The sequence below is a fragment of the Myotis nattereri genome, assembly GCF_964212035.1.
Source record: "Myotis nattereri genome assembly, chromosome: 1".
In the NCBI taxonomy this organism is placed as follows: domain Eukaryota; kingdom Metazoa; phylum Chordata; class Mammalia; order Chiroptera; family Vespertilionidae; genus Myotis; species Myotis nattereri.
This window is the reverse complement of record NC_138075.1, coordinates 76,944,424-77,016,512: the sequence shown is the minus strand read 5'-3', so window position 1 is coordinate 77,016,512 and position 72,089 is coordinate 76,944,424. Positions and strand designations below refer to the sequence as shown.

The 72,089-nt window shown below is 40.8% G+C and overlaps 3 protein-coding genes across 3 annotated transcripts; 1 reads left to right on the top strand and 2 right to left on the bottom strand.

The window, feature by feature from the left end:
• Window positions 1-30,480: 30,480 nt before the first annotated feature.
• On the bottom strand, window positions 30,481-31,949 carry LOC308530646 (F-box only protein 31-like; the record flags this gene model as incomplete). The annotated part of the gene is given in 3 exon segments (XM_081107343.1): window positions 30,481-31,206; window positions 31,208-31,825; window positions 31,827-31,949. Coding segments are annotated over 3 exon segments (1,467 nt in total).
• A 16,743-nt stretch (window positions 31,950-48,692) lies between these two features.
• LOC308514000 (olfactory receptor 4E2) lies at window positions 48,693-49,637 on the bottom strand (the record flags this gene model as incomplete). Its single annotated transcript, XM_081084032.1, has 1 exon — window positions 48,693-49,637. The coding sequence occupies one exon, from the start codon at window positions 49,635-49,637 to the stop codon at window positions 48,693-48,695; it is 945 nt and encodes a 314-aa protein (XP_080940158.1).
• A 19,253-nt stretch (window positions 49,638-68,890) lies between these two features.
• LOC308517332 (olfactory receptor 10G2) lies at window positions 68,891-69,847 on the top strand (the record flags this gene model as incomplete). Its single annotated transcript, XM_081088463.1, has 1 exon — window positions 68,891-69,847. One exon carries the CDS (start codon window positions 68,891-68,893, stop codon window positions 69,845-69,847), a length of 957 nt encoding a protein of 318 aa, XP_080944589.1.
• Window positions 69,848-72,089: the final 2,242 nt, after the last annotated feature.

Sequence of the window (72,089 nt, the reverse complement as noted above, 5' to 3'; positions counted from 1 at the left end):
AGAGGGTGCAGGCCAGGCTGAGGAACACCACCCCCGCCCCCCGCCCCTCCCGTGCACGAATCATGCACCGGGCCGCTAGTAAATTACATAAAAGAAAACATAGGTACTAAACTTATGAGCCTTGGTTGTAGAAAACATTTTATGAATTTGAAAACAAAAGCAAGAGAAGTAAAGGCAAAAATAAGTGATGAGACTATATTAAACTAAAAAACTTGTGCACAGCAAAAGAAACCTACAATAAAAAGGCAACCGACCAAACTGGAGATATTTGCAAACAACAGCTCTAACAAGGGATTAATATTTGAAAGTTTTATGCTTATATTAATACCTCACTGTGAGCTTTAAGATGTGTTACATAATTCTTAGTAAATTGTTTAACAAGTGCTTTTGAACGTGTGTGAAATAAATCACACAAGAAATTTGCTTTGCCACTGAGATGAAGATTATTGAGACCCTGATAACATGCATCTGTGACTACCATTTCATAATTCATACATTTTTTAAAAATTCTGCTTTCTGTTCTTATCCCCACTTTTATTATCTAAGGTCTTCTGTCTGTAATAACAATCCTCCACTGCCTAAAGCTAGAGCTGTAATCATTTCACCTGCTTAGATATTTGTAATGATTTCTCAGTAATGACCACTGACTGTAATAAAAGGAATATCTGGATTAAAATAGTATGAGAGCCCCAGATGGATTGGCTCTGTGGCTAGAGAGTCGGCCTGCAGACTGAAGGGTCAAGGATTCAATTCCAGTCAAGAGCACGTACCTAGGTTGCAGGCTCCTCTCCAGCCTGGGCCTTGGTCATGGCATGCAGGAGGCAACCAACCGATGTGTTTCCTTCACATCAGTGTTTCTCTCTGTCTTTCCCTCTTTCTTCCACTCTCTCTAAAATCAATGGAAAAATATCCTCAGGTGAGGATTTTTTTAAAAAAGAGTAAGCAGAGGTTAAGATTCCTTTTTTGTTCATAGTGGCTTTCAGTTCTCTATACTAGGTTATTCTACTGTTAATTTGGTTGCATAAGAAACTATAATTCCCCTTCTTTTTATGGTTCTAAGTATAAAAGTGAATTTTCACAAGATTTGGGAAGCAGACAGGAAGCAGTAGCCATTGTCTTCTTAAGTTCATTGTTAGTTAACGATGGCAAAAAGCATACACAGTGCTGTTGGTTGGTTCCATTTTGCTCTTGCTCTTCCCTGCTGAAAACTATCAACTACTAACCAACACCACAGGACATAAAATTACCATTAACAAAATACCTCTCAAATGCTAAAGTTATCACATAAGCTACTGCAACAACTTCTACCTGAATCCCATGCTGATTTAACACAAGTAATTAGTCCTAGTCTTTCTGCAACATGTCAGGACTTATCACCATTCCACTTATCTCTAATAATGGGATTGTTGTTGCATTTGGACCATGAATAATTTAATTCCAGATTCTCATTCTATTTGCTTGTTAGGACCACTTCTGTACCAAAACTCTTAGATTGAGTTTCACAGAGCTAACCTTGAAAAGGAGATTTGAGTGCAAGTAGTTTATTTGGGAAGTGCAAGAAACATAGGTAGGGAAGAGGAGCTGGGATTACAGGGAATATCAAGTACATGGTTGTGAAGAAAAAGAAGTCCTTTTATGATGCTGATGACTTGAAAACTAGTAAGAACATTTTGGAGATAAATATTGGAATAGCAAGTAAATTTTTTAAAGTGTAAATCATATAACTCAGCAGTGCCACTTCTAGGTGTATGACATAGAACATTCTGCACCGCTATCTAAGGAAACATGTATAATTATATTCCTTGTAGAATTTTTGTAGTAATAAAAGTTTCAAAACCCCCCGGAGTAAAGGATTAACAAGATCCTTTCTCCTAAATGAAAAATTTTGGTTAACTTTCTACCTTTGTTCATCTGGAAATCTGATAAATGTGGAATATCAGATGTATTACAGATAACATTGCTATGGCCAAATAGTCTCTTATTGGTAAATTGCATTTAGACTGTAAATGAATTATGACTACTTGGTAGAAAGCCATAGTTTTGGGGCACTGATTTTGTAACTGTTGCAGAAAATATTGGTTCCTTTTGGAGCATGAGGTTTATAAGTCTGAATGGATTATTTGGTCTTATTTCCTCACACCTGAGCACTTGATTTGGGAGAAGAGGAGGAGGAGTTGCAAATAAAATAGTCTTTGAATTCCTATGTAGACAGCTAAAGGGATTCCCCTTATAAACACTCCTACCCTGAGGGAAGCCAAAACTTATGTGGCCTATTAACCTTTGTAAATGATTGTCCAGTCAAGCTTAAGACCATCACGATGATTTTGCATTATACAAATGTTCATCAAAAAGGGACATATAATATATTTGAAGATGGGATACTACATAGCTGTTAAAGTAATAAAATATATCCATACACATAAATTTTTTTTCTTAAAAATATTTTTAATGAAAAACACAAGTTTTACAATTGCACATACAGTGAGATAGCATTCATGTAAATTTTAAAAACACATCACTACACATTTTTTAGCAAAAAACATATGTATCAGCAATATAAAAACATGGATGTAAGAAACAAAGTTTGTAAATTTGTCTTGGGAAAGAGAGAAACTGAGAAGAAAAATAAAAATGTTTTATTTCTTTTTAAAAAGTTGAAACTTTATAATTGGAGATAACCATATCTATTAATATAAAACATAGAGATAATATAACGTTTTTAAAATATGTTACAATTTTTTCACATAGCAAATATAATTATGTTAAAGTAACTAAGGGTTTCATTTTTCTCCTTAATATATTAGGTATTGTGTGAAGTTTTTCACAATGATAGAATAATTATATAAATGAAACAAACTGTGATATCTCAGGCAAGGTTGCTGCTGTCAAGTATGGAAAGTACTTGAGGCCCTTGGTACCAGAAGTTATATCTCCTCAATAGTCAACCTCAGTTTGGAATTGAAATTGTGAACTTCTAGTCAAGATGGCAGCAAACCTGGTACTTGCTTCCTCCCATAGCCACATCAAAATTACAATTAAACTACAGAACAACCATCATTCAGAACTGCCTGAAAAACTGGCTAAATGGAAGTCCTACAACTAGGGAATTAAACAATAAGCCAATCAAGGCGGGTAAGAGCGGCAAAGACCAGAAGGGCTGATCCCACACCCACTTGTGGCAGATAAAAATCAGAAGGGTTATCTCAGCTGCAGAGATCCCCCCTGAGGAGCAAGGGGCTCAAGCCCCACACCAAGCCTGCCAGCTCAGGGGTCTAGTAGCAGGAGGAGAAGTTTCCATAACTTCTAGCTGAAAAAACCAGCAGGGATTAAGGCTGCAACTGAAGACTACTGGAGTCCCAGGCTGTTCCTCTTACAGGGCCCATGCACAGACTTACTCAGACTCACTCTCATGGAGCACCAGTGTGAGGACAAAAGTTTAAAAGGCACCAGAGGCATACAGAGAGGAACTGAATTGTCCAGCATAAAAATATTTTTAATGAAAAACACAAGTTTTACAATTGCACATACAGTGAGATAGCATTCATGTAAATTTTAAAAACACATCACTACACATTTTTTTAGCAAAAAACATATGTATCAGCAATATAAAAACATGGATGTAAGAAACAAAGTTTGTAAATTTGTATTGGGAAAGAGAGACTGAGAAGAAAAATAAAAATGTTTTATTTCTTTTTAAAAAGTTGAAACTTTATAATTGGAGATAACCATATCTATTAATATAAAACATATAGATAATATAACATTTTTAAAATATGTTACAATTTTTTCACATAGCAAATATAATTATGCTAAAGTAACTAAGGGTTTCCAGTTGAACTTAAGCAGTTTTCTCCCAGACAGAGGGGCTGGCAGAGGCCATTATTCCTTTTCTGATATGCCCCCTACTTCCACAGAGCCAGCAGGAAGGCACCATATCTGAGTCTCCATCAACCTGTCTCACAATGTTTTCCCCACCCTGGTGATTCCCTGAAGCCCCATCCCACCTAAATTTCAGGCCCACCCATGCTATTTCTTGTGGCTTTTTCATACAAATGGCTTGTCTTGGCTCATGCTTCAAATTTTCCTAAAATCTCTCAAAAAAGCAACATTATGCATCGCTGTTCCCTATACGTCTCACTAAGTTGCCCCAACCCTGGCAGCAGTTGGCCTTTGTTTTCAGCTGGGCACCCCCTTTGGCCTTGCCTGGGCACCTCCAAGTCCAGCACAAGTAGCAGCCATCTGCAGATGGCTTTATAGGGCATGCCGTATGGCCCCAGGCAAAACATAGGTAACAGCTTACCTTAGCCTGCACCTCCCAGGAGATCTTACAGCCAGCACACCCAGTCTACAGTTTCAGACCACATAGAATTATCACCATCCAACTACATCCACAAGTGGAACACTCAAAGGGTGTATTCAGCAGGCTCCAAAGCCCTGCTGAAGTAAGTCCTACTCTGTGGGGTGGGCCCCTGCATAGCTAACCCTTCATGGTGGTTGGAGGTTTGAGGTCACAGCCATTCCTTGCAACTGGTTGGCCTGAGGATAAATCCCCCCATTGAGATGCCAACAGCAATGGAGGCTCGCCTACAAGAGGAGGGTATACACAGCTCACACAGGCGATGCACCCTGAGTGCCCAGCTTGGGTGATTGAGGAGAATGTGCCTCTGGACTCGAAGGAGCACCTACTGAATTAGAGCACTCTAGCAAGCCTGTGCAACATGACAGCTCCATATAATACATAAAACCAAACACAGGGAAGCTGCCAAAATGAGGAGACAAGAAACTTGTCCCAAATGAAAGAACAGAACAAAACTCCAGGAAAAAAAAGAAATAAATAAAATGGAGACAAAAACCTACTATATGCAGAGTTCAAAATACCCGTTATAAGGATGCTCAATGAATTTTGTGAGAACATCAACGGAAAAAAAAATAGTACCAGTCAGAAATGAAAGATACACTAACTGAAAGGAAAAATAATTTACAAGGAATCAACAGTAGAGAGGATGAAGCTGAGTATCAAATCAGTGATTTGTAATATAAGGAAGCAAAAAACACCCAAACAGAACAGGAAATAATATATTCAAAAAAATGAGGATAGTACAAGGAGACTCTGGGACAACTTCAAGCATTCCAACATTTGTGTCATAGAGGTGCTGGGAAGGGGGGAGAGAGAGCAAGGGATTGAGAGCTGTTTTGAAGAAATAATGACTGAAAACTTCACTACTCTGGTGAAGGAAATATACATACAAGTCAGGAAGCAGAGAGTCCCAAACAAGATGAACCCAAAGAGGCCCACACCAAGACACATCATAATTAAAATGCAAAAAGTTAAAGACAAAGAGAGAATCTTAAAAGCAGCAAGAGAAAAGCAGTTAGTTACTTACAAGGGGGCTCCCATAAGACTGTCAGCTGATTTCTCAACAGAAAATTTTCAGGCCAGAAGGGAGTGGCAAGAAATATTCAAAGTGATGAAAAGCAAGAACTTACAACAAAGATTAGTCTCCCCAGCAAAGGTATCATTTAGAATCAAAGGTCAGATAGTTTACTAGACAAGAAAAAGCTAAAGGAGTTCATCACCACCAAACCAGTATTATATGAATATTAAAGCATCTTATTTAAGAAGAAAAAAAAGATAGAAAATATGAACAATAAAATGGCAATAAATGCATATCTATCAATAATTGAATCTAAAAAACAATAAATGAACAAGCAGAACAGACACAAACTCATAGATACAGAGAATATTTGGATGGTTGCCAGATAGGAAAGGGGTTGGGGGGATGGATAAAAAAGGTGAAGAGATTAAGAAGTACCAATTGGTTGTTACAGAATAGTCATGGGGATGTAAAGTACAACATAGAGAATATAGTCAATAATCCTATATAATAAAAGCCTAATATGCTAAGTGTCCAGTTGTCTGGTCATCTGTTCAACCAATCAAAGCATAATATGCTAAGGCCACTCAACCACTTGCTATGACATGCAGTGACCACCAGGGGGCAGATGTTCCAACCAATAGGTTAGCCTGCTGCTGGGGTCCGGCAGATCAGGACTGAGCCAGATGGGTTGGACATGCCCTGAAGCATGTCCCACAGTCCCTTCCTGGCTGGCCAGCCTCCCCCTTCCCTTCCTGGCCCAGCGATAATGCACTAGAGGGGTCCCTTGGCCTGGCCTGCGCCCTCTCACAATTTAGGACCCCTGAGGGGATGTCGAAGAGCTCGTTTGGGACTGATCCGCTCAATGCAGGAGCTGCCCCCTGGTGGTCAGTGGGCTCCCACAGAAGCTGGCTCATGGCTGGTGAGTACAGTGATGGTAGTGGGAGCCTCTCCCACCTCCGTGGCAGTGCTAAGGATGTCTCACTGCCGGCTTAGGCCCACTCCAATCAGACATTCTCCAAGGGCTCCTGGACTGCGAGAGGGTGCAGGCTGGTCTGAGGGACCCCCCCATTCTAATAACTAAGTGTGATGTTTGATTGGTGTGAGATTTATGAGGATGATCACTTAGTAAGTTAAGAAATGTGTAATCACTGCAATGTACACCTGAAACTAATATAATAATGTATGTCAACGCTAATTAAAAAATAAAAATTATCTAATTAAAAAAAGTAAAATAATTGTTAAAATAATGAAATTGGCATTTCTTCTTCTGATACATACTGAGAAAGTACCCACTTGTGGTCATTTTGGGTTATGGAATTCAGTTGGTGACCATAAGTGTCATAAAGTTAATCAGCCTCTCAAAACAAACAGATTAAATAAGCAAAAATTATTATGAATAAGTTTATGTCACTTACCATCATTTTCAAAAAGCTTTCAAATATATATAACACAGGATATATATATATATATATATATATATATATATATATATATGGCTTAATAATATGACTTGAAAAATAATGCTGATTCCTACTGGTGTCCCCTTTCACTGAGGTAACTTACTAACCACAATCTACTATTATTATTCTCTATATCTTTAAATTTCTATAATCTTAATCTCTTAGCCATCACAACATCAGCAAGTATACAACTGAAAAGCCCACCTCCGTCCACTTTCCTTTACTCTCCTTTGAAGTCATTAACTTCCAAGACTTTAGGTATCGTACTTAAGAATACAAATCGTGTCATAGAGTTTTTTCATTCTTGCCAAGGGATGATCACATGCCTTCCACCTTTTACTTCCCCCTGAAATTCTTTTATTTTAATGTTCTTTTTTTAATTTTATTATTATTATTTGTTGTTATTGTTGTTAATCCTCACCCAAAGATATCTTTTCATTGATTTTTAGGGAGAGTGGAAGAGAAGGAAAGACAAAGAGAGAAACATTGAAGTGAGAGAAACACATTGATTGGTTGTCTCCTGCACAAGTCCCGACCAAAGCCTGGCCGAGGTGGAGCCTGCAACCAAGGTACATGCCTTTGACCAGAATCAAACCTGGGACCCTTTGGTCCGCAGGCCGATGCTCTATCCACTGAGCCAACCCAATTAGGACCCACTGAAATTCTTAATCAGTATATTTTCAAAGGCCAGACTTTGCTAGACTTTATACCTCGAAATTGCAATGCCAAACAGATGAGAAACAACTTCTGATATTCTAACAGAGAAATTATATGAAAAGAGAATACAAAAGAAACAATGATGGCATTTGTGAGAAATTGATAAAAGTTACTATCCCACCAATTGCGAAGATTTCTGATATGAATTTACAGAATTTCAGATATCAAAAAATAGGAATCTATTGTTATAATCAGGGAAAAATAAAATGAGCTCTACTTTAAAACAAATAGAATTTGACATGTAGTTTTAGCATCTCCTCTCTTTTTATAGTCCTTGGAGGAATACTAAAAATTTTGAAGTTATTCACTCTTCCTTCTGCAATACTTCTAATAAGTTACTAAAATCTGCATAAGCAAGTAGGTGCCTCGTTAGCGCAGTAGGTAGCGCGTCAGTCTCATAAAATCTGCATAAGCATGCAGTATTCTAAGCGATTCAACATCCTAATCACTCCCTCCTTCCTAAATGGGGCACTTAAAAATGAAGGAAAATAACCGGTGTGGGCTGGAGCCAAGAAGAAAGATTCGAAGAAAACTATCTTAAAATTACCAAGTTGGGAAGGTAGTAAGTATGTGAGAAGGAAGTAAGTCATCCAAAGGACTTCACTTTCACTTTGAATTATTAGGAGATACAATGCTGAATGAAAAGTAAATCTCTCCTGTACCATGTCCCAACTCTCGTATCCAATCATTAAAGTATGTCTGCCTCACGCTGGCTCAGCAAGTCCCTGGGCAGCTCTACAATATGTAGTAAGACCAGTACGGTGATAAACTTGTCTGTGTATTCTAAAACAGTATGGCCCATATCCTGATGGCAATGCAATATTTGCACCCATGAAAGCAAAAGCAAAATAACTATTTATGGAATGTATATTTTCCATGAAATTTTTACTGTCAGGATCTTCGTTTGTCATTAATCTTTTTAAATATGCTGGGTAATCTGGAAAATGTATATCATTTGGACAGACTTTCCCTTTGCTACAACATTGAGTAAATTTCCCATCAGATGGTTTTTCATCAGAGAAATTTAGTGATAGGCAAAATTCACATCGAACAGTCATTCCACCAAAACTATGTTCGAGAATTGCATCCTCATGTACTCCATTTTTGCTGACAAGGCAGTTCCTACCAGTATTGGTAGTTCTTGTTGATGACTGTTCTCTAGTCATATTCTGTCATTGCCACTGCCTTCTTTCAACTTCAAAGGCTCGTTGGTCTTTAGACATTTTCTGTCCATAACACCGGTGTTTTTAGGCATCAGAGTGATGTTTTTCCAGTAGCTGATGTTCAGATACATCCTGTCGCAGGTGCCGCCTTCTTTCAAGATCAGACACACGCTGCTCTGCAGACATTTTCTGGCGATAACGCCGGCATCTTTCAGCTGCAGAGCTATGTTGTATCAACAGTTGTTCTTTAGACATAGTCCCACCTCTCTACTGTCACGGTCTGAGATGCAGGTGAATGAGAGTCCTGACTGTCAGGCCACTGAGAGCTGTCTGACCAAAGGCTAATTCTGGCTGATTCTGTGGGGGTGGGACTTTCTCCTCCCTGCTGTCAGTTTCCACAGCTGTGATGAGGAAGCTGGGGTGACAGAGGGAGCCGCGCCCCCCAAGCTGCCCTCTCTCTCACTCTGCTCTATGTCCAGCAGTCTCCTGCTCTACCAAGTCCTTCAAACCTCCCGCTTTCCGCCGGTAAGGTCCCAGGAGCCCGTGGGCATGGCTAGGCATGGGCGGCCTCACCTCCCGGGCCTGCGAAGGTCCTGGGAGCCCGCAGCCCCGGCTGCCATCGCCTCCTGGGGTGCCTGACACCTGTGTATGCAAATTAACTGCCATCTTTGTCAGGTTAATTTGCATAGTTACTCTGATTGGCTGGTGGGCATGGTTGGTGGGCGTGGCTTGAGTGTAGCGGAGGGACAGCTAATTTCCATGTTTCTCTTTTTTTATTATTGATTGTTTACAGAGAAGAAGGGAAAGGGATAGAGAGTCAGAAACATCAATGAGAGAGAAACATCGATCAGCTGTCTCCTGCACACCCCCTACTGGTTATGTGCCTGCAACCAAGGTACATGCCCTTGACCGGAATCGAACCTGGGACCCTTCAGTACGAAAGCCGACACTCTATCCACTGAGCCAAACCGGTTAAGGCTCATGTTTCTCTTTTATAATATAGGATATAGATGTAACTTATTTCATTTCTTTTTTTTTTTTTTTTTTTTGGTTTTACCAATGTGTTGTTGTTTTTTTAATTTCTTTTTTGGTTAAGGTATTACAAATGTGTCCTCATCCCCCTAGTGACCCCTAACCTTCCCCACCACCACCACCACCACTCATGTTCTCATCCCCCTGTTGTCCATGTCCATTGGTTTGGCTTATATGCATGCATACAAGTCCTGATTACTTGGTGGTTTTGCAACACTTTTTTTCAATATTCAACTTTGTGCTTCTCAAATTAGTGTACTTTTGCCCTCAAGACAAAACATGAAATAATTCTGATGAATTATCCGAGAGCACTATTATTTTTTTTTTTTTTTCAGAGAGGAAGGGAAAGGGAGAGAGAATCATCAGTGATGAGAGAGAATCATTGATCGGCTGCCTCCTGCATGTCCCCTCCTGGGGAATCAAGCCCAGGCATGTGCCCTTGGTCAAAATTGAATCCGGGACCTTTTAATCTGCAGGGCAATACTCTAGCCACTGAGCAAAACTGGCTATAGCTGAGAGCACTGTTATTATTGGAAAATTCGAAAATGAGCCACTGGTGAATTATTTAAAAGACTATGTTGCATCAAAATCAATATGGATATGTTATGCAGTAAAATAAAAATGATCCTTCAGTCTTTTTTAGTAAACCTGAGACTGTTCATACTTAGAGCAGACTGCTGTGAACACTGTGCCCTCATCAGGCAGGTTTCGTGTTCATTCTCCCTGCTCTGTAGGGAATGCTTCAGGAGAGAGTCCGAGAACTCTGACCCAAGCAATTGATACAAAAACAATTGAGGAATAATCCTGTTCTTCCCCATTAATTTAGAACTCCTCTTTTGTTTTATTCAAATTCTTTCTTATTTTTGTCCGTTCCTTGCTTCTTTACTGCTTTTGACTACTGTGATTGACTGTCACCATTTTAAAAACTATCTATTTAGCCTGGCTGGTGTAGCTCAGTGGTTGAGCATCGACCGGTTCAATCCTGGTCAGGCTACATGCCAGGGTTGCAGGCTTGATGCCTAGTAGGAGGCAGCTGATTAATGTTTCTCTCTATTGATGTTTCCATCTCTGTATCCCTCTCCCTTCCTCTCTTTCTAAAAAATCAATAACAACATATTTTTAAAAAATAATAAAAACTATTTAAAGGATAATATATATTGGGGAGCAGAAGAGAAGTCCCCCACTTTACCCTTCTTTTGCTCTTATGGCTGAACTAGTTGCAAAATAATAAAATTGACACAAGATTAGATTAACAGGAAGCGGGGAACTTAATACTCATAGATGGGAGAATCACAATGTAATGCTTAGATCATAAAATGAGGCCCAAAGAAGTGATCGAACTGGGTACCGTTTTACACTTTTTAGACAAAGAAACAATATATTTGTTGAGAAATTGACAGGACAAAGATAGTTAGTACTCATTAGGATTTAAGCAGATTTGGATATTTATTAGTGAGGAATCTAAAAGTTTGGGCTTGGGAGTAAATTAATAAAGATATTCATTACAAGTTTTGTTTATATTCACTTTCAACTCTGGCTTTTATAACCCTTGTGAGCAGTTTGTCTCTCAGCCCTCGGGAGTGGGGAGGACACCTGTCATGGAGATTTATTTCTTGCTTTTAAAGGAACAGAAAAGAGTCAGAGAGCTCCTCCAGGTCCTGCTGTTTCTCAAGTGATTTTAAATTCCAAATAATCAATATGCCTTTGTGGGATATCTTGAGGCAGCCTGCTCTGAGCCCTGATACATCTGAGTTCAGAAAAATATTGCCTTTCACCATAAATATGAGGGGTTAAGGGGAAGCAGAACATGCACTAATGCTCTATAATTATTTGGTTTTTCATAATATTACTCCCCTACCAGACTTTAAGATGAGCTAGATGGAAATACTCTTCCATCCTATGGTCTTTTCCTTTTGTCTCATTGACTCATATGAAGGACAAGACGAGAACACATATCATCAAATAGAAAATACCATCAAATATTGCTTTCCCTACTCCAAAAATTAGAGACAATCCCCCCAAAAAAATAATAATAATGATAGCTCAGCCAGTGTTGTTCAGTGGTTTGAGCATAGTCCCATGCACCAAGAGGTCGTGGTTCCATTCCTGGTCAGGGCACATGCCCGGATTGTGGGCTCGATCCCCAGTGGGAGCCATGCATGAGGCCGCAGATAGATGTTTCTCTCTCATTGATGTTTCTATCTCTCTCTCCTTCTCCATTCCTCTCTCTCTAAAAGCAATTTTAAAACATTAATAATAATAATAATCCCTCACCATCCTGATAAAGCCATAGGAGCACTAGTAAAATTCCCAGAAACTTAGCCATTATGCCTGTCTCCCTTCCCCCACCCAAAGGACTCGACTTTGAAATGTGATAGTGACCTAGAATCTCTGTGTCTGATACAGATATCCCCCAAAATAATCTATCACACCAAACACAAACAAAACTTCTCCCCACCCTCCTCTCAACTCTCATCTCCCTTCTCCTTGCCATGCCTTCCACAGCAGGGGAATGGGACAAAAGAAAATAGAAAGAGGGGCAACAGAGAGATGTAAACTCAGAAGAGACTTGGAAACCATCTCATGGATGCTAAGAGGCCAAAGAAATGTTGAAATTTTGTGCGACAATAAATAATAATCTGACTCTTAGGCTAAATTTTTTAAAAGCTGAGAAGCAAGTTGTCCGCATTGACTGTGTACAGAGTGCTTGTAAAGGTGTGTGGTGTGTATGTACATAGTATGTGTATGTCTGTACACATGAACTGAGGAGCACCAGTGAGCTAAGCAACAATAGTGTAACTACCACAGATTGCCTTGTTTTGTATAATTGAGCAGCTTGGGGATGAGCTGATGGGATGGTGGGATGTTGGGATGAAGACACTGCATTGTATTCCATTTGTACTTTTTGAATTTCAGACCATGTAAATGGAATACCTATTTAAAAAAAAGTAAAGATCAAAAAATTAATAATAAAATAATACATGGACTTGCTAATACCTTTGGAAAATAATGAAGCAAAGTAAACATTTTAGCAAGCACTACTCTTGGGCTTCCTTCTGCCCTACACTCCCACCCCACAGGGGAATGCTGCACAGGTGCAGCCCTGCCTGCCTCACTGTGCATCACTCACAATGCAGTAGTACACAGCAGTGTCTTTCAGGGAAGCCCAGGGCAGCCTCAGCACACTAGACTTCCTGTCGGCAGCGATAAACAGAGATGCCACTTCATTTGCAGTGTCTGTCTTATATCCTTGAATAACAAATTGTGGCCCCTGGTTGTAGAACTGTTGGTACCAGAAGATATACTCATTTGTAGCAATGTTGGTGTGGTTACAGGGTATGTTCACTTCCTGTCCTTCATCTGAAAGCATGAAGATGGGCTGGGTGGTCTTAGCAAGGCTCAAAGTACCTGTGGGAGTAAAAACACAATACTAGCTCCTACCCTGAAACCAAGTTGAGTTGAAGGCCCAACTAAGCACCCTCCAGGTTCTCTCTCACAGTCAAACCCACCCCCACCTCTACTTCACTACTATTTACTTCTCAATGTGTTCCAGGACAGTTTTTATTTATTTTTTTATTCTGAAGGAATCCTGGGAAAACTGTTCAGAGGCAGAAGGTCTAATTTCTCTGCCTCATGGGTGGACCTGGGGTTTAGTAACAGAACACCTTATTGCCCTAAGACACGCCTCAAATAAATGCTAAGGGGCTGCCTGGAGAAAAATAGGACCCCAAAGCCATCCCTCAACATCCTGAATAAAGAGCAATGGTAGCAGGCAACATGGTAGATTCCTGTCCAAACCCAGATCCCAATGCTTCTTAATCCCAAAATAACTCACCCAAGGTCAAGAGCACGGTCACTCTTGTCACCTGCCTCATATTCTAAGTGTAAACCAGGACCCAGGGTCTGTGTTGCCGAGTTTGAGCCAGGGAACAGGCACAGCAGCAGCAGCCAGATGAGCTACCCACATGAGCTGCTGTCACCCAGAGCTGTCCCCAGGAGCAAGCCAATAGCAGGGCGACAGCTCCTCAGAAGGGGCTTCCCCTCAAGATTCAACTGAGCACTCAGGAAGAAGAGGGGGTAAAAACTTATAGTACAACAGCATAGCAGACTGGGTTTCCTTTTAGATCTTTACTAAGATCTAACCACTTACAGATTTGGTCTGAATGAAGCAACTACATCAGAAGGTCAATTCCATCAGACTCCTTATTCCCCATCAGCTTTCCACAGTCCCAGAGGGTGACCATCAATTATAGTCAGTTTGACACCCACGGAGCTCTGAGAATAACCTTCTGACCTGGGACTTTATGCCCAGAAATCTCCCATGGCTCCCAATGCAATCAGATGAAACAGGGAATCTTAATCTTATTCAGAATCTTTTTTAAAAATCTTAATCTTCGTCAACAAAAGAACAAATGCAGTTTGAACCGGACCTTTCGTCTCCGACACCCCGGTGTCTTCTTACAATCTAAGTCCACAACATCTTCTCAGATCTCACTTAACAAATGTTAAACAAGGAAGCAGACTTTTTACTAGCCCCTTTCTGACCAGCTAGGGTAGGACATATGATGTGGGACTATTCACCAGACAGACCGGCCTAAATCCAAGCCCCAGCTCTGCCACCTTGTGACCTTGGGCAACTCACACCTCCAAACCTCCGTGTCTCCATTTGTAAAATAGGGGCAATAATACCTACTTCAGAGTAGCCTATGGCATACAGTCAGCTGTAAGTTACAGTTCCTTCTCATCTCCTTCCTTCCCATCCAAGTGACATGCAAAGTACCATGGCCAATAAGAAGCACTGTATAGCATATGTATGCATGTATGTATGTATGTATGATATTTTATATATAATTCATATATATAATTTATAACATAATATGTAATTTATATATAATTGTATACAACATATAGTATATTACATAAAATTCACTCTTTTAAGAAAGATACAATATAAACTTAACAATGGTAACACAAAATTTAAAAAACAGTTATTCAAGAAGAGTCTTAATGTTAATTGAAACAGCTAATTGCAGTAATCAAAACATATTAGATACATTAATATGGAAAAGACAGTAGTATGTGGAGTTCTTTGCTCATAAAATATGGGAAAGAAAACTCTCTGGGAAATGTTCGGAGGTATCTCAATGTATTCTGAGTGAGAATGTTTTCCATGTTTCCATGCAAAAGATTGGCGAGGGCTCATAACTTCTAGTAACAGTTTAAGAGTAGATATCATAAGGCATGGGATAAATAACCAGCTCACCCTCAGTATAGAAGGGAAGAAGGAAAGAGGTATTTATGAGGGAGCTAAAGAAGCTAGGACACCTCGTACAGAAATAAAACATAAAAGGCTTATCCTCTAGAATCTATTCATTGCAACAGTGATCCCGTGCAGCAAATATACTTAGATAGGAGGAATGTTTCACACAAGTCAGTAAATCTCAGACCCGTGCAGCTCATGGAACATCATATTCCTTTGTTAAATGCAGTGGCCAGTAGCTTGGCTTGATCACGTGGACCATAGAATGCATTTTTGCAATGGAAGAAACATTTAATAAGGAGTTAGACTAATTGGATTGTAAGCAATCCTCTGGACTTGCTAGGTGAGCAATTTTGTGCAAATCACGTATCCTCTGAGAAGCAGTTTCTTTATAAGAAATATTATAGGACCTGTCCGTGTGGCTCAGTGATTGAGTATCAACCTATGAACCAGAAGGTCACAGTTCAATTCCAGGTCAGGGCACATCCTGGGTTATGGGCTCAGTCCCCAATGTGGGACATGCAGGAGGCAGGAGATTTATGATTCTTTCTCATCATTGATGTGTTTATCTCTCTCTCCCTCTTTCTTCCTCTCTGAAATCAATAAAAAATATTTTTAAAATAAAGATTATAGAAATCAATTAAATGAGCTTAAGAAAGTTCTTTCTAAACTATAGTGTTCTGCACAAATACAACCTCTGCTTAACATGTGTTCAACATAGCAAGCTATATTAATCACAAGATCAAATGACCTTACCTTTTCAGGCCAACAAACGGAACTTAAGTTTTCTGTGTTGTCATCTATTATCTATTTAGGAAACTATTACTGAGTAGCAAGTAACTAGAGAAAGAAATGCTGGAGGTTTTTCTATGCCCCAGCCTTTGGAATGAAAGTAATCATTAATGGTTCTCGTGTGCAACTTAGGTTGAATTTTGGTCCTTCCCCCAACCAAAATAAAGAAATAAATAAATACATTCGAGTCTTAATCCATGGTACCTCAGAATATGTCCTTACTTAGAAAAAGACCTATACAGAAGTAATCAAGTTAAAACGAGGTTATTTGGGTAGACCATAATCCAGTAAGACTGCTGTCCTTATAAAAAAGGGATATTTGATCACAGAAACAGACATGGATAAAAGAAGCAATGTTTCGACCCATAGAGGGTAGTGGCCATCTGCAAGCCAAGGAGAGAGGCCTGGAACAGATGCTTCCGTCACAGCCCTCAGGAGGAATCCAGTGTGGCTGCTGCTCCCTTCAGCCCAGCGGGAGGAACAGAGAGATGCAGTGGGCATTCCTGCAGCAGCGCACGGTATGAGTGCAGCTGAGCCCAGAGACTTGGGAAGGAAGGACACAGCACAAGGGTGCAGCTGCAGCTGTCGGTGGCATTACAGGCAGAGAAATGATGCCACGGAGACCTGCTATCCCTTAGCCTCCCAGAGGTCACCTCGCTTCACCCTTGGTATCTGGTTGCAGAGCACATTATCTGCAAACCCAAGAACTGGTACTACAGAATCGCTTTTTTCCCTGAGCAAAGGGTGCACTCTGAGACCAGTCCCAGGACTGAGGCACAGGTGGGACCCTGTGGAGCTCTGAGGTCACCATTACTGGGAGGGCAAAACAAAAGAAGCTGGCAGGTTGCCCCAGCCAGCCCCACCCCCATGCATTGCACCTACACCAATGGCAATGTCTGGCTGAGGGCGGGGGCGGGGAGGTAGACGGTACTGGAATTTCACAGAGCTAAAACACTTGTGGCTCAGCTCCATCTACTGGAAAATAAGAGAAAGACCTCTTTGTATTAATCTGCTAGAGAAGTGCCACTCATACCTTTTCTTTTTCAGGCCAATAATGGAACTTAATGTGTTTGTCTAGATGCCAAGATAGAGAAGGAATCCGTCAAGTACCAGGAATCACCAAGGTAGCAAGGCAGATCAGAAAGAAACAGAAAAATATCCAGAAAACAAATTTAAAGACATGGCATATGTGATATAAATGACAGAAAATTCAAGATTGCAGTTCTGAAAATATTCAACAAGATGCAAGAAATACAGACAGGCAATTTATTGTGCCCAGGAAACAAATCAACAAACAAACCCTGGACAATGTGGCCCAGTGGTTGGAGCATCATGCCATGCACCAAAGGGTCAAGGGTTCAATTCCTGGTCAAGAATATACACCTAGGTTGCAGGCTAAACCCCAGCCTGGGTGGGGACATGTAGGGGAGGCAACCAATCCATGTGTATGTCTCAAATTGAGATTTCTCTCTCTCACTCTCTTTCTCCCTCCTCCCTCCTTTCCACTCTCTAAAAATAAATAAATGGGAAAATACCCTCAGGGTGATAATTAACAAAAACAAACAAAACAACTAACAAAATGAGAACTTTACCCAAAAGATTGAAAGTTTAGAAACAGAACCAAACAGAAATTCTGGAGATGAAGAACTCAGTAAAAGAGATTAAGAATGAATTAGCGCCTGGCTGTTGGCTCACTAGTTGAGCATTGACCTATGAACTAGGAGGTCAATATTGGATCCCCAGACAGGACATATGCTGGTTTTTTCCCAGTGATTAGAGGGTCAACCCGCGGACTGAAGGGTCTCAGGTTTGATTCCTGGTCAAGGGCACATACTTCGGTTGCAAGTTCACTCCCCGGCAGGCAATGAGTAGATGTGTCTTTCTCACATCGATGTCTCTCTCTCTCTCTCTCTCTCTCTCTCTCTCTCTCTCTCTCTCTTTCTCTCTTTCTCTCTCTCCCTCCCTCCTTCCCTCCTTCCCTCCTCCCTTCCATCTACCTCTCCCCCTCCTCCCTTCCTTCCACTCTCTCTCTCTTAAGATCAATGGAAAAAAATATCCTCGGATGAGGGTTAAAAAAAAGAGGAAATATCCTCAGGTGAGGATTAATAAAAAATAAATAAATAAATAAATAAATAAATAAATAAATAAACCTGAAACTCATAGACACAGACAGAGTGTGGTGGTTACCAGAGAAGGGGCTGTGGGGAGATAGTATCTGGTAAAGAGGCCAAATATATGGTGATGGAAGATGATTTGACTTTGGGCGGTGGGCACACAATGTAATAGATCATATACCATAGAATGTACACTTGAAACCTTTATGATCCTATTAACCAATGTCATCCCAATAAATTTAATAAAAAAAGAAATTTACATAAGTTATTTCACAAATAAAATTTAAAATAGTAAAACATACAAAAAACAGAGGTACTTAGATATACTATGAATATTGCTCTCATTTTTTTAAATTATAAACATATTCAGGCAAGAAATTATGACTATTTAAAGCCAAGACTGGATGTCCCTTGTATTTTCAAATATGTGACAGTAAGTTACTATTGCTTTTATTGTAATAAGTAAATAAATAAGACATCCTGAGCTAGCGATGAGGAAATACCCATTGTGGGCTTTAAAAGGTCATGCCAGGATAATAATAAGAACAGCCTTGTAGTAAATAGAATTGCCTTTAGCTAAAGTAATCTATATACCACTGACGCACATCTTGGGGTGTCTTATTCTAAACCTCCACAACGCACACACACACACACACACACACACACACGTGCACACACATATATTGCACATATTTGGGTACTCCTGAGGTTTTCAATATATGTTATTTCCCAAATATTTTTGCCTGTCAATAAATATACATAAAATTTCAATTATAATGGCCTCAAAATATTCAATAATAGAGATGCACTATAATTTATTAATCAATTTTCCTAGTATTAAATGTTTGGATTTTAGAAAAAAATACTATGATAAATACCTTTGTACATAAATCTTTATCTAAACTTCCAATTATTTCTTTCTTTCTTGATTTTTTTAATTTATTTTTTTCTTTTCTTGCTTTTGTTCCTCCCAGAAACTAGAAGGTGAGGACTCGCTTGCTTTTGAACATTTTTTTAAATATATATATATTTTATTTCAGAAAGGAAGAGAGAGGGAGAGGGAGAGAGAGAAACATCAATGATGAAAGAGAACCATTGATCAGCTGCCTCCTGTGGGCCCCCTACTGGGGATTGAGCCTGTAACCCAGGCATGTGCCCTTAACTGGAATCAAACTCAGGACCCTTAAGTCTGCAGGCCGACACTCTATCCACTGAACCAAACCGTCTAAGGCTTAATTTTATTTTTAACTAGTGGCCCAGTGCACAGATTCGTGCACATTGAAAGGAAAATAATTAGAAGGTAGCCAGCAGGGCAGGACTGGGCGAGATGGGCTGGACACGCCCTGGAAACAACCTCCCGTGGTCTCTCCCTGGCCGACCACACCTGGGGCAGTGCCGTAGCTTGAAGGGCATCTGCAGAGTGAGCAGGGTCCCTCTAGCAGGTGGGGTCCCTCGGCCTGGCCTGGGAGGATCAGGCCGAAACCAGCTCTCTGACATCCCCCGAGGGGTCCCGAAGTGTGAGAAGGCACTCTGCAAAGTTGCTGTCACTGGGCAGCTCCTGCATTGAGCATCTGCCTCCTAGTGATCAGTGTGCATCAGACCTACCGGCGGCCAGTCTGACAGTCGGACAGTCGCTTAGCCTTTTATATACTACCTAATAAAAGACAAAAAGGGTAATTGACCGTACCTTCACTATGCTTCCCATTGGCTAAATCAGGGTGATATGCAAATTAACTGCCAAGAAATATGGTGGTTAATTTGCATAAGTAGGCACAATGATGGGAGGTGAAAGGGGAAGGACGGAAGAATGGTGATCAGAAACCCAGGCGGCAGGCAAGAGCTGGGTGGCAGGGCAAGGCGGCCCTGGGGGCCGCCTTTGCCCACCCCCCAGCCAGTGATTGCGATCAGAAAGCCGGGCTGCAGGCAAGGCAGCACCCCCGGGACCCAGGAGCCACCCTGCCTGCGGCCCGTGATCGTGACCGGAAACCCGGGCTGGAGGCAAGGCGGCCCCCTGGAACCCAGGAGCCCTTCTACGAGGTCTGCAGGCAAAGCAGCGATCAAGCTATGAGGGGGAGGGTGGGGGGCAGAAGGAGCTACAGGAGCAGCTCTGGCCGAAACTGAAGACTCCAGCCGGAGAGAGGAGCAAAGACTGAAGGCTCCAGCCACAGCAAAGGCTGTGTCCAGAGCGAAGATGGAAGGCGAATGAAGGTCTGGGTCCCGGGTGCCAGAGGAAAACTGGTGCTGGCAGCCAGGGGAAGGGAAAGCTTATTGCACGAATCTTTTCGTGCAACAGGCCTCTAGTATATATATAAGTTACACTTTACATTCAATATTATTTTGTATTAGTTTCAGGTGTACAACATAGTGGTTAGACAATCACATACAAAGTGTCCTCCCCAATATTCCTAGTACCAACTGGCACCATACATAGTTAATACAATATCTAATTACTTCTTTTAACTAGCTTCTGTAGAGGGGATTTCCTGGATTAAAGAATAAAATTATTTTAAGCTTTGGGTAAGTATTAATTTACTCAATCAAACAATATTTGTGGAATCCCTACTTGAGTTAAAACCCAGCAGGCACTCCTCTGCAAGCTCCCCGACACCAGCTCCTCAAGAAGAGAAGCGTGTCTTGAATCCTGAAGGCAGGCAACAAGCTCTGAAGGTACTAATTAAAAATAAGGGATGCACAGAAACACAACAAAAGAACCAATTAAGCAATAATTAATGATAGGTTAAACACTAATCTGAGATATGGTGCAGAGTCACAGGGCTGGTAGTTCTTCCGTAACAGCTATGAACAGTATCTTAATTCATGTCTTGAGTTCTTGTTCAAGAACTAAGACCCCCACCAGAGGGAAGCTGCTGACAACAAAACACAGATCATTTTTATTAGCAGGTTCAGATGTGTGGTTTTTTCAGTTTTTCTGTAATAAGAAGCCAAAAATAGATATGTTAATATAGGTAGCTAGTTATTAATATAAGGAAGAAAGGAAAATGGAACCAAAAACTAAGCTTAGCCCAGATGGTGTGGCTCAGTGGCTGAGCATTGACTCATGAACTAGGAGGTCATAGTTCGATTTCCAGTCAGGACACATGCCAGGGTTTTGAACTTGATCCCCAGTAGGGGGCGTGCAGCAGGCAGCTGATCAATGATTCTCTCTCATCATTGATGTTTCTATCTCTCCTTCTCTCTTCCTCTCTCTGGAATCAATAAAAACATGTGGTTGTTTTTTTAATAAGCTTAATAAACTAGGGAGCTGAAGCAAATATCAGGACAGCATTCCATTGAGTTTTCTGGGAAGCTATAGCATAAACAGACACTCCAGAGGACTGCCAACGAGGACACTTAATCCTCAGAGTGGAGAGGAAAATCCCAGGGGTGCTGCCAGCCTGGCACCAAATTCTCAGCAATAAGAAAGGATGGTATACTGCCATTGGCAACAACATGGATGGACCTTGAGAACATTATGCTAAGGTAACTTTATTCGTACTGTTTGAGGAGCTTCCTTACTATTTTCCATAGTGGCTGTACCAGTTTACATTCCCACCAGCAGTGAATGAAGGTTTCTTTTTCTCTACAACCTCTCCAACATTTATTACTTGTCTTGTCGATAATAGCCATTCTAACAGGTGTGAGGTGATATTTCATTATAGTTTTGATTTGCATTTCCCTAATAGCTAGTAAAGTTGAACATCTTTTCATATATCTGTTGGCAATTTGTATGTCTTCTTGGGAGAAGTGTCTGTTCGGGCCTCTGCCCTTTTTTAATTGGATTGTTTGGTGTTGACTCATAGAGTTCCTTATATATTTTGGATATTAACCCCTTGTCGAAGCTGCTGTCTGAAAATATTTTCTCCCATTCGGTTGGTTACCTTTTTGTTTTGTCGTTAGTTTCCTTTGTTGTGCAGAAACTATTGTTTTTTTATTTTTTTATCTTTATTGTTGAGAATATTACAGATATTCCCTCTTTTTCCTCCTTTACCCCCCCTCTACTGGTTCCACCCCAACCAAGCCTTCACCATCCTATTGTCTGTTTTTTGATGGGCAATGCATATATGGGTGGGCAAAAGTAGGTTTACAGTTGTTTTTATGGAAAATAACACAATAATTAATAAATAATAATACAAGAATAAACTTTGGTGTTTTGCATACTCCAACTGTAAACCTACTTTAGCCCACCCCTGTATATGCATATAAGTTCTTAGTTAATCTCTTCTTGCCCCCTCCCCCCCTTCCCTCTGAGATTCATCAGTCTGTTCCTTGTTTCCATGCCTATGGTTTTATTTTATTTGTCAGTTTATTTTGTTCATTAGATTCCACATATAAGTGAGATCATGTGATATTTGTCTTTCTCTGACAGGCTTGTTTCACCTAGCATAATAATCTCCAGGTCTCTCCTGCTGTCTCAAAGGCAAAATCACTGAATCATAAGACAGTTCCATTTTCATTTTTTTTTAATTGGTGGTCTTTTTTTTTTTATTCTCCCATCACCATATATAAGGAACCCTTTCACCCCCTCCCCCTTCCCTCTGGCAACCACCACACTCTTGTTTGTGTCCACAAGTTTCAGTTTTATATCCCACAAATGAGTAAAATCATATGGTTCTTAGCTTTTTCTGATTGACTTATTTCACTTAGCATAATGTTCTCATTGATGTTTTGTATCTGTTTTTAGACTCTATTTCATTTATTTCTTCTTTGATCTATATTATTTCCTTTCTTTTATTCACTTTGAGCTTTGTTTGTTGTTCTTTTTCTAACTCCTTTAAGTGTGAAGTTAGGTTAGTCAAGGGTTTTTTTGTTATTGTTGTTGAAATTTTTCTTGTTTATTGACAAAGGCCTGAAATGCTATGAATCTCCCTCTTAGGACTGCTTTCACTGTATCCCATAGATTTTGGGTTGTTGTGCTCTCATTTTCATTTATTTCAAAGTATCTTTTAATTTCTTCCTTGATCTCATTGTTAACCCATTCATTGTTTAGTAACATGTTACATAGCCTCCATGGTCTTGTGATTGATTCCATTATGGTCAGAAAAAGAGGCTTGATATGATTTCAATCTTCTTAAATTTATTGAGATGTTATGTGTGTCCTAACATGTGGTCTATCCTAGAAAATGTTCTGTGGGCACTTGAAAAGAATGTATACTCTGCTACTTTGGGGTGACATGATCTGAAGATAATTGCTTCTAAACCACTTTGAACATGCACTGGTCATCCACTTTCTCTAGCACCTCTTGCTCATTTCCACGCCCTTACAGATTTATGTACAGATAATTTTTTGTCTGATTAAGTTACCTTATGCACCCCATCGGAACTACATTCTAACTATTCTGCCCAACTTTCTAGTTTATATTGAAAGAATCTTCAAGTTCACAGAAAATAAACATGAACTGTTCTCCCAAACTATTGTAAATGAGGCACAGTGATGTCTATTTGGGGATCAGTGAGACTGGTGAGCTAATGGGGAATATTCCCAAAATGGTGCAGGTGGAGGTCTCTACTCTCCTACAGGGTTCCTGCCCTCCAAGAGGTACTGCTCTTCACTCCTTCTTATTTGACTCCTTTGAGGCATGCACATCGCAACACAAGGGCACCAAAGGAACTTCAACCTGAGGCTCCAGGTACTTCTCTAGGACTGCCTACTGCAGTGATGGCAAACCTATGACACGCGTGTCAGAGGTGACATGCGAACTTGGTTTTTTGGTTGGTTTTTCTTTGTTAAATGGCATTTAAATATATAAAATAAATATCAACAATATACATCTTTGTTTTACTATGGTTGCAAATATCAAAACATTTCTATATGTGACACAGCACCAGAGTTAAGTTAGGGTTTTTCAAAATGCTGACACACCGAACTCAAAAGGTTCGCCATCATTGGCCTACTGCCTTCCCAGGAAACTATTGTTTATAAACATCAGAACTCTATTAATGTCAATGATTTTCCAGGAGACAAGGAATGATTTACGTAAAATAATGATAAAGCCTTTTGTAAACATCAGACTCTGAAATAAGGATTATATTCAGAAGCATCAGAGAAAATTCAACACAAAATAAAGTTGGAACAAGGAGAAAAATCAATGTTTTTTATATATGAAACTTTAACACAGAAAACAGTCCAACTAAAAGAAAAATAAGAATTTTTCACATAAATTAGGGAACTTTCAAAAAAAATGGGGAAGTCCATTATTTGACTTTCTGCTCTGCTACTCCAAATAAAAGAGACAATAAATCAATGACCCTCATATCTCAGTGTACTCAAGAGATTGTTTAGTTTTTCAGTTTAATACCTTTTCTCATCCTTACCCAGTTTTCTCATTGTTTCCATGTAGTTTAATAATGCATCAAGCTACATCTGAGGTGTGTTGTTACATTCTAGGAATTATATTTTTAGAGAAATATAAGCCAATTAGGAACTGTTCAAAGTATACAATAGAGAGGGGAATCTCTATACATAAACAAACTCCTGGATTTGAGTTTTAAGGGAATTTTTCTCTCCTGTGGATTCTTCTCTCCTTGTCACCACTGAACTGAGAGCTTAATGATATAGTGTGTCTGAACTCAAAATACATTTTAATAGCAGCGCCCAATAGAAAAGCTTGGGGAACATTAAGGTAGGAGGGGAGCAGTGATTGCTGCTCTCTTGTCTACCTCCTGCAAAGGCTGTGCTCTCTCCCTGTTTCTGTGCAGCTCTCCGTGGGTTCTCTGCCTCTGTGTCCCCCAGAGCACAGTAGTAAGTGGCAGCATCTGCCACCTGCACCTGGAGGATGAGCAGTGAAGAAGAGAACCGCTCATAGGTCATGTTGTAGCGTCCCTTCTGAGAAGGCCTTGAACCCTTTACAAGGAGTCTTGGTGCACATCCTGGGGAGTAAAGGTACCAGGAGAAGTCGTATGCATTGGATATAGAGTGATTACAGGAGATTTCCACCACAGCTCCCTCCGAAGATACCACGGTGGAGTGCTGAAATACCTGGTCCTTGCTCTCGGCAACTGCAGGAAACAAATAAAGAAGGCTGTGAGACTGATGCTGCTATTTGCTTGTTAATAGCCTTTTAGGTACAGTGAGTATTAATAAATCTAATTTTTTTAGAAACTAGTCCAAATTTTTAAATAATGGCATATACTTTTCCAAGACCAGAGAGTGAAGAAGCCTACTCACCCTTCCAGAGAGAGCAAAAGAGGAGCCCCAACCACACCCCTTCCAGGGTGCTCTGCAAAGCAATAGCCATACCACAGCTGGTCTCAGGCCACAGCTGTACATGTGGTGCTCGCCAGCAAGCCGATTTAAGGCCGCCCATTTTGCATTTTCTTCCTTGTGTCAATGACATCATCAGCCAGAATCTGTGAACTACAGAAGAGTGACTTCAGTTGTGAGGCTGCTTAAGAGTGGCTTCACTTATGCTTTGTACAGAGTAGGTAGACTTACAAGAGAATGTAGCTTTTCAGAGGTCACCACAGTTGTGCAAATTTAATCACTGAAGAAGCTTGCTTCATTCTCTAAAGCAGCGGTTCTCAACCCGTGGATCGCGAACAATGAAAATACATCCTGCATATCAGATATTTCATTATGATTCATAACAGTAGCAAAATTACAGTTATGAAGTAGCAACAAAAATAATTTTATGGTTGGGGGTCACCACAACATGAGGAACTGTATTAAAGGGTTGCAGCATTAGGAAGGTTGAGAACCACTGCAAGGTAACAAAAGAAGTCACTTAATTGATGGGAGACTACTGCATTATTCATATTAGAGTGATGTATTCACACACACAGTATACTGAACTTTTCACATGTGATATGATGACATACTAACATGTTAAAAATAATGATTATGAAATCTTAGTAACTGGTAGGTGAAAGTTGAGATTTTTTAAGGCACAAAAATTACTTTGTAAACATACTCATCAAAATTTTACTCTTTGCATCCAAGGTGATCTCTGGAAAATGTATAGGGAGAAAAATCTCATTATACTTTTCTGTAGCCAAAAGGACCTGGGTCAAGGAAGCCAAAAGCTGCATTTGGAGATTATCTTTGTTGGATGTTACCTACCCTCATTTTGTAGCCTTAGTGCCAGAGACCAATTCCAGCATGACAACAGGGCTGAATCTGGGAATGGCTCATGGCATTTCCCCAAACCTGAAAAGGGATTATTGCAGGGGTCCTCAAACTTTTTAAACAAGGGGCCAGTTCACTGTCCCTCAGACCGTTGGAGGGCCGGACTATAGTTTAAAAAAAAACTATGAACAAATTCCTATGCACACTGCACATATCTTATTTTGAAGTATAAAAACAAAACGGGAACAAATACAATATTTGTATTTGCATGTGGCCTGCGGACCGTAGTTTGAAGACCCCTGGCATTAGTGCTTGGCTGCCAGCTAAAGGGCACCTTAATCTACATGTAATTGCCTCCTACTGGCCAAATACCTGAACAGCCGGAGGCTAATTCTCCCCATTCTGACAATGGACTCTGTACTCAAATGACCCTTTCACAGGGGTCACCTAAGACCATTGGAAAACACATATTTAATTACATATTGTTTTGTGATTAATCACTATGCTTTAATTATGTCCAATTTGTAAAAATGAAAATACATCCTGCATATCATATATTTACATTACGATTCATAACAGTAGCAAAATTACAGTTATGAAGTAGCAACGAAAATAATTTTATGGTTAGGGTTCACCACAACATGAGGAATTGTATTAAAGGGTCGCGGTATTAGGAAGGTTGAGAACCACTGCTGTACGGAAACCCTGACCCTTTGAAGTGTATATCTCCACCTTGCCTCAGGACAATTTGTGTTAATAAAAAGCATGGGGTCCTGAGATGAAGAGACCTTAGACCTTAGGACTTAGAACTTAGATCTTAGTTTCCTTTAAACTAGGCTCCTCTGACCCCAAAATGCCTTTCAAAATTATATTTCGTCTCTGGACTCTTATTTAATCTACGCACAGCCTTCTCCAGATTGCTGAACCCTTCTCAATGCTGGAACAAGAACCCCAGCACCTGAGATTACCCCCTTTGTTCTTAATGCAGGGCTTAATAGTTCTCCCTTTATATTTTATTGTTTATAAACAGATTTTCTTGGTATTTTATTTGAAAAAGAAGAGTAAGTTTTGTGACAGTTCAGAGTTTAGGCAAACAGTTTTTAATGCGCACCACCACCTAGTGGACTATCTGGGAACAGATGGAAAATGATTTCCCCAAACAGCCTCTGAGAGACTTAGCAGCTTCTCACGGCTTGAAGAGATTTCATTCCTTTTGCCTGTGTTCAAAATTCTCATTCTTATTCAATTTCCACAGAGATATGAAAGTTATCCACAGGAAATAAATGCCTTCTTAGAAACCTCTGGTTACCAAAAGTTGTTCTTCATTCAGGTGAGAGGTTATTTAAGCACACACTTCCACGGAATTAAATATTTCTTTCTCATCCTAATGTGGTTGCTTGATTCATTTTCTTTCCTCTTTTTCTTTTTTTTTAATAATCTCACAAGTCAGGAAAAATTAGTTTCTTCCCTAATCTTTTTTCACTTGGGTATTTCTTAATTATGATAAGATTATTGTTTAGATTCAAAAGACCTTTTTTTATATTTATAACCCCCAAAAGCTTCCAAAAAATACAAAATTCAAAGAAAAGTAGGCACATATTTCTTTAGTGGAAGGACTAATATAGCTACTGTGATTAAATTGAGCTCTGAAATGTCTGACAACTGAAGCATAAAAGGAAACACAAAGGGAATACAATTATACAAATGAGCTGATAAAATGTGCAAGCAGCTTCTTCCTTCAGTCAAGGGGTATATAGATAACTTAAAATTCTTTTTTAGATTACTGGTTAACATCTGGTTCAAAGTTTCTAACTACTGCAAAATATTTTAGTATGTGCTTCCTCTACATTTACTTATGCAGTTCCCTAGTGCTGGACTCAGAGGCTGCCTCTAACCCGCACCAACACAGCAATTAACATATTTTTATATTTCCCCTTATTAACTGTGAGAGAATTTCCAGCAAGGATTGTCCAATCATAGTATACTAGAGGCCCAGGATATGGATTCGTGCACCAGTGGGGTCCCTCAGCCTGGCCTGTGCCCTCTGGCAACCCAGGACCCCTCGAGGTGTGTCTGACTGCTGGTTTCAGCCAGATCTCAGAGGATCAGGCCGATATTGGCAGTCCGATGTCCTCCAAGGGATGGAGTAGTTCCCGAAGCAGCAGGCGGTCGGGAGGAGCCCGAGCCCAGGCCAGGCGCCACACCGCTCCCGCTCATCCTGGCCCTGCTGCCGCTCTCAGTAGCGCTGTGGCAGAGGCGGGAGAGGCTCGCATCACCACAGCTGCGCTTGCCAGCTGGGAGTCTGGCGTCTGGCGTCCATTGGTCAGCTGAGTGATGCTCCCGCTGTGGAAGCGCACTGACCACCAGAGGGCAGCTCCTGCATTGAACATCTGCCATCTGCGTGTCATGGCAACCGGTTAACCGGTCATTCAGTCATTTGATTGCTTAGGCTTTTATATATATAGGTATGCATACTAAATTTCACTAATTAAACATTCAAACTAGCAATAGCCACATACACTTCTACCAACAGGGCATGAGTATCCGTCTCATCAATTCTCAACAACAATCGGTATTATAAAACTGTCTAAATTTAATCAATATGCTGAGTGTGGAGTCTCATTTTAATTTGTATTACTCTTACTATTAGTGAAATTGAGCCGTGTTCTCCTTTCCAATATTACCTATTCAAATAATTTGCCCAGCTAAGAAGGCCCCAATCTTTCACCTAGGGCTGACCTGGAAGCTGTGAAGGAAAGAAGTGAAAGCTAAGGTAGAGTTGTAAACTGCCTGGCTAAACATTGAAGGAGTGCCCAAACCTGCACACAAAGACCAGTGGCAAAGGGCAGGAGGCCTATTGATTCCAAACATTTAAGGAAATCTCTTTCCTATCATGAGCTGGTCACAGGTTCAATTCCCAGTCAAGGGCACATACCTGGGTTTTGGGAGGCAACCAGTTGATATGTCTCTCTCATATCAATGCTTCTCTCTCTCTCTCTCTCCCCCCTTCCCCCGGCCCCTCCTCCCACTCTCTCTGTAAGAGCAATGGGAAAAAATATCCTCAGGTGAGGATTAACAAAATAAAATTTAAAAAATGCACTCGTACCATTTGTGATAGCATGGATGGACCTAGAAGGTATTACGCTAAGTTAAAGAAATCAGAGAAAGACAAATACCATATGGTTTAACTTATATGTGGAATCTAAAGAGCCAAATAAACAAAGAAAGAAAATAAAAGCACTCATTGATACAGAGGTCAATCTGGTGGCCAGAAGGGAAGGAGGGATTGAGGGCTGGGTGAAAAAGGTGAAGGGATTAAGAAGCATAAATTGGTACTCACAAAATAGTCAGGGGGATATAAAATACGGCATAGGGAATATAGTCAATAATACTATAATAACCATGTATGGTGCCAGGTGGGTATTGGAAATACTGGGGAGAAATTTTGTTGTTGTTGTTTTTCCTACTTCATGCCCCATTTATTTATTATTATTATTATTTTGGAAATACTGGAGGCCAGGCGGGCAAGTCCAACTCAAGGGGAAGGACTTCCACTGGTGCTCAGGCCTCACCAACCTTTACTGGTTTGCGATACACCCATGGCCCTTAGGCAGGCAATTTCCAGTAATAGGCAGACTAGCCTATCAGCAAGGATTTACATAATAACAAATGGGGAAGTTGCTTCAGTTACCATTGTTGACTAACACTGGGTGCACAGCCCTGACCATTGCTAGAGCTCAAGGGTCGCCAGCCTTCCGGGATCCTTGTCCACATCTCTCTGCGAGTGAAGACAATAAGCAGCTTCCCACATATTGTTTTTGTGATTAATCACTATGCTTTAATTATGTTCAGTTTGTAACAATGAAAATACAACCTGCATATCAGATATTTATATTACGATTCCTAACAGTAGCAAAACTACAGTTATGAAGTAGCAACGAAAATAATTTTATGGTTGGGGGTCACCACAACATGAGGAACTGTATTAAAGGGTCTCAGCATTAGGAAGGTTGAGACCACTGGTCTAAGGTTTATTTCTACCTCAGTTGCTGGCTCCTACCCAGCTTGGCCCTGGTTCCGGCTTGGGCAGGAGGCAACCAACTGATGTGTTTCTCTCACAAAGATATTTCTGTCTTTTCCTCTCTCCCCCACTCTCTCTAAACATCAATGGGAAAATATCCTCGGGTGAATATTGAAAACTCAAACAAAGGTGGGTAACCTCGTCAGAAGGTCAAATCTTCAAAGTGCATGCAAGCTGCTCCTCCCAAGGGGTCTGGACTGAACTTTTTTTATATATATATATTTTTATTGATTTTTTACAGAGAGGAAGGGAGAGGGATAGAGAGTTAGAAACATCAATGAGAGAGAAACATCCATCAGCTGCCTTCTGCACACACCCCACTGGGGATGTGCCCCGCAACCAAGGTACATACCCCTGACTGGAATCGAACCTGGGACCCTTCAGGCCGCAGGCCGACGCTCTATCCACTGATCCAAACCAGTTAGGGCATGGACTGAATGTTCTTGAGCATCTCCAGGAAAGCCTGCGGGGATGGTGCCTCCACATTCTGGAAGGTGTTCTGGACTCTGCCGTACAGGAAGAAGTATTTCGCCTCCAGCCAGATGAACCCGAAGTGGTTCTCATCGAACAGGATGAAGACTCCAGGGAAGCGCCTGGGGTAGGGGAAGCCAGGTAAGGTAACAGTGTCCACGCCATAGAAACACATCCTGCAGGTTCCGGGGTAGTTCTGGTCTATTGAGCGCACGCCCACAGGCAGAACAAACGGAACAGGCTGCTCCTCCGAAGCTGCAGCCCCGGACTCCCCGGCGCTGGGCTGGGCAGGGCTCTGCCAGCCATGGCCCTCGCTTTCCTCAGTCCCGTCTACTTGCTGCTGCTGCAGCTGCTGCAGCTGCTCCCGGATCACCTGCTCGTCAATCTCCCGGACCACGCGGGAGAGCTCATTGAAGTTGCGGAAGATCTCGCCATCTCGCAGCTGGATGCGGCGCATGAGGTGGATCTCTAACGTCTTCTTGGAGATTCCCGTGATCTTGGTGACCCTGGCATACTTCCCATGAAAGCTGAGCATGGCAATCATTAGGCCGAAGACATCGTAGTAGTATTGGAAGAGGCCTGGCCTGATGAGGTCGTCCGGGTGGCTCGGCGGGAGGTAGAGGCGGCGGTAGGTCAGCCAGTCATACCGCTGTCTGTCCTCCAGCACCAGCCCCCCATTCTTCCCTAAGCCGCGTTGGTAAATCCCTTCCGTGGTCTGTCCTCTTGCACTGGGTGGTGAACCTGTCCTTCCGAATCTGCATGTGGCGGTTGTGGGGCCTGCTGAGGCGGCCTTCCATGCACTCCACCGTGGCTGATGTCCTCTCCGTCAGGCGAATTGTGAACGAGGGCTTGAAGTGTATTGGGTCACCCACATGGGTGTGAAGGGAAGGCCTGTATTTCCAACCAGTAATGCATACGCCGTCCACCACGACATTCAGCAGTGTTCTATAGTCCTCAGTATCTAGCTGCCACAATCCCAAAATGTTTCTGTATGGGAACAGCTTCGCATAGACTTCTCTATAAGACATACCGATCATCTCCAGGTTCTGCAAGTTTTCACGAACGCCTAACTCCTCCTGGCAGCGCCGTCTCCAGATGCTGTTGGTGTGCAGGATGTGGTGGAATTTGGTGCAGGCCTGGGCCAGGCTGGGCAGATCGGTGCCGGGAACCCAGGCGAAGATCTCCACCAGCATCTCCACGGGCAGGTCCTGCAGCGAGCAGTACGGGAGCGGCGGGGGCAGCATGGGGCTCGAGATTCCTCCACTCCCAGCACAGCACCGTGCTGCCGCATCCCCCCTCAACGTGCTTTTCTGCCGGGGCCGGCTTGCCATCTGCCGCTGCAGTCTCAGCTGGGTGCTTCTGAAGACTCCGACATCCCCGCGAAGAGCCCACGCCGCAGAGGCAAGCGGACGCCTCCATGCCTCCACAGGTAACAGCCACCACAGTGTGGGCCACTGTGCCTCAGCCAGGCTTTAAGCTGGCTCGTCCTGCCCCAGAGTCCACCCATGCCCCCAGGGCTTAGCCACGCCCCCTCAGAGAGGAGCCAATTGTAGGACTTTATTTGGGTTGTGTGTTTTTTTGCTCCTGGTTCTATTATAATCACCAGTTTATTCTGTTCATCAGATTATTTATTCACTTGATTTTTAGATTCACTTGTTGATAGATGTGTACTTGTTGTTCATAATTTGTATCTTTACCTTTTTCTTCTTCTTCCTCTTCTTAAAGGGTATCTTTCAGCATTTCATATAATACTGGTTTGGTGGTGATGAACTCCTTTAGCTTTTCATTATCTGTGAAGCTCTTTATCTCACCTTCAGTTCTGAATGATAGCTTTGCTGGATAAATGCCGGAAGCAGGTCCATCCTTGCTGCTTGACACAGTCGCTGCAGGGAAGAAACATCTGCACAGCATATGTTTCAAGGGACCTGGCGTGTATGGCATACTGTTCTTAATATGTTTGCTCACCTTCTTGGCGCTATGTGTTTTAACCAAGGTCACCTCTCCGAGAAAGGTTGTTTTCCCAGGTAGGGATTTTTCCCTGAAGTTAGGGAGGGAATAAAACCCCTTAACTAGCCGAAACCGGTTTAGCTCAGTGGATAGAGCGTCAGCCTGCGGACTGAAGGGTCCCGGGTTCGATTCCGGTCAAGGGCATGTACCTTGGTTGCGGGCATATCCCCAGTGGGAGATGTGCGGGAGGTGGCTGATCGATGTTTCTCTCTCATCGATGTTTCTGACTCTCTATCTCTCTCCCTTCCTCTCTGTAAAAAATCAATAAAATATATTTTTTAAAAAAAATAAAACCCCTTAACTAAATGCCAGGTAGTTAATCACTTTAACTACAAATCACTTTAAGCTACATAATCTTTACTCCCTGGAATGGAGATAAGAAATGCCCTAACCTTTGGAATAGAAATTGATAGGATTAAAATCAACTGGTATAAATACAGATGTAACAGGACAATAAAAGACAGAACCTGGCTGAAGATCCTGGATAGAACCAGGCAAGAGAACGCAACCATGCTGGTCAACTGAACGCTGTCTCCGTGTTACTCATTCCTTCTTCGCCAACTCTGTCCACACCTTTGGGAACCCCTGGACCTGCTGGGGCTGGACCCCAACAGATAAAGTAATGTTGGTTGTAGGTTCTTGGCATTCATCACTTTGAATATTTCTTGCCACTCCCTTCTGGCCTGCAAAGTTTCTGTTGAGAAATCAGCTGACAGTCATATGGGTACTCCCTTGTAGGTAACTGACTGTCTTTCTCTTGCTGCTTTTAAGATTCTCTCTTTGTCTTTTGCTCTTGGCATTTTAATTATGATGTGTCTTGGTGTGGTCCTCTCTGGATTCCTTTTGTTTGGGGTTCTCTGCGCTTCCTGGACCTGTAAGTCTATTTCTTTCACCAAGTAGGGGAAGTTTTCTGTCATTATTTCAAGTAGGTTTTCAATATCTTGCTCTCTCTCTTCTTCTGGCACCCCTATAATTCAGATGTTGGTACGCTTGAAGCTGTCCCAGAGGCCCCTTACACTATCTTTGTATTTTTGGATTCTTTTTTCATTTTGCTTTTCCAATTGAGTGTTTTTTGCTTCTTTGTATTTTAAATCTTTGACTTGATTCTTGCAATCCTCTAGTCTGCTGTTGGAACTCTGCATAATATCCTTTACTTCAGTCAGTGTATGCTTAATTTCTAGTTGGTCCTTTTTCATAACCTCAAGGGTCTCACTAGGTTTCATGAGGATCTCACTACATTTATTGGCGGTCTCACCAGACTTTTTGAGGGTCTTACTAAATTTATCGGCGGTTTCTACAAAGTTCTTGAAAAACCTTAAAAGTGTGGTTTTGAACTCTATATCCAGTATTTTGCTTTCCTCCATTTCTGTCATTTGTGTCCTGTTTCTTTGTCTCCGCATTTTTTATGCTTCCCTGTGTTGGTAGAGTGGCTTTGTGTGCTAGGTGTCCTATAGGGCCCAGTGGCTCAGCCTCCCCAATTACCTGAGGTGGACACTCTTGGTGCACCCTCTTATGGGCTTTGTGCACAGTCTTGTTGTAGTTAAGCCTTGATTGTTGTAGGTATCATTGGGAGGAATTGACCTCCAGGCCAATTGATTGTGAGAATCAGCTGTGCCTGCAGTGGGAGAACTGTGCTGGAGACACCCCTCCGGGGCAAGACTTGCTTCAGTGGGGCTTTGGTGCTCACTGAGTCTGCCTCCTGAGTGTGTCCTTTATGGATCCAAGGAGCTGCAATCTGGATGGTCCCACTCTGACCACCGGGCACACTGGCTCCTGGATCTCTAAGGAGAGTGCTAATCTAGCCTCTTCCTGAGGCTACCCAGCAGGAGCGCAGCTGTGAAGCAATGCAAGTTGCCATGGGGCCTTGGGCCAGCTGCAAGTTTGTTAGGTAATTTTCAGATTGCAAAGGGCCAGGCCTTTCATATGCAAAAGCCGGCGCACAGCTTGGGCGGGGCGGGGGTCCAAAAGGATCAACAGGGTGGAGCAAGCAGCTATGGCTGCCCTCAGAAGCCCTGCTTCTCAGGGCCCCAGCAATCGCTGCAAGTACCTCCGAGTTCCGACCAATGCCAGACAGTCCAGTTTCTCCTGTATGAGTCTGGGTTCCCAGAGACTCGCCCGGAACTGGAGCTCAGAGCTTGAGACTCCCTACTGATTGAAAAAGACAACCGTGTCCTCAGCTGCCAGCCCTCTCCACATGCGCCTCTGTACCTCTGTACTTTATTTCTGCACCGCACCTCCTCTGAGTCTCAGTATGCTTTTCTCTTTCCTTCTAGTTGTAGAATTTCCACTCAGCCAGCCTTCCTGTGGTTCTGGATGATGTCCGTTCCATCTTTTAGTTGTATTCTTGAAGTGGTTGTGCTAAGCAGCAATCTCCGGTGTTTACCTATGCCGCCATCTTGGTTTTCTCTGGAAATTTTATAAAGTATATGATTGCTTAACCAGTATACTATACACCTGAAACCAATCTTTTATAATAAAAGCCTAATATGCTAAGTGTCCAACTGTTTATTCGACCACTCGACCAATCACTATGATGTGCACTGACCACCAGGAGGCAGACGCTCTGATGGTAGGTTAGCTTGCTGCTGGGGTCTGGCCAATTGGGACTGGGTGAGACAGGCCAGACACGCCCTAGAGCCCTCCCAAGCCCTCCCAAGCCCTGATCGTGCACTGGTGTGGTCTCTCAGCCTGGCCTGTGCCCTCTCACAATCCAGGACCCCTGTAGGATGTCAGAGAGCTGGTTTCTGCCCAATCCCCACAGACCGGGCAGAGGGATCCCACTGGTGCACAAATCCGTGCACTGGGCCTCTAGTACAAAATAATATTGAATGTAAACTGCAATTGAACTTTTTTAAATCTCATAAAGAGCCCAGGCCTAGATGGCTTCATTGGCAAATTGTACTGGATGCTTGAAGAATGAACCCCAATCCTACACAAACTTCCAAAACAGAACAGGAGGGGCCACTTTCCACCTTACAATTATAAGAGAACAGTGCTGAGAACTTTCATGATTCTTCCCAAACCTAATTCTCCTAAAACTTCTGAGACCACTTCTTTTCTTCTTCCCTGAGTTTTCTCCTTTTACTGGGTATCCCATAAGGTTCCATTTCCAGACCTTTATCTCCTATCTTTATCTTTCAGCAGTACCTGTATCTCTCTGGTAGTCATTTCAAAGACAACACTTTGGGGAAGTGAAACAATTATTTTTAAATAACTCTCTAACCTGACAGGGCTCTAAAATCAAAGCAGTAATCTCAGGAATAATGTTGTTGTCCCAGAATTCACATTTAAATGCTAAACCGTTCTCTGGAGTCTGGGACTAGACTTTGTGATTCTCTGACCCCGAGACATGTTCTGTGTGCATCGCTTGGTTCATTGCACATTAAGTCACTTATATAAATTAATTACCTCATAACCACAACACTTTTAATAAGGTCCACTTGGGAACCCAACTCCCTGTTATTCTCATCACAGAGAAGCATTTAGAGACCAGAGAGTAATCAGTGAGAGCAAGAGTTATAATGAATGGCTAGAGGTATCCTCTTATCTGTGATGTTGGCATGCCCAGAAAAACCCAGGAGATTAATTTAAAAGTTGAATTTCCCTCTGGGTCACTTTAGCAGTCAGTCCCTATTGAACTGCAATTGTCAAAAGTAACTAAACTCTAGCTTTTAGTTTAGTAACTAAACCCTGAACTTTATGTGTGTTTCAGTTACAAACGCCTAATCTCTTGAGTGCCATTTGACCCAACAGAGCAGAAGCAATTTACTACCCTACAACCCTACTCCTTTGTGCATAGCTGGCTTTGTCATTAAGAGAAAACATTATGCAGAGAAGATTTTTATTCTAGACTGTGGTTAACTACTTTACTAGGGCCCTGTGTGGGTAGTTAGTCCATACAATTCACTCATTCTTTTTCTTTCCAGCTGAATTAGTCTGTCATCTTAGGCCCAACTGGGATGAGGTTCAAAATAATAAATTCTTATCATCTAAGAAACTTGGAACTAGATGAAGTCTTAGAGTCTACCTGCTGTAGCCCATTCATTTTACAGGAGAGAAAAGCAGGCCTTTTAGGAGTTTACACAGCTTGCCTAAGATCACCCAGAAAGCTTGTGATTGAACCAGATCTAAGACTATAGTATCCTATTCAGTGTTCTAATAAAAATTGTAAGAGTGTCTGCCACCTGAAGAGAAATATAGAAAAATAAGATAAAAGATTGCTTTAATTTAATTTTGGTTAGGAAAATATAAAAGCCTATTACCCTATTATTTCTTCCTTTGAATTTTTGAAATCTCTAATAGTTTCCATTTCCTCTTCATTCTTATTACCATTGTTGTATTAAGTCATGCCCCCTATGCTATCATAGCCTCCTTGCTTGGGCTTTCATATACAGGTCACTTATTTCTAATCTATACTGCATATCACTGCCAAATAATCTTTCCAATATATTTAATAAAATAAGTTGTATAATCTTTATATCACTGCTCTGCTTAATTACCCATGCTATATCAGGTGAAGGGAGATCTAATTATATTTTTTGCTCCAAATTTTTATTCAATGACTCCAAGTAATTGAGTTAAATTTATGTAATTCATTGACTTAGGCATTTTAATCACATATTAGATTTTTAAATACGGCACCATTTATTTCTGGGCTTTTTGTTGTAGATGTTCCATGCATCTTTCAGTCAATTACATATGTTCCACCTTTCTTTGACAATCATATCTGTATAAATTGGAAAAAACAAACTGTGGTATATTCACACAATTGAATACTACTCAGCACTAAAAAGAAGTAAGCCATTGGAACAAGAAATAAAATATATGAATCTCAAAATAATTATGCTGAGTGAAAGAAGTCAGACCGAAAAACAATGCGTTGGTCCATCTACATGAAATTCCAACAATTCTGGCAAGGGCAACTAATCAGCAGTGGTCATAAATTTAATTTAAAACCATGTCAACTTTTCTCTGACATAAGTCCAGCTTTGCTAATGTCACTTTACCTTGCTCTGCACTCTGAAGCAAAGGATTTGGTTTACACTGGTCTCTGAGTTCTTCTCATAGTATCCGTTACAGCACAGAAGTGTGGGCCACTCTGACTCTATCTGCCCCTCCTAGGAGAGATGAAATGTATTAGGGGACATTCCAGTTTTGATTAAAAAGAGTCCAGCTACTACAAGTCCATTAGTTGAATTCCTTAGAAAATGGAGCCCTGCCCTCTAACTTTCTTTGGACCACTGGTATCAAAACAGGGTGTGACTGATGATGGAACTCTGGCTGCAGGGGATCTAGAAGGTTTCCCTTTCCTGGAGTATCATCAGGGAAAGCAATAGGACTTGAAAGATAACAGGGCTGCACACCACTGATGGAAGAAACAACTAAGATGTATGGGATAATGAAAAGATTAGCATGTCACGTTCATACAAAAGAATTATCAAGACTGAAAAACAGCCTAATTAAATGTGAGAATTTTAGCATATTTCATTCTGAACATCTAATAACTGAACTCACTTAGCACCAACACCCCACAGGAAGCATCCCCATTGCATTATCTCCTCCCAGATCTGGCTCTCGTCCGTTTCAATCTGGATGAGACAGACTCTTTCATCATGGGAAGGCAGCTACGGACAGTGACTCCACAGATACAAAGGCTTTTTTTATTTATACTAGAAAAGGAGAGAAATGATGCCTCCCCCAGGCTCATTGGCTCACTCTGTCCATCAGTGGGTGAGAAAAATTCCAAATTGAGCCAGTTCCTGCAGAGCTAGCACAAACGTCTATTTAAGTACGTAGTGAATCTGTGGTTTTGAAATTGGTCATGGTTGTGTATCATAGAGCCTATTCCCTCTATTTTACTGCTGTGAAGAGAAGGAAGAATACAGAGATACATCTAAGTACATTTACATTGTTTCTGAAGCCCATTTTCTGAAAGTTTAGAACAGATTATAATCCCTAGAATCAGGCACAACTTAAAATCAGAAGATATTATTAAAAGCTCAAAGGATACGTAAAACATTCCTTTTCTTCCTCATCTTTCTCCAACAGCATTTTCCAGAAAACAAAATTCAAATTAAGCCTATCACCACCAAAAGGTAGGTGAGAGTGGTGGTAGACTGGAGACAGCCTAAATCAGGAATTAGGAAACTTGAGCTTTAGACTCAGCTATTACTCCAATTCTCTGTGAACTTGGGCCAGTTGCTTTACCTCGCGGAGCCTCATTTTCTCTATTTGTGAGATGAAAACAAAAATAGAGTAGGAAACTCTCAAGTCCCTTAAGGGCTAAAATCTTGTGATCTATAAAATATATACATTTCGTATTAAAAAAAAGAATGAGACTTGGGTCAAAGGTAGATTAATTTAGCCCAGCCGGTATGGCTCAATGGTTGAGTGTTGACCCATGAGCCAGGTCAGCAAACATGCCCAGGTTTGGCTCGATCCCCAGTAGGGGTATGCAGGAGGCAGCCAGTCAATAATTCTCTCTCCCTCTCCCTCCCTCTCTCTGAAATCAATAAAAATATATTTAAATTTAAAAATTAAACTAGTTTAAAATGAAATAAAACAATTACTTTGTTTTATTTGTGGACCATGCAGCAGAATTAGACCTTAAAAAGAGCTAAGGATAATCTAATCAAGATAGTGATGACATTAGGCTGCAACCTTAAACTCTAACTTAAGAATGAGCAAGTCAGCCCTCAACTAAGTGATGGAAAAGAAGCAAGCTTCCCTCACCCTCTCCAGATTTTTCAAGGTTTCCAGGGTTTTATCCAGCTTCCTCTAAATATTTTTTTTAAATGCTCAGCCACATTGACAGTTGTCCAGTAGCTTGGTGAAAAGCTTCTGCCTTCTGAAAACTATATCATTGAAATTACTGTCTTAGGGCATCATGACAGAGCCCTACTGTGATCCTAATGAGACTGACAACTTCTGCGATGTATCCCAGGTGATCAAACTGGCCTGCACTGATACCCACATGGAGTTTCTCATCACCCCCAACAGTGGACTAAATGCTGTGATCTGTTTGTGGTTCTTGTGGTGCCCTACACAATCATCCTGTTGAATCTGAAACAGCATATCTGGTGAAAGACCCTATCTACCTGTGTAGCCCACCTCACCGTAGTCACATTCTTCCTGGGACATCGTATCTTCATCTACTCTCGTCTATCCATCAGTCTTCCAGAGAACAAGATAGTGTCTGTTTTTCATTGCTGTCACCCCCCTGCTGAATCCCATCATGTATACACTAAGGAATGAAGACATAAAGAATACCTTGAAAAAGTTAATGCATAGATGGAAGAGGAAAGAAAAAAAACACACACAATGTCTAAGTCCTTAAGATTCTTTGTGCTCCAAATCAAAGAAATGCCTTGCTAAGAATAATTTACATACCATATTTATCAGACTACAGTCATATACCATATATTGACACTTGGGCCCATGATGGACTGCATATATGACAGTGGTCCCAAACACTGATAAATCAGACAAATTGAATTTTCATATGACTTTGGTGACTTATAAAGAAGACTTTGCAACAAATCAACAAATGACAAGTGCTGGTGAGGATGTGGAGAAAAAGGAACCCTCGTACACTGCTGGTGGGAATGCAGACTGGTGCAGCTACTGTGGAAAACAGTATGGAGTTTCCTCAAAAAATTAAAAATGGAACTCCCATTTGACCCAATAATACCACTTCTAAGAATATATCCCAAGAAATCAGAAACACCAATCAGAAAGAATATATGCACCCCTATGTTCATAGCAGCACAATTTACAATAGCTAAGATCTGGAAACAGCAAAATGAAAAGATGCTCAACATTTTTGGTCAGTAAGAAAATGAAGAATAAAACCACACACTCACTAGAATACCTAAAATTAAAAACTGACAATACAAATTGTTGAATGTTGAACTCATACTTCTGATAAAAGTATAAAATCATACAACTACTTTGATAAAGTCTTGTAATTTCTTACAAAGTAAAATATACACTCCTCTTGTGATCCAATAAATCTACTTAAGAGAAATGAAAATGTGTCCAAAATAACCTGTATATAAATGTTTATAGCCCCTTTCTTCATAATTATCAAAAACTGGAACTACCCAATTCTGGTCAAGATGGCGTGTTTATAGGTAAAAATGGTACTTGGGCCCTAGCTGGTTTTACTCAGTGGTTAGAGCCTTAGCCCATGGACAGAAGGGTCATGGGTTTGACTCCAGTCAAGGGCACGTACCTCTGTTGCAGGATTGAACCCTGGCTCTGGCTAGTGTGCATGTGAGAGGCAAGCAATTGATGTGTCTCTCTCACATCAATGTTTCTCTCTGTGTGTCTCTCCCTATCCCTTTCACTCTCTCTAAAAATATCCTGTGGTGAGGATTAACCCGCCCCCAAAAAAGTGGTACTTGGAAACTCCCATAACCACATCAAAGTTACAACTCAATAACAGAACACCTGAAATCTAGCTGAACAGAAGTCCTATAACTAAGGATATAAAGAAGAAGTCACATAGAGACTGGTAGGAGGAGTAAAGATGTAGTTGGGTTCATCTTACACCCATGTGTGGTGGTTAAAAATTGAGAGGGACATATAAGCTGCAGAGATTCCCTCTAAGGGGCAAGAGGTCCTGGCCCCTCAAAAGAATCCCAGCCCAGGTTTCCAAGGCCATAAAAAGAAGTCTCCATAACTTCTGGCTGTGAAAACCAGCAGGGACAGTGGCTGAGTGAGATGGAGGGCTCCTGGAGTCCCAGGCATTCCTCTTATAAGGTCCAAGCACAGACTTACTTGGACTCACTTGCCCTGAGCTCCAGCACTAGGGCCACAGCTCAAAAGGCACCAGACAGAAGTGCTGGCAGAGGCCATTGTTCCTTTGCTAAACCTGCCCCTCCCCCGCCCCCCGCCCCCCCCCCCACACACACACACACACACACAGAGCAGGCTGACACCATATCTAAGTCTCCATCAACACAGCTAACACTATTCCACCCGCCCTGGTGATTCCCTGAGACCATGCCCCACCCAACTTGTTGTCCCACCCAAGCAGTTTCTCTAGCTCATGCCAGGTGGTCCCAGGAATCACATAGGTAGTGACTGACCTTGTACCTCCTGGAAGGCCACAGAGCCAGTGCACCTAGTGGTCAACTTCGACCACACTGGATTATAACACAATCATCTCCACGAACAACACACGCAAGGGGAAGGCTCAGCAGACACCAAAGCCCCACTAAAGTGAGGTCTGCTCCCTGGGGTGGTCCCCTTCACAGCAGCTCCTCCACTGTAGTCTCAGCCAGTCCTCACAGCCTATTGGCCAGTGATGCGCCAACAACAATCAAGGTTCAACTACAACAGGACAATGCACACAGCACACACAGGTGTGCACCTGAAGTGCCCAGCTTAGATGACCAAGGAGGTTATGTCACTGGACCCTACAGGACACCTACTACATAAGTCCACTCTACCAAATCCAGGATATGTAGCAGCTCTACCCAATATATAGAAACAATCACAGGGAAGCAGCCAAAATGAAGAGACCAAGAAACAGGTCTCAAATGAGAGAACAGAAGAAATCTCCAGAATAAAACTAAATTAGATGGAGGCAAGCAAACAGAGTTCAAAACAATGGTTATAAGCACACTCCGGGAACTTAGTGAGAATTTCAACAGCATAAAAAGAACATGGAAACCATAAAGAAGAACCAGTCAGAAATGAAGGATACACTAACTAAAATGAAGACTAAATTACAGAGAATCAAGAGTGGGGTAGATGAAACAGAGAATCAGATCAGTGATTTGGAATATAAGGAAGCAGACAACACCCAATCAAATCAGAAAAGAAAAGAAGAAGAAGAAGAAGAAGAAGAAGAAGAAGAAGAAGAAGAAGAAGAAGAAGAAGAAGAAGAAGAAGGAGGAGGAGAAAAATGAGAATCCAAAAACTTTAAGCATACCAACATTCACATTATGGAGGTGCCAGAAGGAGAAGCAAGAAATTGAAAACCTATTTTTAAAAATAATAATGGAAAATTTTCCTAACCTGATAAAGGAAACAAACATACAAGTCCAGGAGGTGCAGAGAGTCCCAAATAAGATGAACTCAAAGAGGCTCACACCAAGACACATCAGAATTAAAATGCAAGAGGTTAAAAACAAAGAAAGAATCTTAAAAGCAGCATAAGAAATGCAATTAGTTACCTACAAAGGGACTCCCATAAAACTGTCAGCCAATTTCTCAATGGAAAACTTGCAGGCCATAAAAGATTAGCACAAAATGTTCAAAGTGATGAAAAGCAAGGATCTACAACCAAGATTCCTCTACCCAGAAAAGCTATCATTCCTAATCAAAGAACAGATAAAAAGCTTCCCAAACAAGATAAAGATAAAGGAGTTCATCACTACCAAACCAGTATTACAAGAAATGTTACAAGGTGTGCCATGCCAGCATGGTCAAGGGTGGACCTGAGGAGGGGCAGCGAAGTATTAAAGAAGACAGACAAGAGAATACAGCTGGGGCTCTGTGGATCTCCCGTGCCTGGATGAGGACACAGAAAAGACCCAGCCTGCAAGCCGAAGCTTTATTTTATAGTCAGATCAAAACAAGGGTAGTAGTCAACATGTTTACAGTGTTCTTGTGAGTTTCACCTTGTTTTGGCAGCACTTGCTGCACCTCTACAGCTCATTAGCTACCTAGGAAGGAACTAGGGAGGGCTATAAGGTTAAGCTTAATTATGCTAAGAGACCTCTGCCCTCTAAGCTGGGGCTTGTTTGTGGCCCTGCCACAGGTCAATCCGAGGCTTGGCCCTATAGCCATGCCCTACAACAAGGTCTTCTTTAATAAGAAGAAAAAATAATTAAATTATATATATATATACACACATATGTATATATATAAATAAAAGTCTAAGTGACCGAATGACCAAATGCCCGAACGACCAGTCGACCAGTTGCTATGATGCACACTGACCACCAGGAGGCAGACACTTAATGCAGGAGCTGCCCCTGGTAGTCAGTGCACTCCCACAGAAGGAGTGCCACTCAGCTGACTGGCGGGAGCCAAACGCCGGCTCGAGGCTGGCAAGCACAGCTGCCACAGTGCAAGCCTCTTCCACCTCCCCAGCAGCACTACCAAGCTGCAGCAGCGGCAGGTGCAGTGGGGCCAGGATGAGCAGGAGTGGTGCAGCGCCCAGCCCAGGCTCCGGCTACTCCCTGGCTCCTGCAGTTAGAGCACTAGTCCATCCCTCGAGGAATGTCAGACTGCTGGTTTCAGCCCGATCCCCGCAGGCCAGGCCAAAACAGGCAGTCCAACATCCCCTGAGGGGTCCCAGATTGTGAGAGGGTGCAGGCCAGGCTGAGGGACCCCACCAGTGCAAAAATCCGTGCACCAGGCCTCTACTATAAGTAATAAAATGGCAATAAATAGATATCTATCAACGAAGGAAGAAATGAAAAGAAAAAGGGAGAGGGACAAAGATATAGAAACATTAATGAGAGAAAAACGTCAATTGGCTGCCTCTTGCATGGCCCCTACTGAGGACTGAGCCCACAACCTGGGCATGTGCCTTGACATGGGATTGAAATGAGCTCTCTTGGTTCATAGGTTGACACTCAACCACTGAGCAACACCAGCCAGGCAACAATTACTTTTTTTGTTGTTATTGTTAATCCTCACCCAGAGATATTTTTCCATTGATTTTTTTTTTTATCCTCATCCAAGGATATTTTTCTAGTAATTTTTGAAGAGTGGAAGAGAGAAGGAAAGACAGAGAGAAATATCACTGTGAAAGAAACAGATCGATTGGTTGCCTCCTGCACAAGCCTGATCAGAGCTCTGGGCCAGGGAGAAGCCTACCGCCTAGGTACATGTCCTTGACTGGAATTGAACCCAGGACCCTTCAGTCTGCAGGCCGATGCTCTATCCACTGAGCCAAACTGACTAGAGTATTTCCATTGATTTTTAGAGAGAGTGAAAGGGACGGGGAGAGACAGAGAGGGAGAAACTTCAACATGAGAGAGACACATCCATTGGTTGCCTCCCCGACACACCATGACTTGGGTCGGGAATCAAGCCTGCAACCGAGGTACATACCCTTGACTGGAATTGAACCCGAGACCCTTCAGTCCGAGGGCTGACGCTCTATCCACTGAGTCAAACCAGCTAGGGCTGAGCAACAGTTTATTTAAATGCAAATGGTGGATTAAATGCTTCAGTCAAAACACATATGGTGAGTGATGGATCACAAAACAAGACTCTTACATATGCTGTCTACAAGACTCACTTCAGATGGAAAGATGCACACAGACTGAAAGTAAAAGGATGGGAAAAAAATATATCATGAAGATGGAAAAAAAAAACAAAAACAAAAGTCTGGGGTAATAATACATATACCAGCCAAATAGATTTTAAAATAAAGGCTATAACAAGATACAAAGAAAGACCCAGCAGCTACACTTCTGGGCATTTAACCAAAGAAACCCAAAACACTAAATTGAAAAGACATATGCATCCATTTGTTTATTGCCATATTATTTGCAATAGCCAAGACATGGAAGCAACCTAAGTGTCCATCAATAGATGAATGGATAAAGAAGTGGTGCATATATACAATGGAATATGATTCATTTAAAAAAAAATGAAATCTTGCTATCTGTAACAACATGGATAGACCTCAAGGATATTATGCTAAGTGAAATAAGTCAGAAAGACAAATGCCAGTTGATTTAACTTATATGTGGAATCTAAAACACAAAATAAACAAGTGGAACAGAAACAGATTCATAGATACAGAGAACATTTTAATGATTGTGAGATGGAAGAGGAGTTGGGGGATGGGTGAAAAAGGTGAAGGAATTTAGAAGTATAAATCAGTATTTACAGAATAGTCATGGGGATGTAAAGTACAGCATAGGGAATATAGTCAATAACATTGTAATAACTATACACGGTATCAGATGGGTACTAGATTTATCGGGGTGATCACTTCATAAGTTAAATAAATGTCTAATCACAGGGCTATACACCTGAAGCTAATATAATATTGTATATCAACTGTAATTTTAAAAGAATAATGTTTACTCAACAATAAAAGGGAACATACTACTGATACCATAAAGACATGGATTGACCTCAGAAACAACATGCAAAGCAAAAAGTAAAGGAACAGAAGAGTACATATCGTATGATGTAATTTATATGAAACTCTAGAAAAGACAAATCTAATTTATAGTGATAAAAATCAGATCCTTGGATGCTTACATGGGGATAGAGGGATTGGCTGGGAAGAGGCTGAAGAAACTTTTGGAGATGTTGGAAATATGCTATATCTTTATTAGGGAGGTGGTTACATTGGTGTATATGTGCCTTTGTAAAAATTGGTCAAAATTTACAATTAAAATGGTTGTCTTTTATGTAATTAAATTTTACCTTGATAATGTTTATTTTAAAATACATACTTTATACATATCCACCTTAATGTTGTCAAAATAAAAACTCAAAGAATATTAGAAATAATAAGAAAATCATCTTTTTCCCCTAAGAGCTGGGTTGTTGTTGTTTTTTAATTTGTTGGGGTGGCATTGGTTAATGTGATCATGTAGGTTTCAGGTGTGGGTTTCTATGTTACAAGATCTGTATATTATACTCTGTGCCCATCACCCAAAGTCAAATCTTCTCCTGTCACCATATATTAGGATCCCCTTCCCCCTGGCAACCATATTGCTGTTTGTGTTTCTGAGTTTCAGTTTTATATCCCACATATCAGTGAGATCATAGTTCTTAGCTTTTTCTAACTGACTTATTTCACTTAGTATAATATTCTCAAGGTCCACCCGCGTTGTTGCACATGGCAGTATTTCATCCTTTCTTATGACTGAGTAGTATTCCATTGGGTATGTGTACCACATCTTCTGAATCCAGTCCTCTACTACAGGACATTTTGTTTGTTTCCATGTCTTGGCCATTATGAATAATGCTGCAATGAACATTAAAGTACATGTATCTTTATGAATACATGTTTTTGAGGTTTTGGGGTATCTACCCAGGAGAGGGATTGCTGGGTAATATGGTTGCTCTATTCTTAATTTTTTGAAGAATTGCCAGACTGCTTTCCATAGTGGTTGTACCAGTCTACATTCCCACCAGCAGTGAATGAGGGTTCCCTTTTCTCCACAACCTCTCCAACACTTGTTATTACTTGTTTTGTTGATAATAGCCACTCTAACAGGAGTGAGGTGGTATCTCATTGTAGTTTTGATTTGCATTTCCCTAATTCAGTGATGGCGAACTTATGACACACGTGTCAGAGGTGACATGTGAACTCGTTTTTTTGGTTGATTTTTCTTTGTTAAATGGCATTTAAATATATAAAATGAACATCAAAAATATAAATCTTTGTTTTATTATGTTTGCAAATATCAAAAAATTTCTGTATGTGACACAGCACCAGAGTTAAGTTAGGGTTTTTCAAAATGCTGATATGCCGAGCTCAAAAGGTTCGCCATCACTGCCCTAATTGCTAGTGAGTTTGAATATCTTTTCATATCTATTGGCTGTTCTTATGTCTTCTTGAGAGAAGTGTATTTTCAGGTCCTCTACCCATTTTTTGTTTGGTGTTGAGTTTTATGAGTTCTTTTTTTGTTTTTTCTTTTCTTTTCTTTTCTTTTAATATATTTTATTTATTTCATAGAGGAATGGAGAGGGATAGAGAGATAGAAACATCAATGATGAGAGAGAATCATTGATCGGCTGCCTCCTGCACGGCCCCCACTGGGGATCAAACCTGCAACCCAGGCATGTGCCCTTGACCAGAATTGAACCCGGGACCTTTCAGTCCACAGGCCGATGCTCTATCCACTGAGCAAAACCGGCTAGGGCGATGAGTTCTTTATATATTTCAGAAATTACACCTTTGTTGGAGCTACTGTTTGCAAATATGTTCCATTTGGTTGGCTGTTCTTTGTTTTGTTGTCAGTTTCTTTTGCTGTACAGAAACTTTTTAGTTTTATATAATACCATTCATTTGTTTTTTGCCTTTATTTCCCTTGCCTTTGGGGTCAAGTTATAAAATGTTCTCTACAACCAAGGTCCATAAGTTTGGTAGAGAATCACTTTCAAAAGTAGCAAAATTTAATTCAATGTAAATGAGTAAAGGCTTAAACACATTGAAAATAAATAGGGTGTCCAAAAAATGTATACACACACTTTGAATAATTATAAAAGCAGCGTTTGGTAAAATAAATCTCATTTTCAAAATTGAGCTATCAGCTGTTAAAGTGCACGTACATTTTTTGGAACACCCTGCATTTGAGAGCAAGATTGAAAACAGTATCCTATATAATAAAGAGGTAATATGCAAATTGACCATCACATCCTCACACAAGATGGCCACCCCATGTGGTCACAAGATGGCTGCCTCCATGTCATCACAAGATGGCTGGCAGGGGAGGGCAGTTGTGGGTGATCAGGCCATCAGGGCAGGGCAGCAGGGGAGGGCAGTTGGGGGCAACTGGGCTGCAGGGGAGGGCAGTTGAGGGCGATCGGGCCAGCAGGGGAGCAGTTAGGCATTGATCAGGCTGGCAGGTGAGTGGTTAGGGGGCGATCAGGCTGGTAGGCAGAAGCGATTAGGGGCAATCAGGCAGGCAGGCAGATGAGCCGTTGGGAGCCAGCAGTCCCGGATTGTGAGAGGGATGTCCAACTGCCAGTTTAGGCCTGATCCCTGTGAACATCTCCTGAGGGATCCCAGATTGGAGAGGGTGCAGGCTGGGCTGAGGGACACCCCCCACTTGTGCATGAATTTTGTGCACCCGGCCTCTAGTAATGTATAAAACACAGGTGTGGTGTATAGCTTCCCAGAGTCAGTAACCCACATAAAAATACAAATCAAGAAAGTAGGTTCACTCTCAACTATAACCTGTTCCTAAAAATTAGTCTGTGCCCAAATTATGTTCTTCTATTGGTGAAATCAGAAACCTTCTTTAAATTTTTCCACATTCTTTTTCCTTATATGTTCCACCATGATCTTCTTCTTTATTTAAGTAATAGTTAACAAGTCCCTCTCTTTCATGCACAAGTCTGCACTGCTGCATGCCACTTCGCCTAATGATTGTGTTTCTTTATTTTTACTCTCTCATTAAAGACTTGGCCATAATTATATGTGCAATCCCAAGACCATCATGTACACAATTTCATGGAAAAAAAAGCTTGTCTCTGTCTGAGATGCTTGATGGCACTTTTTACTTCCTCATTCCTCAAACTGTAAATGAGGGGATTCAGCAAAGGGGTAATCACTGTGTAAAAGACAGATACCACCTTGTCAAGGGAGAAGCTGGTATCAGGCCGAGTATAGATGAAGATACATGGTCCAAAGAAGAGGGCAACCACCATGAAGTGAGCTGAGCAGGTAGACAGGGCTTTCCAGCGCCCTTCAGCTGACTGTTTTCTAAGAGAAACCAAGATGACTGTGTAGGAGGTGACCAAAGCCAGGAAACAGGCGAGGGAGATGGTTCCACTATTGGACACCATCAGCATTCCTGTGAGATATGTATCTGTACAGGCCAGCTTGATGACAGGCGGCACATCACAGAAGTAGCTGTCAATAATGTTGGGGCCACAGTAAGGCAGACGAATGGTCAAGAAGGTCTGCACCAGAGAGTGAACAGTACCCCCCAGCCAGAGCGCAATGACAAGCTGTATGCAGACCCTCATGTTCATCACAGTGGTGTAGTGTAACGGCGTGCAGATGGCTACGTAACGATCATAGGCCATAATGGTCAGCAGAAAGATCTCAGCACAGGCAAACAGATGGAGGAAGAAGAGCTGTGTGATGCAGTTGTCAAAGGAAATTGTCTTTCTCTTTAAAAGCAAACCCTCCAGCATCTTGGGCACAGTGACAGATGAGTGGCAGATGTCAATAAACGACAGGTTGCTCAGGAAGAAATACATAGGGCTATGGAGATGTTCAGTAAAGATTATGGTGACCATGATGAGAATGTTCCCCCAAAGAGTGAGCACATATATAGCTGAGAATGCCATGAAAAATAATACCTTCAGTACCCAGTTATCAGTAAGTCCCAAGAAGACAAATTCAGTCACTCTTGTTTGGTTTAGTGCATCCATCCACTGAGTTTTCCAAAGGAGTTTGGGTGGGAAGGAGGTAGAATAAAAGCTAATTTAGCTTTACTGTTATAGGAATGGAACTAACTCAAGTGATTCTGCATTCCTATCTGAGTTGCCTATTTCTTCCTAGAGCATTTATAATTAAGATCAATTTAATAATAATTGTTACAATATACCCACCATGTATCAGGAGCCGTTCTAGACACTTTACATCCACCATTCTATTTAACCACAACCACATGCTGGCATAGGCATGACTGTCCTGTCTTGCAGATGAGATAAGTGAGCTTTACAAGAATAAATAAGTTGCCCAAAATCTCTAGCTACTAGTTAGCTAGTTCTTTTCATTTTAGTCTAATCTGCAGATACCACCAAATTAATATTCAAAGCACAACTCCCAGATAAAATCATTCATTGTTTCACTCTTCCTATCAAATTAAATGTACCTTCAAGGGCTGCAACAGTCTGCTGCACATTAATTTTCCCACGATGGCATCCCTTCTTTCCCCCATGCATTCTTTTCTCCAGCAAAGCAAGTTACTGTGCTTCAGCCATGCTACCTCCACCTACTTACTTTCAAAATCTGTCTCTATTTATTGTTTCCTCTGCTCAAAAAGCATACCCTGTAATCAAATGTACTCTCTGCACCTCATCACTATTTAATTATTCATCTTTCAAGTCTCTCAAAGACCAATACCTTTCATGAAACTTTCCTGACACAATCAAATCTTATCTCTTCCTTTTCATATTTTTTATATGGAATTTAACTGTAAAAGAAAAGAAACTATTTGGCTTTGCTCCCCATTAAGTTCAAATTTTCTTTTTTTATATATTTTTATTGATTTCAGAAAGGAAGGGAGAGAGAGAGAAAGATGGAGACATCAGTGATGAGAGAGAGTCATTGTTCGGCTGCCTTCTACATGAGCCCACAACCCTGGGCATATGCCCTGCCTGGAATTTCGACCTCCTCAACCACTGAGCCACAAGGACTGGGCAAGTTGGCATTTTCTTTAAAAGCAATAACCACATACGACTTATCCCTGGTAACCCTTAAGATGGTTACTTGCACACAGTAGGTATGCAAAAATGCTTTTATTTGACTGAAGTAACCTGAAAAAGAATCCAACCCTTCCTTCACAATAGAGCTAATAAGTGACTAAAACATAATTTTTTAAATTTTGTAATATTATTTGTCCCTGAGGACATATTATTTTATAAATACTAACGTTATATTACCTATAATTTCCTATACTGGTGGGCTGGCCAAAAACTATAACAGGGTTTAAGAAATAATTACCACAAATCATAAAAAATACTTATATTCTTGATTCAATTATTTCAGTTGTAGGAATCTCTTAAGCATTGAAACTATGGAAAAAATAAAATGCAAGAAAATATTAATTACAACATTATTTAATATAGCAGTCATGGGGCTTTCTTTCCCCATCAAAATTCCAGTGACATTTGTTTTTGAAGCCTGAATAAATATAGTGAAACTTAAATAAAATTGTGTGCAGCTATTACGAATGGTAATAATAAAGAATTATCAATATGAAAAAATATTGAAATATTATGAAGAATAAAAATTGAGATAAAATAATTATTCTTTTAGTGTATTATTTATTTACAATACAATATTAAATTATTTTCCATTCAAACAACTGTAAACTTACTTTTTCCCTACCCTGTATTTCATAGAAATAAAGAAATCAGTAATTAAGGATATATGTTTATTTAAACATTTTTAGCAAAACAAGGTACTGGAAATAAACTGAATGTTTATCAATAGAGGAGTGGGTAAATAAATTTAGTGCAATCACAATATTCCTAATATATAGTCATTAATAAGAATGAGTCGGGTCTAAGTATAGTGAAGCAGTGATTCACAATGCCTAGGGTAGGGGGGTATAAATTTTGCTGCCCAGGCCTCATCTCAGACAATTCATTCAGCCCCACCAGTACTTTTAAAGCTCCTTGTCGATTCCAAACAGCCAAGATTGCAAACTATTAACTTCATAGATTATTTAACTTCTTGGTGAAAAAAACATAAATATGTTGTGAACCAGGAAGGAAGGGAGGGAGGGAGGGAGAGAGAGAGAAAGGAAGAGAAGAAAGAAGGAACAAACAAACAAAGACACAAAGGAAAAAACGAAAAGAGATTTTTATGTGTAGATATGCACATATATATATACACATGTATGCTTGAATATATTTATACATATTCAAACATATATACATATTGATGACTTATGTTTGTATGTCATATTTATTCCTAAAAGGATAGAAGATCGGTGTTAAAGAATACACATTTATTGTAACATTGGTTACCTGTGAAGTAAAGAATTGAAAGGGATAGTAGGATTTTATTCATTTTTACATTAATCTCTGTATTGTTTAAATTTGTATAATAAGCATAGGTTACTTTATTTAAAAAACAAAGTATTAAAAAGCATATGTAGCTGTTTTGGCTCAGTGGATAGAGTGTCTGCCTGTGGACCAAAGGGCCCCAGATTTGATTCCAGTCAAGGGCACATATCTCGGTTGCAGGCTCCTCCCTGGCCTGGGGCCTGGTCAGGGCTTGTATAGGAGGCAACCAATTGATGTGTTTCTCTCACATCAATGTTTCTCTCTGTTATTCCCTCTCTCTAAAATCAATGGAAAAATATCCTCGGGTGAGGATTAAAAAAAGAAGAAAAAAAGCATATGTAGAGGGAGAAAAACAAAAAGGAAACTAAAATGCCGACTTCATGGGATTGTGAGTACAATTTTACTCATCCATGTCTGAAAGTTTGTAATATGGTTGTATTTCTTATAAAGCAATATTCTGAAGATGGGGAGTATCTTTCCTATACACTGCTGGTCAGCAAGGCATTAGCAGCAGAGAACCAAGAACTGTTCTGCTTTCACCTAGAAAGGAGAGGCAGAGGCTCCTCATAAAAGGACGTTCAATGAATTCAAGTAACTGTGACCTTTGGCTTCACCTCCCCAAGCCTCGGCTTTCTGAGCTATGAAATAGGAACTAGATGCAGCGCTTCTTCGTGATGAGATGTAGCACATGTCTAGGTCTCCTGTTGAAAAGCTTAAGAGAAAAGCCAGGGAATGGGAAGGATCTCTGGCTTCATAGAAAATTATCATTAAAAATTGAAGCTCATAGACATTTATCTCTCGAATAAAATGTCATGTAGCTAAGGTTCTGAGATGTCTTGTGGCTTGCCTGCTTTCGCATGCAGAGCTGGAATTCTCTGTCCCAGTTCTCCTGCCCTAAGCTTCCCACCACTTAGCAGTTGCCTCCAGAGAGCTGATGAGCTAGATTAACTCCTATATCTCTTTTAGGACATAGTACTTAGTTTATTTTTAAGTTTTATCCTTCACAGAATATTGTATTTTTTCTTTTTTTAATATTTGTTCCACCTGTAATACTTTCAACCATAAAGATAAAGTTTTAAAAATATGTATTTGATCCTTCATAGTATGTCATGATATTATCCACCAGATTGTCAACCAAAACAGGAGGGGAAACATTTTCTGAGAAAGAAAGCTGCTCTGAGGCTTTAAAGGTAAGAATTGTTTTTATGGTAAGAACTAAATGGTGTCCTCTTCTCTGCATACAGAGAAAGCTCTCCACAGCACTTCCCCCGTCTGTTCCAAGGACGTAGTGATGATGAGTTATGGCCCAGAGAGTGACACTGAGTAGGGAAGCCCAGGGGGGCAGAGCTGTCATACAGTCGGCTGTGGTCTTCCATTTCTTTAGAACAGCTCAAATCCAGTCTGTATGCTGGCTTTCAGAGCACAGAAAAGACAGGCTTTCTCCAGTGGCAATAAGGACAACCTTGCTTAGACAAACAAGTAAAGACTGCAGAAGAGGCTCATTCTTTGTTCGAACAGTTGTAGCATATTTCACATTCATTCTATAAACATTGTGAGTGCCTAGCTGGAAACTGTGCTAGGGATTCAAATGCAAAGAGGCAGAGGGAAGTGATGGTCTTAATTCCTCCCAACCCCCAAACTTCAAAATTCTATGATTTTTTTGATAACTAGAAGAAAAAAAAAGAACAGGTGCCATGGCAAAATCTAAAAGGTGGCAAGTTATAATGCTAGGCATTTTGAGGAATCTTGGAGAATGTGTGTATTTGTGGTGTGTGTGTAGGTGCCCTCATAGAAAGCAACACAATGAAAAAATACATTGAGCCCTGAGACAGAAGAGAGGGCAAAATAATTCTCTTAAGTTAAAAGGCCACCTATTAAACTTCTAAACACCACACACGTATGCAGTATCTCAGACAAGTGGTTGAGATGGGGTCTTGCTCAACACCATCTACATATGTGCATATCCACATAAGCAGGGCAGGTAAAGAGGTAGCAAAGCTTACCAATTCTCTCCAATTAAGCAGGGGCAATTTAGCTGATTGTTATAATATTCTTTGATCCACTTATTTTATAATTCCTTATGAAATAAACCTGAGAAAACAAAAATATTTTTTAAATACCAAATAAAAACATTCTGATTTGGACATTAGTAACTGGTTTCTGTTTAAATAGTTCGATTCTTTCAATGTTGGTCCCTGGATTTTTTTAAACCTTTCATTCTCTGTAAATTTTGCATTTGTCTTTTTCAATACCTTTGTCTTCCTCTGACCAGGTGAGGTAGAAATAAGCCTACTTGCCATTTGCACTTTAATGAGTAACTACTATGGCATTATAGAATTATATTTGCACTGGTTCTAACAAACATTTACTATAGAAGAAAAGTAATTGTTTTTAATAAACAAATGACTAAGAGATATTATTTGATATTAACTTTAAGCTTAAAATTTTGTATCAAGAAAATATAGGAGTGTTTTGATTGTGGTAATCATGTCACTCTACATATAAAATCGTCGCATCATTAAAGCTGGGGAGAAAAGAAAATATAAAGGTTTTAAGCCCTTGCCAAAACCGGTTTGGCTCAGTGGATAGAGCGTCGGCCTGCGGACTGAAAGGTCCCAGGTTCGATTCTGGTCAAGGGCATGTACCTGGATTGCAGGCACATCCCCAGTGGGAGATGTGCAGGAGGCAGCTGATCGATGTTTCTCTCTCATCGATGTTTCTAACTCTCTATCTCTCTCCCTTCCTCTCTGTGAAAAATCAATAAAATATATTAAATTTTAAAAATTTTTAAAAAAAGGTTTTAAGCCCTTGTGTCAAATCAGAGCAAGTTAGTATTTGATTCTATTGCTGAAATAATAAGTATCATTGAATAAAGATCTATTTTGTGAGCTAATATACCTAAAAAATTTAGATTCTGCTTCTTGGGCATGTCATTTGATTTGATTTTCATTATTTGGAAAGTAAGTAATAATTTTATTCCTTTAATTATTGTGATGGTTAATTTTATCTGTCAACTTGGCTAGGCCATGGCACCCAGTTGTGTTGCCAAATACCAGTCTAGATGCTGTTACAAAGGTGTTTTTCAAATGTGATTAACATTTAAATCGGTAGACTTAGAGTAAAGCAGATTACCCTCCATAATGTGGATAGGCCTACTACAATCAGTGGAGGGCCTTAAAAGAAAAGACTGAGGTCCCCAGAAGAAATAATTCTGCCTTCAGACTGTCTTCTGACTCAAGACTGTAAGACTGACTCCTGTCAGAATTTTCATCCTGCTGTCCTGGCCTGCAAACTTCAGATTAACCAGGCCTCACAATCTTATGAGCCAATTCCTGAAAATAAATCTCTTTCTCTTTCTATATAAATGTGATTTGTTGATCAATAGATGATAGATAGATAAGTAGATGATAGATAGATGATAGATAGATAGGTAGATAGATAGATAGATAGATAGATAGATAGATAGATAGATGAGATAGATAGATAGATAGATAGATAGATAGATAGATAGATAGATAGATAGATAGATAGATCCTATTGGTTATGTTTCTCTGGAGAACCCTGACTAATACAACTACCTTTTTTGCAATGGTGTTAAAGATAGGAATGTGGTTTAGGGTTAGGAAAGTTTAGATTCTCAAGGAATAAACTTCCTTTGAAGATCTCATTATCTCTTCTCTCCCTCCCTCAACATCCACCTTAAATAACTTAAAATAATTATTATCACTTTATAAAGGTGAGGCAGCAAGAGGATAGGAAAACTCAGTGTAATCCAATCAACTCGATAAAACTAGTAACGCTACTAAAGTCTGGCTCTCTTTTAAAGGCCAAAGCAATATTCTTCAATGTACACTCAGTAACATTTATGGACTTAAATTGCTTGTTGAAAATAGGTTTTCCACTAACATCAAGCACTTACCATAATCTCCTGTGCATCCTCTAATGATTCATTTCTCCTCTTATCCTGTGTTACAGAAGCTTAGGCTGTAAAATACAAAGCACAAAATTCTGCACAGGGTGGATTTCAAGCTTGAAAGCTTTGGGATTTTTATCCATCTGACGTAGGATTTTGAAGTGATCACTGAATAACTATAACTGAACTTGCCATCAATGAATACTCAGGGGTATTATTAAAAGTTTTCCATTTCAATGAATTTCTGATAATTCATCTCATTCATTTAGCAATTTAATACCTGGACAATAAAACCAGCAGCTTCCAAATATGGAAGAGTTCCAAACTTTGGCAATTAGCATCATATCAGTGTGTTTAACCACTGTACTAACCACTGCAATACACACCAGGGATTCAAAGGCCAATGACAAGTGAAACCTCCTCACCCATGAATGCTAAGTAAATTGGTACCAACCCATGGACACCAAAAATGTCCAATATATAGCCTGGAACCAACTTAATTTCCAGAAATATCTGACTCAACACCTCATTTGTCTTTTCTACTGATTGAATAAAAGTTAAAAGCAAAAACTATATAATCCACACTTCACAGAATGTCTGCATGAGATAATATGTTTCAGTAATGAGGTAAAAATACCTAGAGATTTGTAACGAATCAGTTTTTAAATCTCATTAAAAGAATTTTGATCACTTAAAGCAAAATAATAATAACAACACATTGTGGAATTTATAACATGCAGCAATAAAATATATGAAAATAATAACAAAAAGGCTTGGAAAAGGAAAATAGTAGTTTGAAAGATTCTTATATAGGCAGTGATAAAATACTATTTGATGGTATACTACATTAAAGATATATATTTTAAGTGCTAAAGAAACAGCTAAAGCAAAGTGGTATAGCTAATAAAGTAATAGTAGAGATAAAATAAAATATTTTTTAAAACTCAATCCAAATTCAAAAAAGAGCATAGAAAAATGAGGATAAGAAACAAATAGCAAAATGATGGATTTAAATCAAACCCCATCAGTAATTACATTAAATATAAATAGTCTAACTTATATTCAGAGCATATGAAGAACTCATAACTCAACAATAAAAAGACAACCCAATTGCCCTAACCAGTTTGGCTCAGTGGATAGAGCATCGGCCTGCGGACTCAAGGGTCCCAGGTTCGATTCTGGTCAAGGGCATGTACCTTGGTTGTGGGCACATCCCCAGTGGGGAGTGTGCAGGAGGTGGCTGGCTGATCGATGTTTCTAGCTCTCTATCCCTCTCCCTTCCTCTTGTAAAAAATCAATAAAATATATTTTTTTTAAAAAAAAAAGACAACCCAACTTAAAAATGGGCAAGTAATTTGTTTGTTTTATTTTGTTTTTTAATATATTTTTTATTGTTGATAGTATTACAGATGTCTCCTGTGCCCCCACCCTGTACCCATTTCCTCCCAGACCTACCCACATGTCCCCTGGCCAGGTCTTCACCACCCTAGTGCCCAGGTCCATAGGCTATGCATATCTATATCATAAAAGGTCTGTGGTCGTGACAGCATTACAGCGTCATGACCAAATGAGCAGTGCCTCTCGCGGCGGGCGGGGCAGGGTTCCGGCAGTGTCCACGGAGCGTGCAAGGCATCGCAGGACGGGACACCGGCAGCGTCCGCAGAGTGTGCATGGCCTTGCAGGGCAGCGAACATGGCCCTAATGGCAGGCTAGGCCTAGGGGACCCTACACGCGCATGATTTAATCATGCGCTGGGCCTCTAGTAAGTATATAAGCTCTTTGGTTTATAACTTGAATAGACATTTCTCCAAAGAAGATATACAAATGGTCAATAAACCCATGAACATATTTCAACATAATTAGCCTTCAAGAAAATCAAAACCATAATGAGGTGACACTGTACATTCACTATAATGTTTATATTTGGATAAAACAGACCATGACAAGCGTCAAAAGGGTATGGAGAAATTAGAATCCTCATATATTACTGGCAGGAATGTAAAATGGTGTAGACAATTTTAGTTATAATTTGGCCACTCCTCAAAATGTTAAACACAGAGTTATCATAACACAGCAAAATCACTCATATACCCAAGAGAATTGAAAACTTGTCCACACAAAATCTTGTACACAAATATTTATTGCACATTAGTCATAATTAGAGGCCCGGTGTACAAAAATTTGTGCACTGGAGGGGGGGTCCCTCAGCCCAGCCTGCCCCCTATCACATACTGGGAGCCCTCAGGGATGTCCTACTGATAGCTTAGGCCCGCTCCCTGCTCCCCTTGGGGAGCAGACCTAAGCCACAGTCTGGCCTCCCTTTGTGGGAGGCGATCGGGCTGATCAGGGGAAGGCACCAGCCCCATCACCCCGCTGCTGCAGCCACTGCCAGTCACCGCAGCCACCAAGGTGTTTTCATCAACACGGACTCCAGTCCCTTCACCATGAAAAAATGACCACTTTCTTTAGGCATTTTCAAGATATGTCTTTCATAGGATATGACATTTCTTTCTTTCTTTTTTTATCCTCACCTGAGGATATATTTCCATTGATTTTTTGAGAATGTGGAAGAGAAAGGGAAAGACAGAGAAACATCAAAGTGAGAGGAACACTTTGATTGGTTGCCTCCTGCATGAGCCCTGACCTGGCCCGGGCCAGGGAGGAGCCTGCAACCTAGGTACATGCCCTTAGTCAGAATTGAACCCAGACCCAGCAGTGGGCAGGCTGAGACATTATCCACTGAGCAAAACCAGCTAGGACAGGATATGACATTTCTTAACCCTCCAGCAGCGGACCTTCCTTTTTTTCTCCAGGAGTGTGGTAAAAAACTCTAGATCACCTAATTGGATTCTTATTACCCAAGTTACTAAGAATATTACCAGTGGCACACAGGGAGTTTAGCCAATGAATAGTCAGAAAAGGTGTTTCCTCTCTAGTTCACACCAATTGCCAGCTCCACCCCTGCCCAGGCCTAACGCGTGTGGCCCCGTCGTTAGGCCGGGGCAGGGGACCCCCAGCTCCCCACAATCACTGACTCTGCCCCTGCACCCCGCGATCGCTGGCTCCGCCCCTACCCAGGCCTAATGCCTGTGGCTGAGGCATTAGGCCTGGGCAAGGGACCCCCAGCTCCCCGTGATCACCGACTCCACCCATGATCCCCACCATCACCAGCTTCGCCCCTGCCCAGGCCTAACTCCTCAAGGCATTAGGCCTGGGCAGGGGACCCCTCAGCTCTGATTGCAGGCTCCAATTGCCGCTGGGCGCCTACATATGCAAATTAACCACCATCTTTGTTTGGTTAATTTGCATACTCATCTGATTAGCTGGTGGGCATAGCGAAGGTACAGTCAATTTGCATGTTTCTCTATTATTAGGTAAGATAGCCAAAAAGTAGAAATAATCAAAATGTCTATTAATTGACAAATGGACAAACAAAATGTGGTATAGCCATAAAATGCAATATTATCTATATATATAAAAGGCTAAGTGACCAACTGTATGTATGTCCTACCATCCAAAGGACCGACCAGTGGTACATATGATGCGCACTGGCAATTTAAAAATAAACGTGTGTGTTTAGAGTTAGCCTGGAGGTCAAATCACCCCCAGTATTGCCGACAACAATCAAGGCTTAACTACAACAAGACTGCGCACAAAGACCACTAGGGGGTGCACCAAGAAAGCATAAAAAATGCAGAGACAAAGAAACAGGACAAAACTGTCAATGGAGGATATTGAGTTCAGAACCACACTTTTAAGGTCTCTTAAGAACTGTCTAGAAGCTGCCGATAAATGTAGTAAGATCCTCAAGAAATCTAATGAGACCCTCGATGTTATGATAAAGAACCAACTAGAAATTAAGCATACATGGACTGAAATAACAAATACTATACAGACTCCCAACAGCAGACCAGAGGAGCGCAAGAATCAAGGCAAAGATTTGAAATGCAAAGAAGTAAAAAACACCCAACCAGAAAAGCAAAATGAAAAAAGAATCCGAAAATACGAGGATAGTGTAAGGAGCCTCTGGGACAGCTTCAAGCGTACCAACATCAGAATTATAGGGGTGCCAGAAGATGAGAGAGACCAAGATATTGAAAACCTATTTGAAGAAATAATGACAGAAAACTTCCCTCACCTGGTGAAAGAAATGGACTTACAGGTCCAAGAAGCGCGGAGAACCCCAAACAAAAGGAATCCAAAGAGGACCACACCAAGACACATCATAATTAAAATGCCAAGAGCAAAAGACAAAGAGAGAATCTTAAAAGCAGCAAGAGAAAGAAACTCAGTTACCTACAAGGGAATACCCATACGACTGTCAGCTGATTTCTCAACAGAAACTTTGCAGGCCAGAAGGGAATGGCAAGAAATATTCAAAGTGATGAATGCCAAGAACCTACAACCAAGATTACTTTATCCAGCAAAGCTATCATTCAGAACTGAAGGTCAGATAAAGAGCTTCACAGATAAGGAAAAGCTAAAGGAGTTCATCACCACCAAACCAGTATTATATGAAATGCTGAAAGGTATCCTTTAAGAAGAGGAAGAAGAAGAAAAAGGTAAAGATACAAATTATGAAGAACAAACATGCATCTATCAACAAGTGAATCTAAGAATCAAGTGAATAAATAATCTGGTGATCATAATAGAATCAGGGACATAGAAAGGGAATGGACTGACTATTCCTGGGGGGGAAAGGGGTGTGGGAGATGCGGGAAGAGACTGGACAAAAATCGTGCACCTATGGATGAGGACAGTGGGTGGGGAGTGAGGGCGGAGGGTGGGGCGGGAACTTGGAGGAGGGGAGTTATGGGGGGAAAAAGGGGAACAAATGTAATAATCTGAACAATAAAGATTTAATTTAAAAAATAAATAAATAAATAAATAAATAAATAAATAAACGTGTGTGTTTCAATCTGTCGTTGTTGATCATGAATTTGGTTGACACTTCCATTACAGAGAAAGGACAAATAGTGATATTAAAATATCTCTTCTAATTAATTTCCTTTCAATGTGCACGAATCCATGTACTGGGCCACTAGTTTAGTAATAAAAAGGAATGAGTACTAATATATGATACAACATGTATCCACCTTTGCAGTGTGAGAGATGGAGAGACCATGCAGAGAGTTTGAAATTGTTGAGGAGAAAAGGATATGGGGGCAGAAAATGTTACAGGCCCTGGTGGAGTTCCCCCAGTGCAAGGCAGTAAATATACAGTAGAGTGTATCTATTATATGCTACCTACATGTAGGGATCCTCCATGCAATTACCAGAATTACCAGAACAGTGAAAGTGGGGGGGGGAGGGGGAATGAAGGCTGGAAAAGTGATCGTGAAGGCCAGGCCCAATAGTGCCAGCCTACTTCAGACCACAGTTCTCACCTTACTACCTGTGGAAACCCTCTGAGCACTGACCACATTACCCCAGCTCCCCTGTGCAGGAAGACGTGATGGAGGGTGCTGACAAGCAGAATTCAGGAGAACAAGGTAGGCCAATGGACAGAATATGTATCGGGGTTACAGATCATGATTCCTCAGGGACAATCCTCACCAAAGACAGCACAGAGGACAGCAATAAAGAGGAGAAGGAAAACCAAGGAGGTGAGACCCAAGGTCAGCATCCACCTCAATATCAGTACCACCGCAACTCCAATTACTTCTACAGATGCCCAAAAAACCTGAATCACAACATGGCAAAGAGACCAAAGCAGCTGATTCATCAGCTAAGAATTTGTTTGTCTGAGGCTGAGCAGGGCCCGGCCTGAGTAAAGGTCAGCTTACCGCCTTTACCATCATCCAGTTCAGTTGTCCAAAAAGAGTATACAATTCCAGCAACAAGAAATGAACAAAAGATTGGAGCTGAAGACCATAAGTTCTTGTTTTTTTGTCCATTGACCAAATAAGCAAAACTATCGGCATTATCGAGTCAGTTTGGGGGGTTTACATTATCCACATCTGTTTGGGTAAAGACAAACAGTGAGTTGTTTTCTTTAAGCCTGGTGTTTCTCAATACACCTTTAAAGGTTTTCGATTGTTTCATATCTGATCAAGTTGAGATTTTTTAAAACCTCATTTTTAATTTGTAATAAAAGTTTATAACTGTTGTGTGTGTTTTTAAGTCAACCATGATGTTATGATTTGTAGTAATAAATGTGTATTTGGGCTTTGTCCCCTTTTCTGGTAATTCAGAGTTTTTATAGTCTTTATAAATGTCTTTTATTGGCTGTGTGGTAGGTAAAATTTCAAGGAATGACCCAAGATTCCATGCCTTAATCCCCAGACCCTTGAAAGTGATGAAATATCACTCTATTGTGTTGTGTCACATGACACAGATGACCTTTAAAAAGGGAGGTATCTAGGTAGGCCTCACTTAAGCACATGAGTCTTAAAAAGTACATGAACTTTCTCTGACTGGTGGCAGAGGAAGAAGGCAGAAGATGAAGTCCAAAGATTCCAAACATGAGAAGTGCTGTTGCTGGTTTAAAGATTACGTAGGGGATTACGTGAGAAGAAATGCAGGTGCCCTTAAAGAGCTGAAGATGCCCTTGGCCCACAGACAGCAAGAAAATGAGGACCTCAGCCTTACAAACACAAGGAACAGAATTCTCTCTTTTTCTCTCTTTCTCTCTCTCTCTCTGTGTTTCTCTGCTTTCCTCTCTCTCCCTAAAATCAATAAATAAAAATGAAAGAAAAATATTCTATTGATCATAACTTACTTAAGATTGTTGCCCATATTTTGCCCTAGTGAATAATGCTGCAATATAAACATGCCAAAGTCTAAAGCCTCTAAACCTAACTCTCTTTTCTAACTGCCTCTCTTTAAGTGAGAGCTCAAAAATAGAATTACCAAGTAAAAGAAATATATGCATTTTAATGACCTTGATTCATAATGTTACATTGCTTTCCAACACAATTATGTCCATCCAAATTTCATCTCAAAAGCTCACCCAAAGAGAATTTTGCTTAATCTTTTATTCCAAACAAATTATGTAACATGTGACTGACTATACCTTATTTTAACTTAGGCAGCCTTCACTTTTGATTTCCAAATATCCTACAATTTGACCATCTAATTCTAAGCCTTGATCAGCTTTGTCTTGTATAGGGACAAAGCCACAGCAATAATTACTTATTCTCTACCAGGGGTGGGGAACCATTTGGATATTTATAACATCATTCCCTTAATATAATTCACTTAATATAAATTTATGTTGCTATGAATAAATACCTAGATTTATTGAATTTTGAGTCCCACCTGAAGTTGCCTTGGCAGGGCCAGACCAAATGATTTCTCAGGCCTTATAAGGCCCTCAGGCCGGACATTCCCCACCCCTACTTAAATCTAGCTGATAGTAGTAGGCTGTAACATGTAATAAACTTCATTGAAAATAGGAAGACAATATAAAAGAATTACAAAGCAGGGAAGGAAAATCTTAAAATGAGCTGCAAATCCAGGCAGTCTGGTTCTAAAATTTCGTCTTAACTCACAACAGGCACATACTTAGGAAATATAACTTCTCACTGCCATGGCTGCCTTTTGAATTTTGGTGCAGCTGCAGGGGCCTCATAGTCAACGTGTCTATCACAGCACAGAGGTAAGAGGCAGCGTCTTTCATCTGGAGCTCCCTCAGAAGGAGGTAACTGTATGTATCAGAGTGACTAAGGAACGAGGAAAAACGACCTCTCCTGTTCAGACCATCCAGGACGTTGTAAAAGAGAAATATGGGTGCTCCGCCATCATGTTGTTGGTACCAGAACAGCCCATTGAACCCAGGTGTCTGGTACGTGCAGTTGACCTGGACAGAAGCTCCTTCCATAGCTGTCAGCTCGGGGGGCTGCTGAACGCCTTGTCCCGCGGTGCCTATGAGAAGACACATGACCGTTACCAGGGCAGCGCTCCTGGAAGCCACATCATTATTAAAAGGCTTCGTTTCCATGTAGTCACAAAAAAAAAACTGCCATTGGTAGAGAAGTTCCTTAGATAGAAACAAACTATGGTCAAAGGAGGAGGAGAAGGGCGAGGATGAGAACAGGGACAATTAGCACCACATATGGAAAATGTGTATCAGGAAAGACTCTTCTATGACAAGTGTGAGAAGTTGCAGTCATTGAATTTAGCTGTAAGAAAGTTATTTCAAACATTCCCAGCAACGATTCCTATTAACTGGAGACTTACCTCCCATTGTCAGAAAAGCACAAAGAAGGAAAACTCCCCACATCTGCTGCAGGACACCATGAGCCGGGCACTGCATCCCCATAGCCAGCAGAAGGTCCACTCCCACCTCCCCTCCCTGTCGGTGAGGGAAGAAGTTCAATCTGGATGCAAAACCTAGAAAAAAAGCAAGGGGAGGAGCTCCTTTCTTGAAGGGATGATGCTAAGCTTTCATCCAAGCTGCGCTGGGTTCCATTGTACGAGTGTATTCACATGAAAATTTTCTATATATGAATCCACAGGTTTTAGTCCAAGTGATTTTGTGAACATTGAACATTAGAATTGTGGGGCAAAGAACAGAGATAAGAAATGAGAAAATGACATAAAGCAAAGTCAGAAGTGGTCAATTTCTCTATACCAAGTTTCTCTCTCTCAAAACAGGATAAAGTGGAAAAAGGTGCTAGTAGAGGATGGTTATGCACACTTTATTTGTAGGGTGTGTGTGTGTGTGTGTGTGTGTGTGTGTGTGTGTGTGTGGTGTAGTGGTGATATTTGTGACAGTACCGAAGAGATGGGAGAGGTTTTCTACCATCTAAATGTATCTCCCAACAGTCAATGAGGTTTTTTTAAATATCTAAAGGAATACAATATATCTGTCTGTACATATGTATAGAGAAAGAAATGTGAAACAAGAAAGGAAACTATTAACATTAGTCACTTCAGAAGGTTGAGATTTAACAGAAATGGTGAGAATATTAACCATTTTTCTTTTACATCTCTGTTTCATTTGACCTGTCATTTTTTATGTAATAAAATGAGAATTTGAAAAAAAGGAAATGGAAGGAAGAAAAGAAGGAAAGAAGGAAAGAAGGAAGGAAGGAAAGAAAGAAAGAAAGGAACTAGAAGGGAGGGAAGGGAGGAAGGAAGGAAGGAAGGAAGGAAGGAAGGAAGGAAGGAAGGAAGGAAGATTTCAAACTACTTCCCAATTTTCACCAAAAAAAACTTATGTCTTTGACACTTAGTTTTCCCAAGCTAATGTATGTACCCCTCACATACAGTATTTTTGCTAAAGGAATTTATATCTCTCATGATTCCTCTGGATTTACTCCATATAGCAGACACAGTACAGAACTTGGTTTTAACAGATAATACTGCCATCTTGTGGCCAGATATAGCTTTGCAATATTACACACATACACACACAAAGTGCTAAACATCCTATCTAATAAAAGGTAATATACAAATTGACCATCACTCCAACACACAAGATGGCTGCCCTCATGTGGTCAAAGCTGGCCACCCCCATGTGGACACAAGATGGCCACCCTTAGATGGCCAGCAGGGGAGGGAAGTTGTGGGCGATCAGGCCTGCAGGGGAGGGCAGTTACAGGCAATCGGGCCAGCAGGGGAAGGCAGTTAGGGGCAATCAGACCGGCAGGGGAGCAGTTAGGCGAGCAGAGTGCTCTCACTAATTAGGTGACATCTGAACAGAAACTAGAAGGGATGATGGAGGACCCCTGATAAATATTTGGGGGGAGACCGTGATCAATTGAGACTTCACATCACCTCTAAGAAACTGGAAGCCATCCAAAACTACTAGTATACTGACAAGGTTATTCCCTGCAGCCCCCTTTCCAGGGACCTACTAGAAATGTTTGCTGCTGTTCTCTCTCAAGACAAAATAATAAAGATTTGGGTAGGGAAGATCTCATTAGGGAAATACTACTTTAGAATAGAATTTCCCCTGAGATTAGAATTTTTCTTCAACTCTCTTGACAATGTTTTTCTAATTATTATTTGGAGTAAGAGAGGCAACAGCTGATGAAAACAAATGTAAAATATGACTCAAGCAATATAGAAGTCACACTCTTCGAAAAGCCCTGAAAGGCAGGTGCTCTCAGAGATTCTGAACACTTGTTTCAGGTAAACTCCTGAAAGAATTCTAAAGCCTTTCCAAAACAGTCACAGGAGTCCTTTGCAATCGGCTAACCTGAATCTCTGAAGGACATCTCTCTCTCTGCTGGACCATCTACTCAAGGACAGCCTGCCTCCTCCACGATTTTGCAGCTCTGTACATGTGAGTCTAAGAGGATGGAAAAGCAAGCTTGAAACCAGCTCTGTTCAGAATGAGGCCATTAATTTTGAAACTTTAAATTTTTCTGTTATTTTATTCAAATATAAATTTAGCCAGTTCCTTTTCTCCATCTTCTCAATGGCTCTTTACCAAACTGCTAGAATTATGTTTCTTCTTTCCAAATGTAGGGAATTTCTTTTTTTGTGTGTTGAAAAAATAAATCTTATCACTATTTTATTTTCATTTTCTCTCTTCATATCTCTCTCTCTCTCTCTCTCTCTCTCTCTCTCAGTGCACTGATAAAGGGCAAAGTTGGGCAGTGATAAAGTCATAGACGTTGTGAAGAAGAGCCTGGTAATTCTGTAAACACAGGCCAAATTGGTAACTTTTTCTGTCTCCAGTGAGAACACAAAGTCCCTTTCTTTCAGCAAGCTCATTTTTTAAAGCTTTTGGTAGAATGGCAAGACTATCCTCTTGTGGAAAGAGATAAAATATATCTAGGGTACCCCAAACTCTACCCATTTCCCTTACTCTGCCCTAGCTCTACCTGGATCTCTAACTAAATGAATGTGAAGGAAGGGAAATTCCTTCCAGAAACAGATTGGGGCTGGGTCTTTTCCCAATGATAACTAGAAGTCCTTTGATCCTAGAATGTCTAACACACACTGGACCAGTCTTCATTCCTCATCTTTGGGATCTCATAACGTTCCCTAATGGCCCAGATCCCAAAGTTCACTGTAGAAATCAAAAGTTTAAAATAGCTGGATATGCTCACACCAAACTGGCCTAATTGGGGGGGCGGGGGGGGCAGTGGACAGAGTGCACAGAAAGCAGCCTATCTCATGATCCCATGGCTCCATTGAGTTCTCTAAAAAGTGCTCTTGGCAACTCCCAAACCCATCCTTATCTTCTCAATACCACTCTTTCACACTGTCCCCACAGCCTTTCCCTAGAGTTTCCAGGATAACTGCTTTTTAAACAAGTATGGTTTATCCTCTAATGTCAGTAGGCCCTGATTTGCAGATAGTTTTCATATTGAATTTTAACCTCATGCTGTTTTTATGTGCTTTCATATTTAAATTCCAACTTTTTTTACATGGCTTTAGCAACATCAAATAGTCTAAAATTTGTAAATTCTTTGGCTACCCAAGGATAGATATTCTAAAATTATTTACATAGTGGACACGAGAATCTACCAGAAGGAGAAGGGGGAACAGCAGGGACTGTGGGGAGGAGACTGTTCTCTCCAAAAACCCACCTTCTGGATATCCACTCTGCTCACCTTGCTGCACCAGACTGCCCTCCTCTGCAACCCCTAAACACCTCCATCTTTTGCCCAGTCGGCCCGTAAAGGTAACCTTGCCTCACACCCACCAACCATAACCCACCTCTGTTTCCTGGTCCTACCAAGTCAGGGCACTCAGAACTGAGAAGGTAAAGGAGCTTTGTTCCAACAGGGCACCTGGGAGAAGTGAGATCGGATGTATGCACAACAAGTGGGAAACAAAAGACTGGCAAAGCAAATAAATTAAGGGAAGTTTTTGCACCATACATCAATATGCATTATGGACATCCTTCAAATAATCCCCCAAAGAGTAGTTTTAACTGATTTGATATACAATTACTTTTATAAAATACTTCAGGAATATATAATTAGCCAAGTAGAAACACATCGATATTATATGTATGTATTGACAAAAATGTTACTTTCGCTCATTAGTGGTATTTTATGTCTAACCTTATCTTAACTCTTTCTGTCTCTTTTCTATACCCTCGCTAAAGAAATAAGAAATAGTCTTACCATTCATTTTCTTTTTTTAATTTTTATTTATTGATTTGAGAGAGAGAAAGGAGAGAGAGAGAGAGAGAGAGAGAGAGAGAGAGAGAGAGATTTTGTAGTTCCCCTTATTTATGCATGTATTGGTTGCTTCTTCTGTTTTCCCTAATTATGGACATTCTAACCAAGAATGATAGAAGGATGTTCTAAGATGTTACTTAAGAAATTTGGCAATAGCAATATAATGGGTTGCGTGCTCTGAAAAGTGTAAGCATGGTCCCTGGGGATCAAGAAAGCCTTTTAAAGGAAAAGTGATGAAGGGAGCATTATATAGGGGAAGGGACAGAGAAGGCAGCCTGTGCATGGGAGCATGCTACTAGGAAAGCCTTTAGGTGTCCTAAGCATCTGAACAACAACAAGGAATTGTAAGGGGAATGGAAAATAAATAAAAGTGATGAGATACAGTGGTAAGGGCCAGATAATGAATATTTTTGCATTGTGAGGAGATGGGATTTTAGCTGAGCACAAAGAGGAGGCATTGCAATGATGGTAAATGGAGGGAGAAGGAGAGGTAGTAATTGTAGCATACACATTCCACACTGCTCTGCCTCAATGTTAGCCCCTCTTTGTTGAACCCTTTTTGGTTGGAGTATTAAGTTCTTCCCTATCAGTCACAAGTTACACTGTTCCTTGATCAGCCAAATACTGCTTCTCAGTATCTCCCAACAGATAAGTTTCCATCCATCTAAGAAACTAAACAGCCTCTGGATGGTTTTCTTAATACGTAAACCAAAATAACTAAGGGCAACACCATCTCTTCTTTAAAAAACAAAGTTTTTAAATAGTATCCCATTTCTCTCCAACTCATAGGCATATTCATCAGACAAAAGGATTCTTATCACTTTCGTGTGTTGTATTTCCCTTGTCTGACTTCACCATTCATCTTAGCAGAATACAGAAAGAACATGAGAAAGACCAAAAACACATCTCTGGACACCGTGGTCACAGATTTCATTCTCCTGGGCTTACCTCACCCCCAAAATCTGAGGATCCTCCTCTTCCTGGTCTTCTTCATCATTTACATGCTCACTCAGCTGGGGAACCTGCTCATTCTGCTCACTGTGTGGGCTGACCCAAAGCTCCATGCTCGCCCCATGTACGTGCTTCTGGGTGTGCTCTCATTCCTGGACATGTGGCTCTCCTCAGTCATTGTTCCTCGTCTAATATTGGACTTTACTCCTGCCAACAAGGCAATACCGTTTGGTGGTTGTGTAGCTCAGTTGTATTTCTTTCATTTCCTGGGCAGCACCCAGTGCTTCCTCTACACCTTGATGGCCTACGACAGGTACCTGGCAATATGCCAGCCTCTGCGCTACCCCATGCTCATGAATGGTAAGTTATGCACCATCCTTGTGGCTGGAGCTTGGGTGGCTGGCTCCATCCATGGATCTATCCAAGCCACCTTGACTTTCCGTCTGCCCTACTGTGGGCCCAACCAGGTGGATTACTTTATCTGTGACATCCCTGCAGTATTGAGACTGGCCTGTGCTGACACAACTGTCAATGAGCTTGTGACCTTTGTGGACATTGGGGTAGTGGCTGCCAGTTGCTTCATGCTGATTCTGCTCTCCTATGCCAACATAGTCCATGCCATCCTGAAGATACGCACTGCTGATGGGCGACGGCGGGCCTTCTCCACCTGTGGCTCCCATCTCACCGTGGTCACAGTCTACTATGTCCCCTGTATTTTCATTTACCTTCGGGCTGGATCTAAGAGTCCCCTAGATGGGGCAGTGGCTGTGTTTTACACTGTTGTCACTCCATTTCTGAACCCCCTCATCTATACACTGAGGAACCAGGAAGTGAAGTCTGCTCTGAAGAGAATAGCAGGATGTCGAGGGGCTGCAAGTGAAAATAAGTAACCATAGGCTCAGGAACCACCTACATCACTGTCATGACCACTCTTTCGAGCTACTGCAGCATGTGGCAAACATTCAATAAACTGTTAATGACTTAAACTCAATTTAATTCTATTTAGAAGAAACTTCTGAACTCTTTGGATTCATAATCTTTTCATCTCATTAAACTGGTTCAAAATGTTTTACATTATTTGTTTAGAAATATGAATATTTTACTTCTACCACCTCTATTTTGTTGTATAAGAAAATGCCTTATCAAAGCTTGAATAGAATGAGAATGTGTCAACCTCTTCAGAATTATATTATGCCAGAAAATGCAAAAGAAGAAAAAATGACATAATGTTTGGCCTGGCCCTTTTTTCATTATTTCTGTCCCTAAATCCTAGATTTCTATAAATTCTGTTTCTTTGTTTGTGCATGGCATAAACATTTAAAAGCACTTAAACCTGAAAATACTGTATCATTTATATTTCCCTCCTGTCCCTCACTCTTCCCATGAGCTCAGACATTAAAATCTGTCTCCTTACTTTTAGAAGGTCTCTCTTAATTCCTAAATAATCTTTTGTCCTTTTCCTTCCTCATCCACACCACAGTCAGAAGTATCCTTCTGAAACATACAATTAGTAGGACTCTCCAATGAATGTAAAATAAAGCCAGTCTCCTTAATCTGGAATTTAAAGTCCAAAAAATATCTGGACCCAACAAACCTTGTTTCCCAAGACATCTCTACTCTCCTTTCCCTCTCCCATCCTCACTGCTTTACTACCATTCCTTGAGCATGCCCAATACTTGCTTGCCAAGCTCTCTCCTCTATGTGGAATATACTTCCCATCCAAGTCCATATTGTCTAACTTCTTAGGGACTTTTCTTAAAAGTGTGTCAAACTATGCCTTCATAATTTCTTTAAAAACTTTTTAATGAAGATCTTGGCCTTTATATTTCTTTCAACTGATTTCCTTCAATTCCCTGAACCCCAGAGTACACATGCAAGTGACTCTTAAGGCATATGGATGGTTCTGATTTCCCAAAAGAAAATATATGGCACACTCAAAACAAGATAATTTGAGGAGGGTTTCTATTTACAAAGATGTGGGAGTAAGGGAATCACACAAAAAAAATTTGAGTAATCTGGGGCTTAGTGACATTCAAACTATTTACCACCCCTAGACCAGATAAGACAAAGGTAGGGGAAATTAGGAGAGCCAGGAGAAAAAGGGTCGCATAACTTTCCCAAGTCCTCTCCTCCAGAGTAATGACACACTTATATACAGCCCTATAGATGTCTAGGTTTTCCTGAGCTACATGTGTAACAGTGAACAATTACCCCTGAGATAGGGTATACTCTTGTTGATGAGAGTATCTTCTACCACCACTCTTTTGGTTATTTTTTCCAGGAACTAGATCTAAAGAGAATTTAACTGCCACAGTGAGAACATGCTCCAGACATCTGAGTATCAGTATGGCTCTGGAAACTCCACAGACACCGCAAGGACTAGAAAATAACTGGACAAGGATGTTCTATCTTGCTCACGCTGAGGAGAACAGAGAGCACCAAAAGTCTCAAGGCAAAGGACACTAACGTTGGATTCATTCCTACATACCCAAGGGAACAAGGTGGAGAGATGTTCAAACATCAGAGCTCAGGAAGCTTCACCATAAACATAGTAGATCATTGAATTAGATGCACTCCAAATTCCTCCTAATCTTGAGAACCTACCTTCTTTTATGCTGTGAGATTTTATCTGAGCACCTGTGGAGCCAGGTTTGAATTTAGAAGTTTCCGACTCCTGATACTTTACACAGCTACTGCTCTTTGAATGTGACAACTGAGCTGACTCCCCAGTCTGACTCCACAGTAATTCCAAATACCTTGGTTCCTACCCTCTAATAATGACTTGCTCCCGCTCTAACACCCAGGTGGAAATGGGAAAAGGTCAGCTAGAGGAGAGAAATTCTATTGGCAGACATATAAAGAGAGGTGTTGCTCCTTCTTGAAAATCTCTGTGGTTGAAAAACATGTGGTTTTAAAAACTTAAAACTTTAGGGGGAAATAGGTATGAAAACAAGATCAGAATGAACCTACATAAGTCCTTATGAATATTCCTCATAGTCATTTAATTAAATACAAGGATAGCATGCTGAGTAAAGAAAATATCAATAACTCACTTGTCTTCAAATTTAAGATAGTTGATATTCTATAGTTTATTTCCTTTTACCATTCATTATTTGCTAGAACTCTTTTAGA